Raw genomic sequence first — 69,010 nt, 5'->3', positions numbered from 1 at the left:
CGGGGTGCCGCGGTGCATTTACATCCTGCGTGCGGGTCAGCTCCTCCGTGTCTGTCTAAAATTGCGGGTACTGTAACTAACACTCTACAGGTGAAGCAAGCGGGCGGAGAGGATCATTTAAAGGCCCTTTAAATAATGCATGGGTATTTAATGTCATCATTTCATGCAAATAGTAAGCACTACTTATGTTACTGCCTCATTAGCACGGTCTTGTTCCCTTGATCAATATGGATGCTGGCCGAGGCACATTTTCCAGTGTGGTGTCTCTTGTTTTAAGATCGTTGGTATTGCTCTCTGAGCTCTGTTGAATACAAAAACCTTTTATTTCCTTTCTTTCTCTTTTTTTATAAACCACCCCCTCCCCCCACCCTTTACAGCCTAGATGGACTTTGAAACTCATTGCTTACTTTGCAGATATGACTGTGTCATACTACTTTCACCTCCAAGCTTTCCTGACGATTTAAGAGAACTTAAATATGCCTTGGTAGCTGTGGAACAGGATAGAGATATTGTAGAGAAGACTTAGGTAGTGGTGAGTCAAGGTAATCCTGAAGAAAAGCAACTATTTTTCATAAAGAGGGTGGTGGTGGTACAAAGTGATGGCCTCCTGTCCCACCTTGGCAAAGTGGACAGTTGGCTGACCTAGACACCAGTGTAGTGACTGAAATGCTAGCCTCCCAGAATTTGTAGAGTACTCAGAGCATCCTCAGGAAACAGTTTGTTCAGAATCTATTAAGAAGTTTTTTCAGAATCAGAGGCAACTGACTTACCTTTTGCCCTATCAAATGAAGTTCAAGAGGGAGGTACCTTGAAGGTATCTGTGAAAATATTGGTGACGTGTGAAGAAGCAAGTAATGGCTACAAATGTGTGTTTTCTTAAAATGATGATCTTTCATCCGGTGTTATTGGTTGAACAGTGATGGAAGTGTGGAGTAGACAGGAGTCCAGCTGCCCAAAATGCTGAAACCCAATCTTGGAATGTGATACCTGAATGCTTTCGGTCCTTGTCAGAATTGAGGTTAAAGGCTGTGGCGTAATTCAAACTTGTTGCTGTTTTCCTCCAGTGCCTTACTGTCCCATACCGTGGTTCCTGACTAGCTCGCTTTGTTTCAGAGGCTGACCAAGCAGGAATTCTGGCAGCTGGTGCACCAGAGCTATGGCTCTGAGCTGGGCCTGAACAGCGAGGAGATGGAGAGCTTCCACTCATCGTCTGAGGACAACGGGCAGTCTCGGTAAGGAGAGGCTGTACAGCCTATTGAAACACCTGGGGGGAAGCAGTGTCCTCTTTCTTAGAAGCTCCGTTTCTAAAGAGCTGCCGTAGCCTTACCAGAGAGGTTGAGACTGTAGTAAAAGGATGCAAAGGTCTGAACTTAGACTGCACAGACTGTGTGTAAAAACTGTGGATTTTCTAAAATAGTAGCAGTGCAGCTGAGGGCCCTTAGGAGAGAGGAAGACCCTGTTGTCCCTGATCTGCCTGGGGACCAGCATAGGGTAGCTTAAATAGCAGCCTTTTCACATGATGGTGCCTAGTCAGCACATGTATGCTCTTCAAGAGTTTGAAAGGTTTGAATAGAATGGAGCTATATTATGGTTAAGATACTTTTTTCTTCACCTCCTCTGTGGAGACTGAAATAGTTGTTTTGTCTTGTTCTCCTAATATCTGAGGTCTTATCTTGTTTTTGTATTGCCCTCAGCTTGAATTAAGAAACAGAAATAATAATATAATAATCTGGAATAATTGTAATAATGATGCCGTTTTTTGAAAGACCTGCCTTGATTTTTTTTTTGAACAAATGTGAACTGATTTATGACCTGCCGGTGTCAGTCTAATAACAGTGCTTTACATATCTCTGTGTAAATAAGCATGACACTACAACAGTGAACAATGTAATTTGTCTCTTCAATCCTGTGTTATCTGAGTATGTTTGTGAGAAAAGGGTCTTGAGTTCATTACAGGCTTCAAAAGATGTTCTATTAAATATTTTTTCTGATTTTTTGTTTTCTTTGTTTGATTAGTTTGGATTTTTTTTTTTATTTACTTGGGGTTTTTTTTTGTTTTCTTGTTTGTTTTGAGTTTTTCCTGTTTAGTCACAACTTTGCAACTTCCTAACAAGTGATTCCGGAAAAAAATTATTTTCTGACACTTTCTTAAAACATTTTCTTTCAAAATTAGTTATAAGCTGTATCTATTTCCACATTTCCCACAGCACTCACTTTCTTGGTTTTATTAACCTTATGCTCAGAAGCTGAATCTTCTGAGAGGTGGCTGGAATGAAGAAAATGGCTTGGTATTAATGAGCTGTATATGGGAAGGATGACTTGGTAGTTCATAATGTTATCTGAACAGCCATGTTTGCAATGCAAAAATCACACGAGACGCTTATCTCCAAAGATATCTTCCTTTTTGGTTTGGACAGATCCAGCGTTTGTGATGATTCTGGAGAAAGGGATGAAAAACTACCCAAAATGATTGGTTTAGTTCGTGAACCCACGCTTCAAACAGAAGTAGAGTCACTCAACAGACACATGTTGCCAGGAGTAAGTGCTGACATAGTCTTTCTTGCTGTTTGTAGCTAAGCATATATGCTCAACTTGTATATCTGGAAATATAGGATGAATGGAGATGTAACTTCCAAAGAAGTCTTTGAGAAGTCAAGAATGTTTCTTAAATTTGAGAATGAACAGAATTCTGTGTAAGAGAATATTGTTGGTGTGAGTTTCAGCAGTGCTCTGTCACTAATTCTCTGCACAGCGTGGCTACAATGCTGGGGCTTATGCCCTGGTCTGTTTTTTGTTTTTCCTTTAAAAACAAAATTTACTGGTTTTTCTTACCCAGTTCCAAAAGGGACCATATTTGTTTTATCTAAGTGCTTTTTGCAAGTAATGCCTTTTTCACTTCCAGTGCTTTCTTGCTTGTGCTATTTGTCATTTAAAAAGATAGCTCCTCTTATATTACTGTCTTTCCTATATATAAGGCTTATTAAAGGGTAGTTACACTTTGTCATTCTTGCCTTCAAAGGTCAGCTCGTTTGCTGTTGTGACTATATGAAACCTTTTTTTAATGCTTCAGAAGGAAGGGGAAATCCCCCACACTTGCTATAATAAGGATGAATTTTGCCTCGATGCCTTGGGTTTGTACAACTGAACAAGCATGCATGCCTCACTCATGACCATCCATGTTGTATGAGTTTGTGAATGTGTTTGGCTGGTGTGAACAGCAAGTGCATTAGTAGCGATATCTGAGATGGGCACAGCATCTAGCACAGTTACTGCGGCTCCTGTGTGCAGCTGTACTCCTAAAAAATTGCACGCATTTTCTCTTGGTTATTAGATATCCCGAAGATCTTGGAAAAGAAAATAAACCACTAATGCACTTTTTATATGCTTCACTAGGGCTGGGTACTTAATTGCCAGTTTTGCTTTGGAGAATTTGGGGAAGAAAGAAAGGAGATTATTTTAATAGTTTTTATTACCCTGTAAAATCTTCTGGCTTTTGTCACTTGCTAAAGCTGAACTGGAGGTTAAGAAGGATTTAAATAGTTCTGCCAAAATCCAAGTTAATGGCTAGAGACTCATATCCAGCAAACAACACTGGTGTTTCTCAGATGTTAAAAGCTTAGCTGCTTGAATGATGGGTATTCCTCATGGAAACCCTAGCAGTATAAAACAAGATTTTTGGAGAGTTGTAAGGGAGGCCTGAGAGGACTAGGAATGCTACTGGAATTTGGGCTGTTTGGGATAACTAAGAATCTACACAGGTAACCTTAGTTTGTGAGTCTTATTTGTGCAAGAACAAGCCATTTAAAAATAATTTCTGTGCCTGAAAAAGCCACACCCCGAGACGTCTCTTGCAGGTGCTAAATCTAATTGTGCATCTTGGTAAGGAGGAATGCCTGGGGATTTGGTCTGTAAAAATGCCAGGATTCTGCCTTGAATAAACTGCCACTGAAAAGTCTTTTAATTATAGTGTAAAAGTGTGTTCTTGATAAATGTGTTACTGTTGCAGGGTAGCTAAAATGCACAACGATTTTGTGTAGCTGTATGTGTCACTTGGCATTACTCAAGACTATCCATGCTCTCTCCACAGCCCCAGGATTGCAGCGTATTTTGTAGAACCACAAGGGCAGTAGGAGAAGGCAGTAGTGCTTAGAATGCATTTATCAAATGCCATCACAGTGATGACACAAAGCACATGTTAACCACTTTCCAAAGACTGGAGGGAGACAGGCTTAAACTCCCCTTTACTGCTCTGATAGACAAAGTCCCAAACCTCTCATAAGAGGAAGATCTGAATAGTGGAGATGTTTGGTCTAGTATTTGGCCCATCTTGAAAAAAAATACTGTTAATGGCTGGCTGTGGTAAATTGAGGAAAATGTGTGGAGCACCAGTCACGGCTCATCTGCCTCTCAGTACATGTGAATGTGGGAGCCACCTTGCTGCCTGTTTTTGCGACCATCATCTTCCTTCCACCCCTTGTAGGGAGGCCTTCCAGTCCCAGATCTTGCTGTTAACAGGCTGAAAAGAAAAAAGCCTTGGCACAGAGCTTAGCAGTACTGGACTAGCTCAGGAGATAAATGTACAATAGGGAATAAATTATACATCTTTAATTCCAGCTGACAGATCTTAAAATCTTTACTCTTTAGTGTGAAAAAAACCCAAACAAATGCAAACCAACCCAAAACCCCATGAAATCTGTGTCAAACTCTATCAGTTATTACAAAAGCCCCAGCTTTAATCTCTTCTTTCATGACATCGTGAAAAGCTTTTTTTTCTAGTAGCTGTTGCTTTTGTCTTCTGATATGGGCCTGGCTTTCCTGCTCTGGTCATGGCATAGTGGGCTGCTCTTACACTGCTGGTGGGAACGCCACTTCATTAGATCCCTGGTTGTTGTCAAAATGCTATGAGAGTCCATTGGGTTTGTGCTGGATCAGTGTGTCAATTTTTATGCTGTTCTGTCACAGCTAGTCCTTTTGGACTCCATCTGTACTGGTATATCAACATTGAATGTTGGTTCTGTCCTAGATCCTGTTATGTGACTGAGTATAACTTACATGACAGCTTCTCTGCCATGTAACTGATCTGTTTTTCTGATTCAATCTTCCTTTTTAATTTTTTGACCCTGAAGGAGTACTTTTGTCTGCTTATACCGCAGTCAGATTTATGCCTGTCTCTATTTTCCAGCCACCCACCTCCTAATACCCTTGGTTGCACAAAAAAAATATCAGGTTTTATTTTGAAAAAAACCAAGAAGTACAGGAAATACATGATGACTGTTTAAGCAGTGGATGCTTTTGCTTTCTTGAGTCAATGCTGAATAACCTTTAGGAGGATGATGGTATTGCAGATGAATCAGAACAGCTCAGTTGAGGAGGCCTGATCATATTGACTATGGTCCATGCACTGTTCTTCCAGGGGCTGTGCTGCTCTTGATCACAGACGCTCCATTGGTGGCAGTGAGGCCTTGATGAGAGTTTTAGAATGAAAACTGATTCAAAGCTGGTAGCCAAGCTTTTTGGATGGTGTTTTGAGATACATAAACTTGTCCATTTATTTTCCCTGGAGATTTACTTACTGAGGTATGCAATGGCATATATGCTTAGCTGACAGTTCTTGTTTAAGATTAAGAGCTGCATCATTGATTCAGTGACTGATGTTCAGAGGGATTTCCTTCCTGCTTATATATTGGAGATGGCAAATGATACTCCATTGCTTTGTTTGTGAGAAGTAGCATTTTATAGGTAGGATGGCTCTAGACCATATTTTAAAACTTCTTTTATCAAAGGGTGATGGCGTCCTACAAAATAATAACTTTTCAAGTATGTAGTTGGGCTAATCTAATCTTGCTGATAGAGAAGGGCACTGTGCCTGTTTCATTGTGCATCTCCTCTGGGTTGTTGGACCCTTGCTAAACTGTTAGGAAAATGCTAACCAGATGAATACAAAGTTAAATCTGTTTTAGGTTAATGAATTTATAAATGCTAATGTCAAAGCAGGGAAGGGGCCCAAGCTGTGCAGATGGGTGCAAGGGGACTGTCCCATTTAAGGGAGTTTTTGGTACCAACATTACATACAAATAAGTCTGTTCCTTATTACCAGGGTTTAGTAAAATATTTAAATAAAGGGAAGAGAGGTAGGCTGGGGCAGAGGAACGGGGGAAATTAGCACTTGACTGCGTGGTAATTGAGCAGATAGAACTTGTGGCTTACTTTGTATGTCTGTCTATTTTTAAAGTTGCCTTTTTTTTTTTTTTAATGGTCTCTGATTACTGATATTTTTTTCTTCTCTTGGTTGTTTCAGGTGGAGGAGTCCCCCAGTGAGAAGCAAATAAAGAGTCCTCCTCCATCTTCGGAAAGAACACCTGCTAAGCTAGTTAGGAGCAGGTCTTTAGAAAAGTCCTTGGACCTTAATGAGAATGAAAATCTTCCAGAGAAGAGCAGTGCTTCAGATAGTGAAGAAGGTAAATCTCTTAACAGTTTGGATATGTAAGACAACATGACTTTGGTGTTCCATCTCACTTATGGAGAAAGTTAGAGAACTTTCTGATCTTATGAAACTTGTTTGCTTATTTGTTTCATGGAATTGCAGCAAAACCATTTTTTTACCTTGGTTTCTGGGGGAAAAAAAAAAAGTTGCTGGGTGTTTAGAATGAAAACAAAGAAATTGTGGTTTTCTTTCTCTCTTTTGGTGGCCAGTAGTTTAAACTAAAAGTTTCTTGACAATGGAGTGGTGTCAATTTAAAAGATGTTTCTTTACTTTGTTTTCATTTCTTTGAAACAGAGGGGAAACATTTCAGGCTGTTCTAAAGTTTCTGAAAGATTCCCCCAACTCCCCCTTCTTTACACTTAAACTTTCTTAAGGCTTATGGACTTCATTGTTACTGGTGGAGTAAGCTGAGGAATTTCCTGAAAGCCCAGAGAAGACAACTTCCCAGCTTTTAGGAGAGTATTATGCATATTCTGAATCTGAAGATGAAAAACCTTAATGGATATCTTGTAGAGGATTACACTTTCTGTGCAAACAGTATCTTAATGGATCCTAATACAACAGCCTTATAACTAAGATCTCATTACCCAGTACAAGATAGAAGAAACTCGGGTACCTGGGTCTGCTGAGGTCTGTGGGTGGTCCTACAGTATCCCCTGACAAGTTCTCACTTTCTGTGGTGAGATTTTCACTTACCCTGGGGAAGTTTTCTGTGCCAATGAGCTGTAGTTGTTTAGACAGCTTACTGAACTTTGGTGGATATTCTGTGATACCTGAATCTTGGGTTCTGTAAATGCCTTTAAAGCGAAGTGTGCACAACCTCTATTGGTTTCAAGCTTATATGGTGGTGAGAATACCCCAATAGTAGTACTGTGCTCAGTAGCAGCTGTCGATTTCTTTCATGTGCAAAGAGAACTTGCTTCATCACTTGTTGGCAGGAATAGAACAGTTTAGTTAATTGAGGCCAGTTCCTAATCTCCCTGAGAAATTTTGTCATTTCAGAGTTGACAACTCTGTTGTCAAGTTGTTTGAAGGTGTCATTATGGGGAGATTGTTGAGGTGTCCAGGAAAACTTTCAGAGTTATGGATTGAGTTGGCTGCCTTCAAGTTGTGATTTTTTGCCTGGAGATATGCTTATATTCAATTAACTTTGCTATTGCTCCCCCATACTGCTTCTGTGTTGGCTTGAGTTCAGACGCAACTCAATGCATGTCAGGCATGATCATTTTTGTGACTATACCTACTTGAACAGGCTGTTTCTGCCATACTCCTACACACTTAACAAGCTTCACAAATTAATTTACTGTTTCCTAGGTGTATCTTTTAGAGCAGCAGAAAGTTTTGGCCTTTTGATGTTTCAGCTATTTTGCAGCTTTCCTATCTTCCTACTACTGTATCTCTCTTCTGTCTCTGGATTTTATTTTTTAAGGCAAAGGTCTCCAGTGAAACTGATTAAAAACAAGTCCTGTTGTCTTTCCTGCAGCTAATTGCCTAAACTATAGCAGTAAATACTCCCTGTCATGCCTGCTTTAATGATGTTGAATAAATAAAGCATATTAAACTGGAGATGTCTCTTTAATAAAAAGACAACTGACTTCATGCTGCTTTTCTTATTTCTCTTCCCTTCTCCAAGACTAGTCTTTTTTTTATTCAGAGCAGGATTTTCTAGACTCACAACATTAATCTTTTCTCTCAGAATCTTCACGCTTAGAATTTTTTTCTTCTGTTTCTCTGTCTGTTTTCTGTTGCAGTTGCCCCACACTCTTACAAGGTGAATTCCTTCACGCAAACGAAACTAGCTTTCCTACATGGCAAAGGTTTACCCATGCGATTAATTTCTCTTGTGTCCTCTGGCTCATTCTCAGGCTGCCCATGGAGGTGTCCTGGCAAATAAGGTGAGGGGCAAGCTCGAGACTGTTGTTCTCAACAACATTAATTCCCTTGTCCTAAGCAATTCTCACCTCGGGGGGAGGGGGGGGGTGGGGGGGTCTGCATCCCACTGTGCACCACTGGCCTATTGACCTGCATCTTGGTGTTTTTGTCCAGTTTCATAAATCAGAGTATAAATCCTGAGCCATGACAAACTTTTGGCTAAGCTAAACATTAATATCTGTGGCCTTAATTCTGAATTTCAGAAAACAGATTTTAGTTCAAGCATAAAATACATGTTTCCAACACAGGGCCAAGAGATCTTTATAATTTCCTCAAGACTCTGTAGTATATAGGGTAGTTCGGTTGGTTGTTTTCAATGACCGTGTTCAGCAACATGAAATACTTCAAAGAAAGAAGGGGGAGGCAGGATATTGGAAAAACAGTATTTTTGGCTAGAAGGCTCTACTGTATACAGGGACATCACATATTTCTGTTCTCCTTGTGTAACATGACAGACTTACTGTGTTGCTTCTGTGTGTGCTAATAACTGCCTTAAATGTGTGATCTGCAGGAGAGCATAACTGACTGCACCATGGTGCTGTAAGATGCTGTAAGAAGCAGAGGCTTGACTGCTTGCAGATAGTGGTATATAAGGTATACAGTGTTTGAAATATAGGATAGTTGAAATTAGGTTCAGCCCTGTGTTAGTTGTCCCCCACCCACCCCCTCCCCCCAAAATTTTGGATATGCAGTGTATGTAAGGAAGAGTAGCCCAGTTATCTTACTGGCATTTTAACCAAAATACTGAAAGGATATATTTTGTTGAAAAAAAATATTTGGTGTTTGGAGGATATATGTTTGATTCACCTGAAGGCAAAAGGTTGTGAGGATTTTTTATCTTGTGAACTGGAAAAAGCTAGCATTGTGACAATACTTACTTAGTCGCTCCCCAAGATAATTCTGTACTTAAAGTATAAGAGAATTCTCTAAAAATGGTTGGTACTGCTGATACAGTCTTTAAATAGATGATGTCTGGAACATGTTCACTTCTAGGAATTGGTTCTATTCACTTGATTTCAGGTGTATTTGGTTAAAAGCTTCTACCTACATATCTTTCATGCAGCGTGTAATTTTTTTCCCCATCCCCAGCGGTATAGAAATGTTCAACAGTGCCAAGATTTGCATATATACTTTTTAAAAATGCTGATCCTCCCCCAACTCTGTGGAGCTGAAAAATCAACCTTCCTACTAATGTGTTTGATAGCCTCTGCTCTTATCGGTTCAGCTTTCTTAATTTGCTTGTGGTATGTGTTTAGCTTCTTGCTGTTGGGTGTTGACAGGAATTTTAATAACAATGTTTCTCTTACTGCCCCTTCCTCCCCGATTTTCTGTCTTTTTTTTTTTTTTTCACTGCAGATGTCTTTAAACTTCTGCCATCCCTGCTGCATAATGTTATTATATTCAAACATTATTTCACAGCTTGCCTTGCAGTGATGAAAATGACCTTATGAAGTGCGAGGCAGTAGTGGGGGAGGGAATAGACTTGCTGTTGTTAGGCTGAACCAGGGTAATATGTTCACTTCAGTATTTTTGGGTTCCTAAGGATCCTTACCTAAAGTCAGAATAATCTCATGTTCTTTTAGCAGACAGCTCCAGTTTCGCTATAAATGTATTCAGGTTAAGAGACTTAGTGTTGATAATTGTATGCTGCTGAGGGGTTAGAGCAACACTGAAAGTGAAGGAGTTAGACTGATACCTGTATTTGCACAAAACATTTTGTTAATAAAGAGGATTCCAAGCCAGTCTAAGGTAAAATGCTTCATATTGCCCTACTGTTGTGAAAAACAAAGGCAGATACAAGTTTACCTGTGTGAGTTAAAACAAATGAAATAGTAGACAAACATGGGTCTTCGCTTGTACCAGAGACAAGTGGTTAAAGCTGCCTGTTCTGTTCAAATTGCAAGTGTATCAAGTGGACATTTATTCATTGCTGTACTACTGTTTGTGCTCACTGCTTCATCTAGGATTTCTACAGATAAATTTTGAGAAGCCCAGATGGAAGTGATTTGAAGCTCTTGGTCTGTCCTGCTACTTGGTTCCACAGATATGGAACTCAGAGCATTTATACATACATGCACCTTCCAGACCCATTGTCCAAAAGGTTTACAGTTTTTTCTGGAGAACAGCTGTTTGAATCCTAGCATCTAAAGTAGCTGATGGGCCTGATACATAAACCCAGGTTTAACTTGGATTTTCTGAAAATTACTGCTGCATGTGCTAACAACATTTTTTAAAAAACCAACCCTTTGTTTCTTCCAAGAGCTGACAAGGATTGTAAGTAAAAAACATATTTCTCAATAGGTGCTCATGCACTTGACACTTCATTGACTATTCCTTATTAGAGACATGATCATATAGAGATAATGTAGGTAAATTAACTTATGGGAAGTTTTGTGTAGACCCGTGGGTGCTCTTTCTTCAGACTCATTAGAACGAGGACAGGCTCAGACTAATAGAGCTTGTTAGCAAGATCTGCACCTTAAGGTGATAAAGCATGGGCTTTGCACCTATGACAAGTTGCCTTGGCTTACCAAATTACCTTGCATCAGCAGAAAAATAGTAGCTGTCCTCAGGCATTTCAGGTGAACATGAAGTTGAGTTGTTTAGTTCATGCTCACTGGGGCAGAGGTAACTTGTGTTATCTCGTGTTTGCTGAGACATATACAAATAGCTGACAAAGCTGATCTGATGCTTATCTGGTGGCTTGATCATGTGTCTGGGTCTTTATTTATTTTTTTTTAAGTGGTAGCAGATTCCTTGAGCATGTCGATGTTCAGCTGAGTAACACTCAACCGCAGTAACTAGGTTTGAATTGCCTGGTATCTGATGCCATGCTAACTGATGCTCAGTAGGCAGAGGGGATGTCAGCATCAGTATCTGAAACTTCCTGTCCCTTAGCAAAGGACGGGATGTGGGGAGTGCACTCTGAGAGGAGAGATCTGTAATGTTGAGGTCTTGTTAAAGGAGGTCAAACTTAGAGTTCACTTGTCCTGCCTTTTGTTAGATTCAGCTGGGAGAGGAAGTACAGTGAGCAGAAGCTGAAAACTCAGGCTGAATTTCTGGCTTCCTGCAGAATATTTCAGCGCAGCAAAATTTATATTCTATATGTAATGACTGCATATTGACTGGTTAAATAGGCCTCTTGAAATCTGTGTTTGCTTTCTGTCCCATCTCATAATTGTGTGGAATTACAATTGCATAAGCAGAACACGGCATTGAGAGGAAGTCAATCTCTTGTGCAAGCACAAAAACACGGCACTCACGCTTCGCTTTTGGGCTCCTGCTTTGAAACCTGATGAGATCAAGGAGAGGTTTTTGGAGGCAGATGTTCTAACGGGCTTCTAGCAGGCTAGGAGCAGCACCAGAGAGGAAGTCTGCTCAGTCAGAACTAGGTTTTGTTGGGGACTGCTGTGGTTTTTCAGTTGGTGCGTTTGCCTTATTGATATTGACTGCTACCAAGCCAGTAATGTTTTAAGTGCTGTAACCTTAGCCTGCAGGCAGCTTGTGAACTGCAGCATGATATTCGGGCTACCTTTGCATTCGTGGCTGGCACTGACCTTTCCTAGCCCTGAGCATTCATTTTTATCAGTTGAAAGGTTGGCCATCCTGGCTTGTGTCTGTCTGCTGCAAGATTTGCTTTTGGGCTTCTTGTTTCATTTTAGTGATGTGTGGCAGTAGGGGGGCTTGTTTGTCTTGCTGGTAATTACAGTTTAGGATAGACTTGTTTCTAAAGCATAAGCAGATTGAGTCAGGATTGGCACAGGGAACTGCTTGCCCTCCAGGATTATAATTCTCTCCTTATCTCTTGCAAGCGTGGCTGAGACAACCACAAAGCTGAGTCATGCCAGCAACCACCAAGAAGCAGAAATAGCAAAGATCAGTGCTGCAGCCACAGAATGCCACTGAGGTGCTTGGTGGCTTTGAAATAGGTGATGGCATTTGAAGTTCTTCGTACATTTTTGGGGATTGCAAAATGGAGCAGGGTATCCCTTGTGTTCCTGTTCAGTAGGTATGGAGGGAAGAACTGTGCAGGAGTCTGCCCAGTCCTTTACTCTGTGGATGTTACCAGTATTACAAATGTTATAAGCAGAATTCTGGAACCAGCCACAAGATGAAAACTGCTATGGTTTTACTGTCCTTCTTGCTTGTTTTTTGTACAATAGACACACATAATGATGAAAATTATTCTAACTTTGCCTTTTCCCAATTATCCCAAATTTATTCAGTAGAATACTGAAGGCAGAATTAAAGGGATGGTACCTTTTTCTGTTAATATATCAATTTGCACAGAGAAGTAGTGGTGTTTATTTGAAAATTAGCTCTGGACTTTGTTCCTGAAGACAACCTACCTACCAAATCATTTGCTGCTATCCTTACTGGATTTCTGAGAGCGAGAAACAAATGCTGATGCAAGCTTGGGAAGGATTTAAACTATAATAATGCTTAGAATGCTATAAAGGTTCTTCATAATACTGTTCTTAACCTGATCTCTCTGTCTTTCTTAGCAGTGAAGGAGACTGTCTCTGACAATGATCTCTATGGGAGACTTTTTATAAACAGAGTTTTCCACATCACTGCAGACAAGATGTTTGAAATCCTTTTCACCAATTCTCACTTCATGCAGAGGTTTCTTAATTCCAGGAGTATAGTAGGTAATAAACTCTTCTCCCTTCTGTCTGTTACAAGCTAGCCTGAAAATTTTTACTTCTGAGAATTGCTAAATAGGGCTAAGTTTAATTTTAAATTTATTATTGCTTCAAAATAATTTTTAAGCTTTAAAGTTTGTTTTCTTTTAAGTTTCATTATGAGAGAGGATATTTAAAGCTCAGGCTATTGTTTCTCTAGGGATGCACATTTTGGAGTAAAAACCTCATTTCAGTGCACCACAAAGCAGCACCTTAATGCCTGAATTTTGAGCAGGTTATTAAGTTGATGCATTCTGTGGGGTATTTCTGATTACATTGTGTCCCAGAAATAGTGAAATTTGTATGGCTGGTACACAGGCAAAAATCATTGCATCCTCCTAAATGATACTCACAGGCTTTAATTTTCTGGATGAGTAAATTTTATTCACCGAGACTGTAAGAACAGAAAATTAAGTCAAAAAGGGTAATATTTATTCAGTGTCAGCTTGGAAGGCAAAGTGGCAAAAGCTTTTGATAATGCTAAGTGAATCTTTTCAACTTTAAGCAAATGGGAAATGACATATTTTCATTTAATTGCTTACTCTTTTCTCCACCCTCAAGTCTCTTTCAGTAGATTCAGGCTCAGCTATTCAGAGCCTCACTTTGGTTTATTAGCAGACTATATGGGTATGGTTTTTCTTGGAAAAACCCCACAATTATTTGGAATTAGATTTCTGTCTTTACCCCTACTCCTGTTCTCAAACTGTTAAGACATGCTAAGGAGGAGATAATGCCCTTCAAGTAATTTTTATGTGAGATTTTGCATGACTTCTCATCTAGATGCTGTATCAACCCCTTGGAATAGAGACGCCAATGGCAATCAGTTGAGGACTTTGACGTACACTGTAACAATTAACAATCCACTCTGTGGGAAGTTCACAACTGCAACTGAAAAGCAGGTATTGTGTGCATGTGTGTGTCTGCCTGGTGCCCTTTAAAGCAAGGGACAGGTCAGCTCTGTGGTCTGTCAGAGTTCTGACTGTGGATTAAAGTTCAGTGAACTGAATGTGCGTCTGCAGTTCAAACAGATCATCTCTGAGGGTGGCTTGCTGTCTCTCTCACCATTATGGATGCAATGCTTATTGAATGAGAGAGGCTTTCTAACCTTACAGATGTCTGTAAACACCCACAAAACTTGTGGGGAAAGGTATGAACATCTCTTAGAAACTGAGGGGTGAAAATGTGCAATTAAAGGCTTTCAGTGTCAACTTCTGGGCTCCCCAGTATGAGAGGTTAATGAAGAGCCTAACAAAGGGCCACTAAGATGATGAAGGGACTGGAGCATCCAGTGTGAGAAATGGCTGACAGCTGGAAATGTTCAGCCCAAAGAAGACTCAGGGGCATCTTAAAATTTATAGAAAGTATCTGGAGGGAGGGAGGGTGCAAAAAATTCTGAGTCAGGCCCTCAACATCAAAGGCCACAGATTTCACTGGTGCCCAGTGACAGGATCAGAGGTGATGGACACAAACTAAAACACAGATGATTCCTTCTGAACATGAGGAAACGCTTCTTCACTGTGAGGGTGACTGAGCAGTGGAACAGGTTGTCCATAGAGATTGTGGAACCTCCTTCTTTGGAGGTATTGGAAAGCCACCTGGACATGGTCCTGGGCAACAAGCTCTAGATAGTCCTGCCTGAGTTCTTGGACAAGACAAGCACCAGAGGTGCCTTCTAATCTCAATCCTTTTGTAGTTTTGCTTTGGGAAAGGTCTCAAAGAGCAGCTGTGGTCATCAGGTAGTGGCCAGCCTTGCATCTTGTACTTGAGGTGGCAGTGGGGAAGTCCTGCTGCTGCCAGTGTTGGCTCTAGCAGGAAGCATCTTCTCTTTTCCCACCCCACCTATACTTGTTATTTGTAACTGGTTATTATAGTGGTTCTTCAGGCCTTCTCTCTCCTTGAGTTCACTTGCAGTTGGTTGATCTATCCAAAGGAACGCAGGCTGAAAGGGGGCGGAGGAAATTTGTGTACCATTGCATACCTTCTTAACTGTATTTTCTTTTATGGTAGATCCTGCATAAGCAGAGCCAGAAAGGTCAGTCTTATCAGGTGGATGCTGAGGTTCTGACCCATGATGTCCCCTACCATGATTATTTCTACACTGTGAACAGATACTACATCAGCCGCACATCCAGTCACAAGTGCCGGTTACGGTGAGTCTTGGGTGGTGCACGGGGAAGGGCAGTAGCCGAGGCAGGGATGTTGCAAGTTGATGATTAGTTAAAGATCCACCAGCAGCACAGAGAATGCTGGGTTCTCTTCAGAAAAATAAGCTTGGTTTCTTTCTTGTCACATGTATGCTGTGCTTGGATCTCATTAATGTGGTGAGAAATTAACTGAGATGTTGACTCTGAGGTACAGAGGTACTCATCTCCAAGACTGAGCTGGGGTCCTGACCTGTCTTATGTTTTTGAGTGCAGTGGTGTGAATGGGAAAAATTGGAAAAAATTGAGATGTTTTATTAGGAGGTTTCCCAGACATCCTTGCTAAGGGCCTCCAGAGGAGAATGGCTTCACAGGAATGTGCAGGGAAGATGGAATGTACTTAATTTTGCAAGGAAGGGCACTCAAGTGAACTCTGTCTAGATATGGAATTTCCTCTCCCATTTGTTGAAAACATTGGAAGTGATGCTGTCTTTAGTAAGAGCTTTTGTCTCAAACTTAATCAGTTAAGTTAACCTCAGGAAAGGTTAGCGAGCCTGGATTCTACTCTTGCTAAGCTCAGGCTATAAAACTACTGAAAACTCCCTCTCTACTGGGAGAAGAAGGGAAGGAAGGTCTTTGAAAGACTGCTTTGGATTTTTTTTGAGTGAATTACTGTTCTTCTTTGAGACCTAGACTTGTTTTTTTCTGAGACATACAACAGTCCCAGGATACAAACAAAAACCTAGGTTTACATGGTGCACAAAGCATACATGTATAGCACAGAAGTCACACGGTGATGTTACAGCTGGCCTTAAACTTTACTTTAAATGTTAATTTAAGTTTTTTAATTAAAAATTTTAATTTAGTTACTTAATTTTTAAGTAAATTAAGTTAATTTACTTTAAACTGTACTTAAAATGGCTCAGAATCTCTATTGAAAGGAGTTATTTTGTTATACCATATCCAGTGGGCTTACATTGATTTGGAAGATTACTTAAAAAGTTGAAAAAAGTGTATTTTAGGATGGTCAGTGTTCTTGACTGAAATAAAGGACTTTGTCCTTTATGAATAGCTTTGGGACTCACTCAGTTTTTAGAAGTATCCCTCTGAAGGATTCTAGTCCAATTAATTTTTATTCTGGAAGCAGTATTGATTAGCTTGACCTGAGGAATGCACGGTAGGAATGTAATTTTCTCCTCTGTTATGTTCACAGAAAGACAGATTTTAATTTCTGTCTACTCAGGGTAGGATGTGAGCACTTGATGTACGAGTTGTGATAAAGAATTTCTCATTCTGCTATTGTAGTGCCTGTGTAATATATCATGTGTAAACATACAAAGTAAAAATCATGACTTTGTTATCTGGAAGCCTGAATCCTATTTTAAGTGTATGTTAAAATGAGAATGCTTTAGAGGATAGAAGTCATCTGGTAGTCTGAGTCTGAAGGAAAACATTCCAAAATGTTTCCCATAATTTGGACATTTAGATTTTGACACTTCAGCTAGAGATGTGTTTGCTACTGTTTGCCTCTTGCATTTTTTCAGTGAGAGTACTGACCAGCTGGAGAGTGATGGCAGTTCCAGTTGGTATTTTGGATTTTAGACATAAGCTGGAGGCCTGCTTCTGATAAGAGATTTCTGCTATCACAGTGCCGCCTAGAAGAGTACTCTTCCATTATTGCATTCTGTTTGCTAGGGTTTCTGCAGAAGTGAAGTACAAAAAACAGCCTTGGGGGCCTGTCAAGTCTGTAATCGAGAAGAATACCTGGGGAGGAATACAGGAAAACTTCAAACAACTTGGTGAGACATTTTCTTCTTTGTACTGGAGTAAGGAGGCTACATTTGCTATGTATGTTTTTGTGTCTGTCAAACCTGGCTCCTTGAAGAATGGCTTGAAAAAAAGGTAACATCTAAGCATTCTTGAAGACAGAACTTCCTGTCATCAATGTATCTGCCAGTTCCAGGGTATGAAAGAAGCCTTGTGGATAACAAGAGGCTCTTGTATACCTGGCCATAATTGCTTTCAGAAGGAAATACGGGGAGCAGCAGAAAAGCTGTTAGTCTCAACTGCAGGTGCTTATCTTGAAGAATTTCCTTGATTGTGCATAAGAGAAGCAGTGGTACTCAGCAGGCTCCATGAATGTCTGTTCACAGCCTGGCCAGCCACTGCTGAAGGTTCACAGTCTAACACAATTCCTAGTCTCAGTCTAACAGTGTCTTGTAGTGCTCATCCAACTGCTGTCTGGCATACCATTGAACAGTCCTGCCTGGGCTGAGTGTGCACCACCTCTGCAGAGTGTTCTAAGTGCCCTCTAGCAAATAAAACGGGGTGGAGGTCAGGATGTAGTTTGCCAATTACCTGCTTTACGTTCATGTACTGGAAGGTGTGCATGTTCCTCTCACTGCTACCTTGTATATCTCACAATTTGTCTTCAGCTTTCCAGCTTTCTTTTTGACAGTGCAGTAACCTTATATTTTTTCCACGGCAGAATCAGATCTCTTAATGGAGGAATATGCAATGAATCAATCCATAGAAGACTCTGGGAAATTACTTGCTCTGAGACGAAGGCGACGCACTTTACACCGGGGTTTGGCGGAATCACTTCCCAAACGCTCTTCCCAACATTCCTCTGGTGACATAGTAGAGTCCCAGGGCGGCTTAATCGGTAGGAATTTTTTATATCAAGTGTTTTACAAAAGGTATGTTCAAGAAAGCATAACTCTTAAAACAGTGCAAGAGTAGCACTTGAGTATATATTACTCTTGTCTATGATAGCAAATGCTTTAACAAGTTCAAGCTTCTTCAAGCTTGCATTAAGTAGATTTGCAGCATGCATGATCACTTTTATCATGAGTATCTCATTAAATTAAGCTTAATAGCACCTTCAGTTTTAAGACAAACAAAAATCAACCAAAATCTTAAATAGTGTTCTGTATCTGCAAAGGACTGAAAATGAGATTGGATCAGGAAAAAAACCCAACAAACCTGATTTTTGTAAAATTTCTGAAAAATTGCTTTTTTTCTTCAAATAGCTGCGCACATAGGTGGTGAGTTGATTAAACTTTGCCAGTTGCCTCTTGGCCCTGTCATCTCAGTTTTGGTTATTTATTTTTAATGTTAAGAAGTCTGTTTCCCATATGCTTCTGTAATTTCTGGGTCACTGAAGCATTTCTTGCAGTTCTACTGCCCTTAGGCACGACAGACTTGGCCACCAGCATATACAGTATTAGCTTCACCTAGAGAGATGAGTAACATCTGTGCACTAGTTTGCACCAGGGAATGATGGAATCCATGACAGAAGCTGAATTGTAAACAGTGAGGTAGGAGTGAGTACACATCCCCGAAGAGAGAGACAACACTGAGTATAGATAGCACTGAGAGAATATTTGGATCAGCAGCATGTGTAAAGGACTCTTTACCTATGTGAAATTGCTTCCTAATTACTTAATTTTGCCACTGTTGCTCTACCTTTTCAGATGAGCCTGTCTCTCAGTGTACATTACAGCTTCTATGTGTGTCTTTTGTTCAGGGCAGGGTGTGCAACATTAATTCCACTTAAAGATCAGTGTGCCCACAGTGATAGGTGCTGTTTGGAGAGAACACGCGCATTCTGTGCCTCAGTGTCTGATCCCTGTTGCCTGATGAATAGCACATGGCCTCTCAAAAGGCTGTTTTCAGGACAGTAGATAAGCCAGTAAGGATGGGACAAGTTACAGGAAAACGTGACTGACACTGATTGTCAGAAAGATGAATGTGAGCAGGAGAAGAAGCAGAAGAGAGCCACTTTGCAGCCTGTCTCTGCTGTGTGTGACTAGCAGCACACATGCATCTTAGTAATGAATGCACTGCAACATTCTCAGGCTATTTAGGTTTAATGTGACCATGCCCCAGCACTGTGTTCTCCCCAGAACAGTGGGTAGGGGGAATTCTGGTGGAAGAGCCTGACTGTTCAGCCAGCTTCTCAGAGATGACTGCAAAAATGCCTTGATGAATGCTGGAGGTGATCCTGTGCACCCACATGACCTGATTTTATTTCCCCACCAGAAGTTGTTGAGCTATTCTTTGTGAAGTGCTGGGCACTGACATGTGCAGACATCATTTAGAAATGTTCTTTAGTACTTTTTAACCTCCTTCTCTTCCATGCCCTATAGGAAGGAAAAGAGATGCAGTAAGTAGGACCACCACCATCATTGTAGTAATGAGTGTCTTGTAAGTACTCACTTGCATTAAAATGTTGCTTGACTCAAGCTCGTCTTGGTTTTTATCTGTATCTGTTTCTCATTTGCATGTTAAGATTGCATGTAGCATGATAAACTAATTTGAGCGGACCATGTGGATAACAAAAGGAGAACAGATTGACTTGGAAATGACATGCAGGATGAAAATGCTGACTTGTCAAACTGGTCTACCTTACAGGTTTTCTTAGGTCTGATCATATTAAAAAAAAAGTCTAGGATCTGCTAATTCCTAATTTTAAAAGTTCCAAGAAGAGATACTCTTGTTATTTCTGTTTACTATTACCCAGCTTAATGGCAACTGCTAAGAATTGTTCAGATACTAATTTTCAGTATAGTGCTGCCCTATACCTTTTTTCTCACAGGATTCTGGAAGGATTCTGTTTCCTTAGCTGTCTTTAGCCATGATCTTGTGTTTGTAGCATTGCAACTGAAATTGTTAAAAAACTTGATTTTTGTCTCTCTACAGTTTGCTGCTCTTGGTCTTGCTGAATATAACACTGTTCCTCAAACTGTCAAAGATAGAGCATGCAGCTCAGTCCCTTTATCATGTCCAGCTTCAGGAGGAAAGCTCTTTGAAGTAAGTTGCATTCACAATCTTTGCTTGCTTTCTTCTTCAGCTTATGTAAGAATCTGATCTAAAGAAATAAATTATAAGCAATGAAATTCAGTGGCAAGTTTTCAGAAGTGTCTGGGGCTTGCTGTACTTCTGTGGTCTATGCTGAAATCCAGTGACATGTCTGACTGCATCTTGCAGTAATAAATTTCTCCTTTGACAAGCTGTTTTTGGAGAAATGCTAACCTTAGTTTGCATTTATCAGCCTGCTGTGACTCATCTTCTGTGAATATCATAGTGCTGATCACAGAACCGAAGTGTTCATCCTGTGTGAACCAGCATGTTCTGAAATGGAATGTTAAAGATTCATTTAGCTTTTTAGCTTCTCTCTGTGAGTCTCCTACTAAATCTCCTCTCCTTCGCAAACTTCCATGTTAGGTGCCTTTTATACTCCAACACAGAAAGATGTCGCTTCCTCTTGAGTTCAGTGTCAACAAAAAAGTTAACAACCATGTCCTGATGTTGAGTCTGGAAGGGGTGTGGGGACCTCCCAGAATGACCATCTCAGAGCTGGCTAGAGCAACTTTCTTCATAAGAAAGATCTTGGTCCCTGAAGTGTGGACCTTACACTGTAAAATATAATGTGAGCAGTATTTTCTTGATGGCTGTTGCCTGCAAAGGTCTGAGGTACTAGCTTCAAGAAAATGGATTGGAATTCAACTGCAGGCAGCTTTTTTATGTGGCTTTTGTAAGGGGGTGTTTTAGCAATGGCAGAGTAATGGTGGCAAAGAACAGTTGCTTTTAAAAAGGCATTGAGGTGCTTGTTTCATGTTTCTGATGTAATCTCCATCTTTTTCAGCATATCCCCAGAAATTGTATCAAAAGAGGAGATACCGCAATATGATAAGGAACAGGTTAAACATGTGAAAGGAGTTTTAAGAGACTCAATCGAAATGCTTGAGCAGGTAGGTCTGAAAATCTTTGCTGGTTATGTTCTTCTCAACAACTCAAGTTGTTTTCCCTTGTGTTATCATAGCTTTTGTTTAATGTGGTCTGGTCTAGATGAAGTTTTCTTAATCTGTTTTGCACTAGGCTTTAGTTTAGTTAATAGGCAGCACTTAAGTTTCTGATATTTTGGGTTGCTTTGGTTTTGAATTTGTTTCTTGAAGGGTTGGAGTTTTTTTTGGTTGGTTGGTTTGGGTTTTTTTATTGGACTAAGATGCAAGTACCTAAGTCAACTTTCTTAAACTTGTCAAGTGCTTAAGAGATGTGTTAATGCAGTTCTGAATCATGACAAAGCAAAGACTGGAGTATTTCAAAACAGATTCCCTTTTCTAAGAACACTCATATTAAGATTTGTGAAGTGTTTTCCCATTTTATTATGGGGTTTCTTCATTCAGGTTTATCCTGGCACCTAATATCCAGTGAAAATAAATAATTTCTGCAGACCATATGTTTCTGAGAGGCTCCATAGAAGATAATCCTCCTTCACAGTAACTTAAGATTTCAGGCTCTTGTATACTATAGACACAAAAAAAAAAAAGAAAGAAAGATAAAAGATGTTGAATACTGTTGTCTCTCTGATCCTGAAGTCCATGACTGTTAAATCCTTACAATCCCTACACTGAAATTTTGACTTAGGAAGGGCAGTAAATTTATTTTACTTATTACCCAAGAATGTTCAGATTTTAACTTCATTTATTAAATCTTAAAATGTGATGGAATAAATTATTAGTTTAGGAAAGCTGAAGGGGGAGTCCACATGTACCTTTCTCCATCATTTGCTCTTTGTTCTTCCATGCACCTCTAAAGGAGGTTAGAAAAAGAAGCCATTTTTTATACTCCTTGTTTAGAGGTGTCTCTGCATGCACAACTGCTATTGATCTATTAATTAACCACTTTGATCACAACTTGAAAAAGCCTGAGTGCTGGAAGTTTCACTTCAGAGGCAAAGTTTTCTGATTTCCATGCCCTTTTTATTTTCTCTGCTTACTGTCCAAACAATTCCTAATTCTGAAGCGTTAAGTGCTTTTTGAACACACTGTAAAAAAAAGAAAAGTGAGAATTTAGCCACCTTTTTCAACCAGAATAACACTTTTTGTCTGGAAGTCCTGACACGTCTTAGTGTTTGCTGCCTTGTGTTTTCTGAGGGTTGTCAATAATCTAAACATGTTTTGTGCACCAAAATGCACTAGGAGGGCCAGGTATTAAAAGAAAATTCATGTTGTGCTGCCATGTTCCTTGGAGTATTTGCACTGAACATTATCTGTGACTAAAAATGAGTGGGGTGGTTTATCTTCTGTGCTGTTGTCTGGTGAGGTGTTAAGACTTTATCATCCTGGACTGTTAGTATTTATAAACTCTGTAGAGTGTAGCTGTTAGGAGAGCCAACTGTTTATGGAAACAGGGAGGAGGAAATCACATGAAATCCTTAAAAGAAAAGGAGGAGGGAGACTTTATTTTCCTGATATCACTCAGCCATGCAGTAGACTGACTTAAGTAATTGGGGGGGGGGGGTGATTGTATCTTCACAGCTGAAGATTTCCCTTTCCATGCTCCAAAGAAGCTTTGACCACTTGAACAGGACACAGAGCAGCAAGACTGAGAGTTAATAGCCACATCAGCTTTTCATTCAAGACATTGGAAGAACTGATGTGTGTGTGAGGACTTGTGGGGTAGGGATTGTAACTGTCTCCTCTGGACTCTACTGTTAAGCTCAAAAGCTGCACAGAATAAAGGTTTGTGGAAGAAGTAAGTTGGGTTCTGCATTGCCGTAGCTTTGGCAGTGTTGTCTCCTGCCAGCCTTCTACCTTGGGGAGTCTCAATTCCAAACAGTGCAGAGCTCTTGGATCCATCCCATGGTGAGTGAGCGAGGGCAGTTGTACCGCTGGTGAACAGATGTGAACATTTCAGATGGGGAAAAACACCCTCAGCAGAGAACTGGACTTGTCTCTTATGAAATTGCAGCTTTTTACGTCAACATAGAAAATGACCATCGGTGTCATTCCATTCCACTGACCATCAGTGTTTTGGAGAAAAAGGAACCTTAGTGGATTCACAGCCACAGGATCCACATAGGCTTTTTTTAGCCATGGGGACCTTGTGAAACAAGTCACCATCTTAAGGATGAATATGCCTAAGATTAATTAACAAGAAAGGGTTTGATAGCTCTTGCATACTGCCAGCTTTGGCAGGCTGCCTTCTGCCATATGTTTCCAGCTCTCCCAGAGAAATTTCAGCCCTCGGTGTTTTCCCTCCATCAAGGGCTGTGCTTCAGTGCCTCAGCGTGGTGTGCCCACTGACGATAAAACACCTTTACATGTGCTTCAAGCGTTTTCTGAGCAGGTTGAGGGAAAGAAGATGAATACAGAAAGAAAACGCAAGGGCCCCCTCGCTCGATGCTGGGCCGTGTTCGGAGGGCAGCGCTGGCTCGGGCGGTGGTTCACACGCAGGGTGTGGGGCAGGGAGGGGGTGCAGGGTCGCTTTTAGGGGCCCGCGGCCGCCACCTGTTGCGCTGCCCCTTTAAGGCAGGTGCCCCCGCGTGACGGCGGCGCCGCCCCCCGCGCGCCCATTGGCGCGCGCCGCCGTCAGGTGGACGGTCCGGGCGGGGGCGCCGCCCCCCGCACACCTCGGGGCGCGCGCGGCCAATGGCGGGCGGGCGCCGCGGCGGGGGCGGGGCCACGGGGCGGGGGCGGTGGCGCGCGCGGGGCACCTGAGGCGGTGCCGCCGGCGGGAGCCGCTGCCGGCCCCGCGGGAGGGACGGGGCGGGCGGCGGCGATGGAGGAGCCGCTCTGCTGCTGCGAGTACGTGGACCGGCGCGGCCGGCGCAACCACCTGGCGGCGTGCTGCTGCGACTGCGAGGAGCTGGACGACGGCTGCGACAGGTACCGGCTCCGCGACCGCCCGATTGCGGGACACCCTCCCGGCGGCGGCGAGCCCGCGGGGCTGCCGCCCTGAGGGCGGGGGAGCCACGCCTCGCTTCCCGGGAAACTTGTCGGGAGAGAGGGAAAAGGGAGGCGGCGGGAGCGGGATGGGGCAGGGGCAGGGAGCGCGGTTGCCCCGGTGCCAGCCGGCGCTGTGCTCGCAGGTGGCTGACGTGCAAATCCCTGCCCCCGGGAGCGCTGGAGAGGATCGCCGACACCATCGCGGACCGGCTGCGGGTCCCCTGGTTCTCGGGGGCCGTGAAGATCAATGTCAGCCTCGTGCCGCCGCTCGTCCTGCTGCCCGTCCTGCTCCACGTTGCCGCCCTGCACTTCCTGCTGGGGCTTATCATCCTGACGTCCCTGCCCGTCGTGGTGCTGTGGTATTACTACCTCACCCACCGGAGGAAGGAACGGACTCTCTTCTTCTTGAGCCTGGGGCTCTTCTCCTTGGGATATATGTACTATGTGTTTCTCCGGGAGGTGGTTCCCCGGGGCCACGTGGAGTATTCCCAAGTGGTCGCTCTCACGTGCGGGTTAATTCTTATGCTTGCAGCCCTGTCTCGAGCCAAGAAGGACCCTGGCTACCTTCCCATCCCAGCAGGCAACGAGAAGCCATCGCACCAGGGTTTGCCCAACAAGAGTGTTAGAGGGAGCTCCAGCGGGCTCCATGGCATCTCAGGTGCTGCAAGCAGTCGCGCTGTGAATGGGGAGGCTAAAGGTTATTGCAGGATGTCAGCTGAGCAGCCAGAAGGTGTGAAAAAGGACTGGTGCACTAAATGCCAGCTGGTCAGGCCAGCCCGAGCAGGGCACTGCCGGCTTTGTGGCAGGTGTGTGAGGAGGCTGGACCATCACTGTGTCTGGTAGGTTTTGCACTGCTGAGGCTCCCTGTATTCTCTCTCTGACTTCGGTCCTTTTTAAAGTAAGCTTCTTTTTTTACAGTCCCTGGCAAACAGAGTTACTTTTGCTATGTGCAAGACCTTATGAAACTCGTTAAATACAAAAAGCTTTGTATTTATCCTTTAAAAGAACAGTTAGAATAACTGTTTATTCTAAGTGGGTTGACTTGATAGCTGAAAGCTTCTACAGCGCACTTCAGAATTGCCTTTACTTCTCTACTGTTTTTCATCAGTTTGGGGTTGTTTTTGGTGGGTTTTCTTGGATTTCTTTTTTTTATCTTTGGATTTGGTCTGTGGAGCATTAAGAGTCCTGCAGTTAAGTTGCATTACTGCTCTCCTGGGGTATGGGAACCCAAAGCTGCCTTTTGGGTGTGCATGTAGTGCTGGAACCAAGGGGCAGTAGGGTATAATGTGTTTCAGCAAAGGATACTACCCTTGCTAAAAATTTGAGGCAAATAGCCTGCTACTGTTACCCTACTTGTACCCTAGTGTTACCCTGTCTTGTGTTTGCAACTTCTCTATATAATGTTACAAAGCTTCTTTCAACATTTTTCATAGTTCTTAGTCTGTATTGACTGGAAGCACCTTGGAAATCAGGTTCTCTGACAGCTAGGGGAGGGAGAAGAAATAGAAGATGGCTTCTTTTCTTTTTTTAAGCAAAGTAATCTCTTCTTTCCTTTTGGAGGATTAACAGCTGTGTAGGGGAGCAGAACCATCAAGCTTTCATCCTTGCACTCTCCTTCTTCATGCTCACCGCTGTGTATGGGATTACCTTGACCCTGCACACCATCTGTAGAGGCCGAACTCCGTTTGTGGCATTGCTCTACTGCCCCGGGGCCTATTCTGACTACAGGTGAGACATCTGTCTGGGAGAGAGCTGGGGTGGGAGCAGGCTTGCTCAGGCACCTTAGCTCCTGTTTGTTGTTCTGCCTGTCAGACCCAAACGCAAAGTGCTCCCTAAAAGACTCTGGAAAGCAAAGATGTGTCTCTGCTTTTGCCAAGGTGGGCAGCCTGAGACTTGGAGAGCACTCGCAATCTATTTGGAAAAGGTTGAAGGAGCTAGTATTTGAAGTATTTATTGTGTTAGGCGTAGATGTACTTTTAAATATATATGCCCCCAATGCAGGTGATGGTCTGACAGCCTGGAATCCACATGCTCGCTCTCTCTCTCATTCCTCACTATTTATCTAGTGATTGTCCTTCAAGTTATCTGCCTAGAATGTGTGCTGTGTGACAGGGAAGGTGGTGGGAGCTGATGGACTCAATGTTCAGAGACAAGCAGTACCACAGATGGGCGGAGTACTGCCAGTACACAAGTGACCCTTCCTCTAGTCCATCTCATGATCTGTAGAGTGAGAGCATCCTAGGGTCCTTAATTAAGTCCCAAGCACCATTACAACTGGAAGAGTAAAGAGCTAGGTTGTGTGACACCAATGTGCAAGAGTAGCTCTGGTAGCAGTAAAAGCTCTCATTAAGTAAGCCCTGAAGCTTTAATTTTGAGAAAGCCTGTAAGGATTATCTGATGAAAGCAGCAAAGTGAGATCACTGTGGCAGATGTAGACAGGGATTTGAAAGGATAGTGATTACCAGGGAAAGTCACTTTAAAGCAGCTGCTCCAGTACTAAATGGCTTCCTTCCCATCTTTTTCCCTGCTGCCAGCTCTGCTCTGTCGTTCACCTGTGTATGGTACTGTGCCATTGTAACAGCTGGCATGGGATACATCCTCCTCATCCAGCTGTTGAACATCAGCTACAACGTGACTGAAAGGGAAGCTCGGCTGGCTCTGCGGGACAACACCGGGCGCAGGCTGCTGGGCGGGTTAGTGATAGACACTGGCCAGTATAACAGGGGACTCCTGTGCAACTGGGGCCACTTCCTGAGCCTGGGGTCTTCTCCTCCACAGCGCTCTGCTGAGGACATCGTGTGACACCCCTCTTTCTGCAGGTGGTGTTGTGTCATGGCTCGCAGACTTTGGTTAGCAGGGGAGTGGCCCCTCCCACCAGGACTTCTTCCTCAGACAATCTTTCCTCGTGGTCAATGTGTGGGCTATCCCCTCACTGACAACACCAGATGTTTTCCCCGGTGGAATGGTTCTTCACGTGCTGTCAGCCAGCAATAGGATGCAGAAAGCAGTAAGCCATATGTGCAGATGGGGAGAGGAGGAGCCGGCTGCCTTTTTCCATCGTGGGAAACAGCAAGAGGAGCACAAGGTTTTGAGAACTTCAGTTTCCCTTAGATGTGAATACTGGCATCGGGAGGAACCTGCTGCTGGGCTTCAGAGAGTGCACTGATTCCTGCAAAGGTTAAGGAATCCCTGGGTTTGTGTGGCATTTTGGAGATGTCAGAAGAGTGAACTTTGGATGCAGGTAACAGACGGACCTCTGCAGAAACCAGGCTCTTTGGCTAAAAGAGACTGTCTAGGCAGTCACTGGGCAGCGCTCTCCTCTTTGGTGCATTTATTTATTTATTTTTACTATCTCTGATTCCATCCAGCTGTGTACATGCTTCTATTAAGTGCCTTTGTGAGCTACATTCCTGTAGGACTTTGTAAGATCCCTTCCCCTCTTGATCCCTAAAATCGTTATTCCATCCCTGTCTGTCTAAATGAGTGGAAAGAAATCCCATTGTTCTTTCCTCAGAAAAGAACAATTCATTTGTATTGTCTGTATTGGTTTGAAGGCTTTGCTCATCTCCCTCAAGTTATTTCTGCTCTGATTATGGGTTGTGACATGTGACAGCAGGTAAATACACCAAGTAAGGAGTTTTGAAGCAACACGTAACAGTGAACTCTGAGGGCAAAACAAGAGTGCTATCTGTCTGATATTACCGTAGCTTTATGGAAGGAGCATTCATCCTCTGTTTGTGGGAGAAGGGAGAGTAGGCAATTCTGCCAGCAGCATCTTGGTTGTGTTACTGTTAAAACAGTGATCTTGTCTTCTCTCAGCCTGGTTACTGTGGAGCTGCCTGACTGTGGATCTGTTTTCTCAAGTCAAGAAGCCAAGGAACAGATCAACCCTAAGTTACATAAGGAGAGGTAGAAGATGTATTGGAGGTGTTTGTTTTTGGGATAGATGACTTGTACTGGAAGGTGAATGAACCTGTTAAAATGTGCTCTTCAAGGGTGCCATTTTTTCCATTTCTATTTACAGCCTGCAACTGTATAATGGCCTGGACTTGAGTTTCAGTCAAAATAACAAGGTTTTGGTCACAGTGGTTTCTGGATTTTGTGGGTGGGATTCTTTGTTGCTTTTTGTTTTAAACCCTTTATGTTTGCTGTTGGCCCTGCAGTAATAGGAAAGGTGTGTCTGGAAGAGCTGGGGACCATGACACAAGAATTACAGGTTGGGTCTACGGTGTAAAAACAGAGATAAGAGCTTTGTCCTAGCTATGGTGTTTTCAGATGCATGCAGGGTGCATGGGTCATGCCTGCACCTGAGTGTACGGGCATGGCAGACAGCTCTGGGGTACTGGGGAAGTGATGCACATTCACTGTGCTGCTGTGCAGTAGCTTTGAAGAATGGATGGATGGTGCATGATGCCAAAAGAAAGCAGGGTCGGGACTGTCTCTCGGGATCCTTGCTATATTTTTGTGAGTGCTCCTCATGACATGTCCCAATTTAAGGTAGAGACTGTGTCCCTCTTTGCACTGTTTGGTTTCCTCAAGTGGCACTTTTTATAACCAGCAGATAATTGAGGAGCAGCTACATTTGGAATGTGGCTGTACAGTTACTGAATTTCCCTTATTTCCTATTGCCCTTTTAATCCCATGAGCAGTTCTTTATAAGAAGGTAAAGGGGCACCTCTTTTGCTTCCTACCTCTAACCAAGCACAGTAGGAGTTTCTGACCACTTTCTTGACCCTAATATGACTAAAAAGGTACCCAGCTGGACTGTGCAAAGTGTTCCTTTATGACCTTCTGTTTGGAGCTTGAAGCCTGATTCTGGGAGTTCAAATTGAGACCACGTTGCTTCCACTGGAGTTGTCTGTGAACGTTTCCATGGCACATATGTATTTTGTGATGCCTGCTTGAGATGATGTTGAGCTTGGCAGCCCTGGAGATAAGGATGCTGTGGTCTGGCAGGATCTTAGATCTTATCCTGCTGGCACTGAGGAAGATTAAGGCAGAAGTACCTCCTAGGCTAAATGAACCCCTGCAGTGGAGACAGCCAATTTCTCTGTCCCTGTGTGCTGCATGCACAGGAATCAATCAATCAACCCCCACGGGCTGAACAAGCTCTGGGAGCTTTTGCAGGTTTGAGATAAGTGATTTCTCAGAGTCCCACTACTCCTAGCTGGGAGAAAGCAGAGCAGATCACAGGACACTTCCCTGGCAGTGCTGACCCTGTGGTGTTTGCTTGCTCCCACAGGCAGAGATTGGTTGCACCTTTGCAGCCTGTCACTGTAGCTGTGTCCCTTGTCTCTCAGTGAGCTCTTAGTGACTGGGAGGTTTAACCTGAACTGCTTACACTGAGATTCCCTCTGGGCTGTTCTCCCAGGCAGTGTGGGATTTGGAGTGCAGATTAGGAACAGAGGACATGAGACTAACATAACCATTCCATACCTTGGTCAAACATGCTCCAGTAGAGTGGGGGCAGTGCTAAAGTAAATCTCATTTTTTGCACTGGCTCCAGGGAGAACTGAAATCATTCAGGGCACTAAAGGCTTGCAAGGATGGGGTTTTTCTCTAGCAGGAAAATGCAGTGTTGGTTCCTCAGTGAACAGGAAATTCAGGTGGCTGTAATCTGCATAGTAATGGTGACTGTTCCTTTAATAGCATGGCATTGGTTTACCTCTTCTTCCTGATAGGATTTGCTTTGTGAATGTGCTGGGAGATGAGAAGCATAAAGTAATAGGATATTTAAAAGGCATCTAAATGGGCGGAAGAATTTAAATCCTTTCAGATGCATACTTGGGATCTCTCCTTTTAACATCCTTGAGAAATATCAGGAAACCCTTGGAGGGTAATGCTCCCTGTGCAGTTATTGCAAGGGCAAACTGTTGTGATTTGGTGTGCTCAGGAACAGTTTATTTTCTGAGTAATTTCCTGCTGTGCTTGGTACTGACCGTGCTGGTAGAAAAATGTTAAAATCTCGGCATACAGAGTCAGTCCTTGGGCTCCCTGTGTTAGTAGCTGTCTAGATCCACGCTGCCAGGGGGTTGGAGCAGTGGGAGCAGCCTGCATGTGACAGGGGACTTGTGGGTTGTGTGTGGACTCCAGGCAAGGACCAGTGTCTCGCCTGTAAAGCTGCCTGCCTGGCAGTGCAGGAAACAGTACCCTGCTGGCTCTTCAGAGTTTCCCTGTGTGTGAAGAGAGGACTTAAAGTTGATCAAGAGCAGGGTAGGATTTTGGTAATAGCCAGCCTTGATATTTTTCCACCCAGACTTTGGAAGTCAGTTCATCTTGCTTTACCCATGACCTTTTAAGAGACATTTGTTGTTTCACAAATAGTGTGGACTTCTGCAGACCAGGCAGCTCTTAGGGGGCCAGGGTTCTGGTGTTGTAGTGTTACACCATTTGTGTCCAAATGCCATCATCCCACTGTTTGGTGTCTGTGGTAGGAACAGTGCACCATTAGTTACACCCTGTAAGCAGTGGCTTGGCACTCTTTAACTGTGTCTTCCTGCATTGTGCTTTTTTGTAGGCGAGTCACAGGTCCCCACATTGACTGTTTCTCCATTTAACTCGTCCTCAAATGACAAAAGTCACTGGTGAGCCTGAGCTGGTGCTGCTTGTGACTCCTAATCACATTTCAGCCTTCATGCTATGATGGTGCTTTTTTTCCCTTCCAAGTAGGTTGCTTTCAAGTGTCTTAATGAAACCATTTGCTGTAAAATTTCTTCTGAAGATAAAATGGATACTGCCTCACTGCCTAATGTCTTAATAATGTGCTTGGTTTTTTCCTCCTATATGAATGTATATTGCCTCATTAGGGCAGGAAGCGTGTGTGATTATGGATGTGTTTTCCTGTATTCCTTTCAGTGAAAAAATCTACAGTTACCTAGGATTTTTTTTTTTTTTTTGCCACTGCTGGGATGTTTGTGCAGTAAAAAATCTGTCTACAGACAGGTGAGGTTCTTTCTGAAATGTGGGAATTCAGCCTCCCAAGATCTTGTTTTTATGGAATTTCAGAATTTCTCTAATGATAACGTGAAGAGTGATGGGCTCTGGAAGAAAGTGGAAAGTTCGTTGTTTTTTGTTTTTTTTAAACCTGAGCTTTAGGAAGAAACTTTGTGAAACATTTGTTGAAACATTTGTGAGCTTTTTTTAAGAGACTGATGTGTGTATGTTTGTGTCCGTTTTGCATCATATTCAGTGTTTCTAAATGGGTATCAAATGAATCAAAATAAATTAATGGAAATAATCTGTGGAGTGGCCTGTTGATTTATGCCAACACGTGCAGGCAAGGCGGATGACCAAAAGCTGCCAGTATCTCATGGCTATTCAGCTGTGAGCTGGACTTGGGAATAAAGGAGCAACAGGGTAAGAAAAAGTAGGGAAACAAATGCTCTTCCAGTTCTGCAAAAGTTGACCTTTGAGTTTGTTGGTACTGAGATGAAAGAGAGATCTCCTGACAGTTCTCAGCATCCTAGAAACTACAGATATTCCCTTATGGTAGGAATTTGAATGGGGATCTTTCATCCTATGAGCAATGCATCAGTATCTGAGCAGGCTCCTGGCATTTTTATCCTGTGTCTTGGTTTCCCACTGAGATCTGCCCACATAGTACACCCAGAACCCCAAAAAGGAACAGTCTTTTGCTTTAAACCCTTTTCTAAGGCATATTTGGAAATTACATGGACATTCTCCTTGTAGATAGTGGGAAGAGATGTAGTCTTTAATTCTGTAGGTATCTTGGGACAGCTGCTGAAAGGCAAGGTAACTTTTAATGAGTAGAATCACAGGTGCCTTTGATTGTTCCAGAGCTCTGCTTTGATTTGCCTGAGAAGTAATTCTGTCTGCTGTTCAGCTGTTTCTGTCTGAAGATAACTTTGCACTGCTGACAACAAGGACCTTACAGGAGGGTTTTAGCTGGATGAGACTGGTGTTTGCAGAATGGTGTCAGACTTGGACATCCAAACATGAGCAGCTCTGTTAATTCCAGTGCTGTTAATAGGGGCACAAGAAATTCTGTCTCTCCCTAGCTTTTTTTTTTTTCCCCTGCTGTGGCTTATGCTGGCCCTGCAGAGGCAACTCCTGTGCTGGGAAGGCCAGGGTACACTGCTGGGGTAGGTGCCCATAATGGACAACAGGTCTGCAAAGATGTGCATTACACTGCAGTGGTCCATGGGCTCCCCTCCCAGGCTAAACTATTGTCCCTTCCTGCCTAGGGGGAACAGAGGAAATTGTTTAATATTTCAGACACTCTTTCAGATCCAGTTTGTGCAGGGCCTGGGAGGCTTGGAAGCAACTGGTGTACAAATTTAATGAGAAGATGATATTCTTGTGGTTGAGGTTTTTGAGAAACTGTAAGAATTCTGTAGGGTAGGGGTATCGGTAGAGGATGGGGAGTTTGCAATCACTTCAAGGTTCTGTATTTGCTGTTGTACTGCAGTAAAAGTCCTCCCCCCACCCCTGTGCAGGAGAACGAAAGCCTGGCTGTGCAGCCACCTCCCTCTCTTGCTAAGAAAAGCAAGGAGCTGACAGGCAGGAGTGTGCCTGAGCTGTGAGTGTGGGCTGATGACCAGCATTAAGGCACTGACATCTGCATCTAGCCAAGTGTTGGAGCAGGAGGAATGCTGTGGCACAGCTGCAGGCTGAAGCTGTTTCCTTGGTCTGACAAGCTCTCTCACGTCACCTTCCTGTGGGAGCCTCAATTTGCAAAACACCAACACTGTGCCAGGGATTTTAGGGGTATCCTGTGCATCCTTTGGCATGGCCTTGTTTCTGCCAAGAAGGTATGAGTTGTTTCAGCCAAGTGTGGATCAACAGGGAAGTCAAGGGGCTTCTCATCTCCCTTTTGATTTAGATCATGTTCAGTGTGAATTTGCCTGGTCCCTGAACATCTTCCCTCTATCCCTCAGCTGGATCTAGCTGAGGCTTCAGCTCCATGCTTGTACTGGCAGTAGGCCAGGGCTATCAAAGCACAGCTCCTGGATCTTCTTTTGGCTTCTTGCTGCTGCAACTGTCCAGCCAAAGAGAGTCTTGTCAGGAGACTCTTTAAAAGCTATGAGGAATAGAAGGAAACCCTGGAAGGTGAGAGTATTGGAGGCAAAGGACAGTTTCCAAAGTGTTGACTGTACTTCAAATTCTTTGGAGGCAACTAAGCTCCACATAAGCAGCATTATTTTCATAATGGTGAAATATTTTCATGGATGGTGAGTAGGCACTGAGTGGGAGCTGTGGGCTTTGAGGACAAAATGTACATTACTGGGGAAAGAATCTGCAGTTTAGTAAACTGGATGCAGCCCTGAGTAGCCAGTGGTTTGTGGTATCTTCTTAGCTGTGCAAGATCTAAGTTCAATATGTAGCCAGCCTGTTAGTAGGGTCAGTTCCAGGCTGCATGTGGGCACATCCACCCTACTGCTACAAACTCCTGTTCCTCCCCTTACAGCTGCATGTCCTGTCTCTGGCTGGCTGCAGTGCTGCCTTCTCTCCAGCTGGAGATGCCTTCACTCTCACCTTTTGTCCTCCAGGTCACTATTGTCCTTACACTGTAAATCCAGGTGGAGGGCAGGCCAGAGACTTTCCTTGCTGTATTGATTGTCAAACCCCAGTAGGGTGGAAAATTGCAGCAGAAAAATGGGAGTATTCAGGAGTTCCAGGAGCTCGTTGAGCACTACATGGCAGAGACTTCCAGGGGGGAAGGGTGTTCTAAGACCAAGTGGATTGCTGTTAGCACCAAGTGGGTTGCTGGCTGCACTGGGGCATTACTTCAGGAGCTCAGCCCCAGCTCTGCTCCTCCCTGCCTGTTTGGCTCAGTCCTCTGCAAGAAACACTCCCTGCTCTTCCCTGCAACACGAGTTATCCAGCCTCTCCCAGCTTGTGCTTCCTCTCACAATCTGCCTCTCAATGCAGCCAGATGGTCTGAGCTCGCCCACACTCCATGCAGGCACCTCCAGCTCCCTGTGCTTGGAGAACGCGCTCGTCTGACCTGCTGCTGGTCAGGTCTGCCCCATGCCTTTGGGAGATGGGGAATGTTCAGGTGCTGCAGAGTTGTGGGATGTACCTGGGAGTGACAGCTCTCTTCAGAGCTGCACCGACACCCTGCTTGACAGCCTGGCTTTGTGGGCAGGGTCCTTTTTCTGGCCACATCCCTGTGTCCACATGGAAAAATTCCCAATGCTAAAGCTCTGGAGTGTGCTGCTGTGCTTGGGCACCCACCCTGTCCTATGCCACTTTGTCTGCAATACTTAGTGCTCATCTAGGTCCCTGGCTCTGGCCTTCTGTCCAGTGCCATTCAGTTGGCTTGACAAAATCTGCACCAAAAGCACAGTTGTATTCATTTCAGATTTGGGTTTATTGAAAACTTTCAGCATATATATGAGTTTTTCTCATCATCTGTTAGAAGATAACAATAAACTGTTGTCTTTCTGGTATTACTCAAGTACTTCCTGTACTGCCAAATGCTTTTGGAGCGCTTTGCCTATCTGGCTGTGAGGGGGAAGTGATTCCAGCTTCCTGCCTTATGTTGTTGCTAAGACATAGCGTACCTGAATGACATTACCCTGTCTGCATTATGCTGCAGGTTAAGGTTAAACAGTAGTGTGTGAAACTTTCATTTTAATCATGTCAGCTTTAGCTTCTGTAAAAGCTAAAATCTGCCTTTTTCATGGAGTTTTGTCTTTTTGTTTCTTTGAAGTACTGGATCAAACAGCCCAGACAGACTTGCACAATACACCCTGAAGTATTAAACAGCTTGGGCAGTGTTTAAATGACAATTGAGGCTCATAAACTTGGGATCACTGCTTGATACCACACTCAAAGCATGTGCTGCAAACAAGGCAGCCTCTTGCAAAAGAACACAGGTTTTAGACTTTCCATATGCAATGATGTGATCTGTATCATTAGCAAATATGGTTTGCATAAACAGCTCTTCCCTTTCCTCCTCTCATCCAAACTTTCCTGGCACAATTAGCTAGAAACTGTGCTCTGGGTGGCCAAGTTCACAGCAGTGGTTAGGGGTCAGCTGACAGTCAGGTCTGTCTGCCCTCTGGACAAGCTGTCACCCTATAGAGTATTGCCAACAAAAAAGCACCAGGTTACTTCTTAGGCAAAAAGAGGTGCAGTTCAACTCTGTGCTTCCTTGGATGGAGGAGGATTCATGTCATTGCTGCAGCTCTGCATGTGGAAATGGCCTTGGCCTCAAACTTACCCTGTGCTAAGCTTTGGTTATTTGGGCTTCATGGCCACCAGCCAAGACACCGCTACAGAGGCTTGAGGGGAATGACTTCTTGAAATGCAACATTAAACTGTCAGGTAAGCTTCCATCTAGGCTTTGTTTACAACAACAGTGACCACAGGGGGCTCCCTTTGTCTCTAAGACCCTCTAGACTTGGTAAGCCCTCCCCCTGGATGTGTTTCAGTCAGCAGGGAGATGTCACTGAACAGAACTGGTCTTGTTGTCTCCTTCCCATCCCATCTGACTCTCTTTTGTCATGTTTGGAAGTTGGGGAGAATTTCAGCTACTCTCCTGCGTAGCTGGTTTCTTCTTTCTTCTCTTTCCCTTTCCTTTTTCATCAGTAATGGATACTGCCTCCATGCCTTGAATGCATTCAGTGTAAGTCTCCTGAAAGAAATTAGGGACACAAGGAAGAAAGTGACAACATGCAGATGTGTACACGACATAAGGGGCAATCAAAAGAGAACTTCTGTTTGAAGGGAGAATTCAGATCTTGAGGATTTGTCCTTTCTGCTGTTAGTCAGGGCTGTCACATGTTAAGCATGCACGTGCAGACCATTTCATTGATATGTCAATCATGGTGGGGTAAAAATAACATATTGCCCTTTTCTATTGCTCTCCACCAAAAATTTTGCTCTTCTCTCTGACAAGATTTATTAGCTGGTGTTTCCTTAGCACTCTAAAGATGAAAGAGTTTTTCTGAAGAATAAACAGGGCCTCTGAAAGAAGTTTCTTTAAGAAAAATGCAGGCTCCTTTGGTCCTAACCAAGCCCTTGGGAGTGCAGGCAGCTGGGCTCCAATTCTCACCTGCTTTTAATCACTCCATCAAAGGTGCCCTTACCCTGGGTTCCCATATGGGCAATAGGGAACCACAGTCCTGTCTAAGGAAGAATTTGTTATGGCAAGGTCTGAACTGCCTTTTGCAAGTGGGGAAAGAGATAAAGAATGTCAGGTGATTATGTCCTAGTAGGAGGTCATATGTAGAATGAATCCAGTCTCTTCCTAGGTCTGACTTTTCCCTGGTTCCTCCAGTTTGCTGGCTTGTTAAACTGTGCACTGTTCAGACCTTACTGACACAGCAAGCTAGAACAGGTTTGCTCTACCACATCAGAGGTGAATTTTATTTTATTCTTCCCCCAAGGTGCTGCAGATCCTGTTGGGGCTGTGCACAGGCACAGCCTATTCATGACTGCATGCAGCTACCATGCTTCCATGATGAGGCAGGTGAGCAGACTTCTGTTTTCTGCTGAACTTTGACAATAGATTTTTCTTTCTGGTAGAATGCATTTTATGGGGCAAGCAATGGATTGGGTGTGTCCAGCTCCAGACATGACTGGTAGAACTGAGTGCTCTAGTTTTTGCTGCCAAGTCAGACTGGTGATGGCACACATGTAAAGACTCCTTAAATAGGATTTCTAGTTGATCAACTTTGGATTTGTGAACTAAATCATCTGCTGTGGACAAAAAGTACTATGTAATTCCTACACAATCATTTGGCTTGCTATAATTGTACTTAAAGATTTTCCTAAGGCAGCTTTTAGCAGAAGCTGCATGGCCAGATCTGCTAATCAGCTTAGAAAGTTTCAGCTTCTTATCCTTACTTAGGCTTTCACTGTATTATTTTTTTTCAGATTTAGAAGTCCTGTGAAGGGTACCATTACACTTTCTTTTCCAGGCTGCATAGAAACTTAGCATAAACCTCCGCTGATCCTGTCTGTGTGTATCACAGAAGCAAAACACCAGCAGTATAGAACCTGTTTTGTGTGTTCCTGGGGAGCAGTTAGCCTGTCAAAAGTAGTCCCTAAAACAATCTACAGGGTGTATTATACATAAGTAAAAATAATTGCTGATAAGAGCATACACTTACTTGTTACTGTGTTCAGCAGCAATCTTCAGCTTCTCCCATAAGGCCCTTTTTTCTTCCAAGGTATGATCAAACCATGCCCAGAAGCACTTCCTCATGAGGCAGACTGTGTGGAAGGTACTTGCTCTCTCGTCCTGAGTAGAGAGATAATCCTTGTACTGGGGAGGAGGAAAAAAAACAGGTGAGAATGGCTTTTTTTCTCCTTTTCTCTCCCAGCCTCAGGCCCAATAAATAAAGCAGTTCTGAGACTGTGGCAGTGAAGGGTAGTGGGCACAGGAGTGTAAGAAAATCAGCAGGGAGCAGGATGAGAGAGTGGATGGTGGAGGAGCAGTGCATAAGAGAAAATTGTGTGTGAAAGAGAGTGAAAAACTGAGGGAAGGTCTCTGAAAAAGGGGATAATGTTGCTGGAATGGGGATAGCATAACTCTGCAAAGGCTGTACTACAGGTGTGTGAATTGGCACTGTGGTGAGAGGGAAGTGTGGCAGCAGCCAGCTCTCTTGGTATCATTTTTTCACTGTGGTGCAGGCCAACCTTTAGCCAGTTCCTGAAGCCCCATCTCAGTAACATATGGGAATAGAAGTCCTCAGCCTGAGACATCTTCTCCCTGAGACTCTGCTGGGCGACCTGCAGCCAAGTCATCAGGCATTTCCTCTGCAGGCCCAAGCTGTGGTGCCTTTGTGCCACCTAAGTGAAGACAGCAGAGACAGTAGCTGGTTACCTGAACTGGTGACTACCTAAGTATAAAGCCACAGAAAATTGAGTGCACTAGAAAATCATCTCAGCCTTTTGGAGCTACCCAAATCCAGATTTCTGACAGCTGGAAAAGCTTAAAGGATCCCACAAAGAGGGGTCAGCATAAGGAGCAAGACCAGTCTCTCTACCAGGCCACTGCTGCATCACTTCTAGAGAATACCCTTTTGAACAAGATGCTCAGTTTAACTGACTGTGAATGGGGCAGAGGCATGTCCTGTAACAGCTTAGTCCAAGCCTGTCCATAATGCTGACCAGTGGGGTGGACATATGGAACAGCTTGTATCCACCTCCTTCTTCCCAGCTGGAGGCCTGTGTGCATTTGGTGAAGTACTGTGAGTAGCTCCACCGCCAGTGACTTAAATGGAAGCTTTCCAACTTAGCCCTGGGCTCTGATTGGATCTTCGGGATACAGCTGAGTGTTATCAGTCTCTCCCTGATAAGGGATGCCGACTCAGTCACGTGAGGAAATGTTTCATTAGCAATATTCCTGCATCGAGGTCTCAGAAGCTGCCACTTGCTGTTCTGCACTGAGGATAGGGCCAGGATAGAACAGATTGTTGGATTGTCACCTGTAGTGTCCTGCCACTAGCAGTGGCCAACTCTGTACCAGCAACTTCAGAGAGAGTGAAAGCCCTGATGACAGGCTGGGGTTAACTCCTGCAGCTAGAGTTGCTTGGTGGTATCTCACTGATAAGCTTTGCTGTGGAGTAAGAGAACTGGCAGGCGCGTGCCATGTAACTTTCTTTTTTTTCTGTTTAATCCTGTTTAATCAGCTATAAATGAGGATGCCATCCCTGCAGGTTTTTAATGGCTTTTCATGATTATTGTCAGATGGGCTGATTTAAAGAACTAATATAGGGCAAGTATGCAGAGAGAATTTTTGTTTTTTCCATCTCTACCTGGCCTAAAAGCCTATTAAGGCTTCTGCTAAGTGCTGCATCTACTTTTCCCCTTTCTTCTATGGCACCAGTCATTTTCTTTACCCTCAGCACTTACCACTAGGTTTTCCTTGGCTTGCTCCCTCAGCCTTTTCCATGGTACTATGCCCAGCTTTCTGAGAAGGACCTTCTCATAGTGATCTCTAGCCTTTTTCTGGAGGTGCTGCTCTTCCTCCAGCCTCCTCTGCTTCTCCAGTTCTTTCTGCAATACAAAAAGCCAGTACTTTTAATTCCCTCAGGATGAAGAGGCTATTAAGCAATGATAGTAGATTATCATATTGGAGCTGGGGCTTCTGACCTGACAGAAAATAGGGATCTGCATCATCTTTAACACCGCAGACCAGACATGACCCCATGCAGTAGAACCCATGTCCTAAAGCAAACTGTCTTCTCCTGGGAGATGATGGTATTCCTGGACACTCCCTTGGACTGTGAATCAGCACTGCAGTTTGGAGTTACTGTAACAGACATGTCACCTGTGGCTACCACAAGTGCTGATGCAGCAGGAACCTTCTTTGAAGTCCAAAGTATGTCTAAAAATAATTCTGAGTTTATGCATGGACCCTACCACTTAATCTAGCCTAAACAGCAGGGGAGGTATGTGGGTATTTTGTAAATGCATAACAGTACTTTTGACTGATACTCAGGGATGAAGGTCAAACATTCTAAAACATTCAATCTAAGTAGCACAGTAGTTGTAGGTTGAATTCCTGTAGGATGTCAAATGCGCTATTTGGGTTATTAGGACAACACCAATTAACAACTAATGAAGTGCAGCTCCAAGAGGAAAAGGTATCCTTGATATAACTGTCAGGCACGTTTACTTCTGAATCATGTGTTTGTGACTGGTATCACTGTGTACATTTGGGGTGACTAGAGTGGAAGGAATCTGAGAGTAGACTGAAGATGCTGCCACTGTGAGTGGCTTAGGTGGCTGTATCTCAGCAGAGAATGTCCAGCAGCTGGGACCCCCTAGTCCTGCTGAGGAAACAGCATATACTTCATAGCACGTTTGGGACACGGCCCTTCCCCTAACACTGCCAGAAAAGGGGGCAGATTGTGAGTCTGTATTGTGGATGCTGTGCTGTGGAACTCTGCTCTACCAGTGAAGACCTTCTGTTCACATTACTCTGGCTGCTGTCTCAGTACCAGCAGATAATGGATCTTCTTCCCTATCTCTGCTAAAGGGGAAGAAACGAGTGAGGCATTTGGTCACCAGCTTCTGCTGCCTTCTTTCCTCCCGGCGTTTCTCCCGCTGTGCTTCCTTTTCCTCAGCTTCCTTCCTCTGTAGTGCTTCCTCTTCAGCCTTCAGCTGGGCCTTGAAATGGAGAAAGGTGAAATTCAATTTGTTTCATGTGTTAAACTTCCCTAGTATTCCTCTAATATTGACCAGCACATGAAACTTCAACAGGTGAAATTTCACACACTAGACTTGATCTGTGCTCAAGAGTGAACTGTGGAAAGTACAGGGAGGAGGGACTGTCCTTTTTGCTACCTATAAACATATCTCTATCTATTTTTCTATGTATGTACATGTATATCTTTCTTTGCCCTAAGTTATATTATTTGTCCACTCTTCCATTAAAAAAATGTACACCATATTCCAAGTCATTTATTGAAAACTTGATTACTGAAGTCAGTTCTGAATCCGTAGGCTCTGCTCTCAAATTTCATTTCCACATGCAAAGCAGCATTACAGGTACCGGAACATCGAAGATCCCACTTTCTAATCCTAATGCAATTTACTAGCAATGTTTTCAATAACAGTTTAATACCCTGACTTGAAAAAGGCTTCTCTGTTGGATGTGTATCACAGAATTTGTGTATTAACTATATATACATTGTCAGTATCTTCCTTCTTCAGCAGAGATTTGCTCAAAAGATGCAGATTTTTACTAGGTGAGACTTCATATCCTCAAGCTGCATGTGACCAGAGAGGAAAGCCAGGGAGGGGAACCCCACCACTGCCAAGTCCCACCAAGTGGATCTCTGTGTGCACTTCCACCCTTACCATTCTCAGCAAAGACAAGCTACAGTCATGAGGTAGGTGTGAAAAAAGTGTTATGGGGTGGTAAGGGAGGCTGCTTCTAGAACTGAAACTTCAAAATGAAGTGTCTGCCTATGATACAGTGCTGCAAAAGCAGTGGTAACTACTTCTTTTGATATGTGATGGACATTTGCTTTCTCACAAGTCATAAAACTCCTGCTTTGGATAAAGGGCCTTTTCTCAGTCCCTGACTCTGGGGTTAAATCAGCATTTCTTGTAACTGCAATGACATGAAAGACAGTTTATTTCATTTTCCACTTCCCTTACCAGTTTTTCCTCTGCTTTTCGTTGTTTGGCTTCTTCTATTTTCTTCCTCTGTTCTGCCCGCTGAATCGCTCTCTCCTCCATCCCTACAGAAACAAAGGACATAAAGCTTAGTGGAAATGAGCTATGGTGTAATGGTGCAGAAGTTTGGGTGAACAAGGACTCATCACTCTATGCCAGGCCCCCACTGCCTTGGCAGTGCTAGCACAAAGGGACTTGCTTCCTGCTTCCCCCTGCAGCCAGCAGTGTCATGAACAAGGAACCTATAAACATTTGTGAGATGACTCGAGACCATGGCAATTATTTTCTCTTCACCCTCCGTGGTTGACAGTCACAACCATGAGGCTCAGTTATGAAAGAAGCTGTGTTCAGAGGGTTTGTCCCTCCCTGCCTTTCCTGATTGAGGGCTGAGGCTCAGGGCACATGATTTAGCAGCAATTGCTCTCAGGTCTCCGGGAAGCTCTAACTGCTTATTTACAAGCAATTTCATGACAGCATCATTATCACAGTGATGTAAAGGTACTTGGTCCCACTAGTAAGAAACTAGTGCTTAATGCTTATTTTGGAAGATAAATTGCAATGGAACGATCTTGCTGGCCATCAGCAAAGGTGTTACACACAGAATATGCAGAGGAGTTGGGAACCTGTGATTGTGTCCTCTGTAGTTGCAAACAAAGCACAGACTGGAGCAAAAAATAACTGGGAGGTCTTGAAGTATTTTTACCACAGTATGTTTCTTCAGATTCTTTTCTCCTCTCAGCTGTCCCAAGATCCTCTGCCAAGGGAAAATCATTCAGTGATAACTTCTTCACTGAATTTTCCTGGGATCTTTAAACACAAGCGCTTGGATGCTCTGAAAAATATGTTTGCTGTCTCTAAGGTGTACAGAGTTGAGGGCAATCAGGATGCATGACAGCTTGGACTAGATAGCATTGGAGCTGAACACAGGTAGTGAAAGACAACTATTAATGCCCATCTGTCATGGCCAAAAAGGTCTGCTGATCCCAAAAGTATTGAAACATCACAATGATTATATTCCAGACAAACCTTTCATGCAGACTGTCACTACCCTGCATTGATACAGAAGAACTTCACCTAGGGATGTAACAGAACCCTGATCCTAGTTTACTGATGAAAAGGCTATGTTGCATGTTTATTGTGTTCCAGTGTGGCCAGAGAAAGGAAGATATCTTACAAAGGGCAGGGATCTGGAGTTCCTTCCCCAGCCTGGCTATTGTTGTCTCACAAAACCTTGGCTAGGCACTTAATTCCCTCTGAAATCTCAACACCTCTGTCAAAGCTGGAGGAAAATGACTGGCTAGTTTAAGTGTTACTTGGATGCATAACAAAGGGAATGAGATTGATGGCAAAAAACCCTGAACAGCTTCTCTGAGTCTTGTCACAGCTGAGACAACCACAAGGTTTAAGAGTAACTGCCACAACAGCGTACTAAGTGTGGACATGAGGGGTTTGCAGTGTCCCAGGTATTACAGATGCCTGACTCAGGAAAACAGCTCTTCCTCTCTCACAGCACTTGTCAGACTGGGAAAGCAAGTGCAGAATTTTACTTGCACAGTATTATCAACCAGCAAAGCTGAGGCGAAGTGACATTTCCATACAAGCTGTTGAGAAAAGTGCTCTGGAATGGTGTTTGCTATCTAGAACAATACCTTTCAGTATGGGATGAGGTGAGGTCAGACGGCTGGAGGGCCTCCTGCCTTGCATTGCTGCCTTTGTGTTTCCTGGCCCATGACAATCAGGTGGGCTATGAAAGAAAAGAGTAAGGAAATTCTTCAGTGAATGTGGTCAAATTACATCTCACACCTACCACCTCTGGCCTTGTAGTTTCTGTTCTCCATTGTGTTGCATTGTCCCTGATGCACCTTTCTTATGCATCCTTGCAAAGGAACTGAGTTCCAGGGCTCCTGCATGGTCTGAAATATGGAGGATGATGCTTTTTTCGTAACTAAATAGATCCCTACTGCTACTTTGGGGGACACTAGTGTTAGAACTATTTCTAAGTGGATCCTGCATGGATCACCTGATGTTGAGCCAGTGCAGGGAGGGAGAAGGAGAGGACTGTGTCCAGTCTGATACTTGCTTTGAGGCTAAGTCACAGCTGAGAAGAAGAGCAGATAGCACTAGCATAACTGAAATGTTGTGCCTGGCAAATTCTGGCTCAACTTGAGTGGGAATGAGACATGATGACTAGCTGACCCTGCTTTATTGAGGGCACATACCTCAAAGGGGTTGTATTTTTGCATCTGGATTGTTTTTCCTCCCTGGTTTGAGAAACAGAATTGTTAAACATCTGTGTTACAGCAATAGCTTGTGCTGCCTCTTCTTTATCTCTGCTCAGCTTCTGATTTTCCTGCAGTTTAAGGATCAGCTCTTGCTGTTTCTGAAGCTGCTGCCTCTGCTCCTCAATCACACGTTGCTGGAAGGCGTGACGGTGCTCAAAACGACTACCATAAGCAGGAGATGTCTTTGGACTGGTTGCCTGAAACTGCTGGAGGACTGTGGTTATTTGATTCATGTACATAGCCTGGTCCTGGGCACTCAGGGCTGCATGTTTAATTGTAATCTCCCAGGCAAATTTGGGGTTTCTGCAGAAATGCGATGTGTGAACAACATCCCAACAAGACTCCTCTCTGGTCTGATCAGGCGCTTTCTGTATGAGGCAAGTTTCAGTTGGCTAGGGGAAGAACAGAAAGAAATGAGGAAAATTTGGCATTGATTAAAACCAAGCACTCTTCTGCCCTTCCTGCTTAGTTTTTTTAAAAATGCAAATCTAGTGAGATGCCTGAGAAGTAGGGTAATCTCAGCAATGCAATCTTTATCCAGGCAGGCCAGAGGGGCCCCATTATGCACAAAATGGAGGCTGTGGAAAAGAACTCTTAAGGAGCTGAGTGCCATTTCACCAGGAGGAAGAAATCCTGATTAGGCAAGAACTTTGGCAGGAATACATCCTATTTTGTTAGGGAGCACATCTTAGGACAGCTCAGTTCCTGGGGATTAGCACACTCCCTTTTGGACTGTGTTGTTCCTGCTCAGATGGAGAATAAAATAAAAAACAGTTGTTTAAGTGATACACAGCTGATCTACTGAACAGTCCCCTTTTAGATGGAAGAGAAGCCTGAAAGGTGCTTCCTTATGCCTCTTTTCCAGCTTTGATAAATGTTACCAAAAAACAGGTGCACAGTGGGGAATGAGGCTGTACCTTTCTGACACATGGTTATTCTCTGAAGAGGCATTAGCTATAAGGTCTGCTTTCAAGGTCAAACCCTAAATTCAGTCCCATTCCTTGAGCACAAATTTTATCAGTGCAGCAGAAGAAAAATACGGGCCTACTAGGATAGTATAAGCACTGAAAGAAATAAACTTTTGCTTACACTTAAGCAAACAGAAAGCTTGACTTGTAATATGTGTGTGTGAGCTCTAATAACGACATTAGGGCACTGATGTGGTACAGGTTTTGTAGACAGAAGGGAAAGTGGGGATCCAATCTGACAAATGACAATTTAAGGAAGCAACCTCTGATTCTCCTCTCTTACCTCCCTGTGATGTGCATAATCCTGAAACAGTCAGTGACAACCTTTTTTTTTCCCCCATAGTTAAAAGTAGGAAAGCTGCACTGGCATGAAAAATATCTCTTGTCATGCAGTCAAGTTATTCTTTTTAAGCCTAAGCTGGCATCAAAGATGTAACTAATCTCTCAGTAAAAGTGATCTGGGGGTGGGATGCTCATTGCGACTCAGAGTACATGAAGGGTTGTTCTTTGGCAGCACTAGAGATTATTTTTAATACTCATCCATTGTCCTTCACATTTGTCTCTGATTTTTAGACTTCTGAACAGCTGCAGGCAGGTATTTGGGGGTCACCCTGGGAAAGAAGCTTTTCTCTAGAACAATGTACTCTTTATTTCAGACTGCATAAAGTAAGTACTTTCTAAGAGTACTGCTATGCCAACAGGCAAAACTACATGAGGAGGATTTACCTTGTCTGGCTGTAAATCTTGATGTTGGTTTACTTCTGCTGTCCCAGGCTTGTTAGCCTCCAGTGGCCTGTCCCCACCTTTCCCCAGTGACACAGCCTCCAGCAGCTGTTCCATCTTTCTCTTTGTCTGCTCCCTCTTCATCTGCAGCTCTCGCTTTTCTGTCTCTGCTCGGCTCCAGTGCTGCCAGGCCAGAAAACAGCAGCGCAGGAGGTGTCGCTGGTTGTGCTCCACAGCCAGTTGGGTTTTCCTAAATGAGAAAACATTTGTGTTATGGCAGGAGTGAGGCTTCTGCCCAGGCACAAAGCCACATCATTTCCTGAGTCTGTTTGCTGCTTAACTCTGAAGGCCATCTGAAGTTGGACAGAGCTCCTCCAAGGAGGAGTGGGAGGGCAGAAAGGATGCCTGCTATTCTGAATTAAGTTTCGCTGGTTCACACATTGTAATTTCCTGTGGCATCTCTGGGATGCAGGATAGCTGCAAAAGAGGTATCTTGTTCCCTGGCCAGCTGCATATGGGAAGTGATAGTGTCTCACCACTGCAGCCTGCCAGACACCTGTGAAGGGAAGCATCCTCTCTGGATGATAGGGAATTCATCCAACAGCCTCCCTAATGAAAGGCACTGGCCAAAATGATCTCTGCTATACTTCTACTGAAACAGCAAATACATTAATCAGGAATAAATTTGGCAACTCATATTCTCTGGAGTCCAGAGCGAGCCAGGTTGAGTTTTCTAGGAAAGATACCTATAGTGACTGAGACACAGGCTTGTCAGAAAGCGCTAAAGCTCATGTTTATATCTGTCCTCCTTTTCATCTGTGCCACAATGCCTCTGGCATACTGCAGGCAGTGTAGCAATTTTCTCAAAAAGCTGCTGTTTCCCTCCTGCTGGATAACTGACAAGCTCCTTTTACAGGCCCTGATCACTGCTCTGCCCAAATAAGGCTGCAGTAGGAGGAATTCCACAGTAAAGGGGCACTACCTGTTTTGATCTTGGAGATGCTGTGTTTCCTGCTCTACTTTCTGGGCCCAAGTGTAGTTTCTCCAAGCTCGCAGGGCCTTCAGTTGGCATCTCCAGTCAGCAAGGGCTCTGGCTTTTCCCATTTTAATTCTGTGCTCCAGAATGACTTTCAGCCAAGCAGAAAAGTGTCGTTTCAAGCACTGCATGGGAGAGTTTCAGAAAAGCAATGAGCAAGATACAGCCTGTCACACAAATACTGATCCTCTCTGCCCTTTGCCTATTCTGGCTTTCCTTTTTGAGATTCTTTTTAGAATCCTCATTTTCAACAATTATCTTGAAGATTAAAAAGAAGTATTGCAGAACATGTGCGGGTCTTCTACAAAAAGCAGAAAGGGTCTAGAAAGACATATCAAGGGGGTCTATGCTTTGGAGTGAAATGCATGTAGTTCACCAAGTATAAAGGAATGAAAGGGGTGAGGAAAATACAATTTCTAGAGACAGGGAAAATATTTTCAAAACTAGAAAATGTCTAAGATGCTACAGGTAAGAGCACATCTGTGAATAACTACTGCTTTTTAAAAAAATAAATTTAAGACAAAAATCTAGACACTTCCTAGAGTGAATTTATGACATGGCCTCAGCTCATCCTTGTTCCAGCAGGAAGCCAAACCTTTCCCCTATTGTGTAATTAGACTCGCTGCCTTTGGGAGTAATTTACATTGTACAGAGCAGCAATTTGCTATCTCATCTACCCCATAATTCTAGCCCTGTCACTGCAGACACTGTTCATTTTGATCCTCCAAATGGGTCAACTTACAGGACTCTGCTGTTCCCCTTTTGTCATAGTGCCTTGTGTTAATTGCATTCCTCTCTCACTGAAATCTTCAAATGGAGACTTACAAAAAGTCAATGCATTAGCTGTTTCTTTCTGCTTTAGAAAAGTAATCAAAATGTCACTATTGCTTATCTCAGCCAAGCTGTGTCTCCTCACATTATGCCAGTCCTGAATTGTTCTTTGGTTTCTTTCAGACTTATCCTCACAGCTTAGACTGTGACAGTGTCTGGAGAGAGGTTGTGTACTGCTAAACAGCAGCCAAGCCCAAATCCAGATAGGCAGATGGATTGAGCTGTGAGGAGAATCACCATAAAATCTACAGGATTCTTCTGTCACCCTGAAAACTAAAGCCTTCTGATAACGTTTTCATAGTTTTAATTACTTTCCTATGAAAGTTCTATAAACATAAGTTGTTTATCACATTCCTTCTAAGAAACGTCTTTTGATGGACATTTCTCATGACCAGTGTGCTTGGGCAGGTGGTAACTTAATTATCCAATCCCTGGTCATTGTCGAGAATCTATAAATACTGGAGTCAGAGAATAAAGATTGGTTCTTTCCTGTTCTTACACTGAGAAGCATTTGTGTGAATAATTTTGTGTCCTTTAGCAACATTCTTCTGTGAAAAAAGCCTTAGATGTAGATATATAGATATCAATGATGATGACTGCTCTATTAATTAAAAACATGTGATGGATGGCATTCATACCTGCACTCAGGAACTTTATCTCTTGCTGACACTGCCCATATAAAATTATTCAGTACTAAAAGATCACTCTTTAGTTGTATTTGATATACATTTAACCCAGACCTGACCATAGTACCTGAATAATGAAGGTGAAACAAAGAGATTCCTACTAGGAATTATTAGTTTGTTTGCCTTGAAAGAGCTGTTGCAGTAATACAAAATATCCTACTGCACCCAGTGAAAGGGGATCCTTGAGGAACCTGTTACTGTGGATGTGCTGGCATGCATCAACTCTCAGAGCCACAGTTCAATATTCATCCCAGGCTGCAGTATTTCTCTTTCCTCTCCCTGTTCCTGAACTAGAGTGTTCAAGGCAATCTTTAAAATTACTTCCCACACACACAGTAAGGGCTTCTCAGGCCATTTTTCTGCCACTTTCCCCTTTTATTTCCTTCCTTGAGGGAAAACAATCTCACTCTACTTCCTCCTCTGTACATCTCCTTATTTCTTACGGTCTCATGTGTCTTGAGAGCCATATCTTTCCACAATTCTGTGTGAAATGTCCCACTGAATACACTTGAGGCTCAGGCCTAGTGGGGTTAGTACCTCAGGATTTCTTGCTCCTAGTCTTACAAGACACTTTTGGCCCTGCTTTCCTACTTTGCTGGTATCAGGATGTCTTTGAAAAAGTAAAAAAATCTGCATAACCAGGACTTTTTACTTCAGGTTTGCAAATGGTAGCCAAGGGCAGGTAGCTCAGAGTCTCAGATAAAGGTGATGCTCACTCTCTGCTTACTGGTGTGAATCCAGCGCACCAACTCCTGCGTCTTTCTCTGTTTCTCCTCTTCTTGCTCTTCTCTCTTCAGGACCAGGGGTGGTGACACAGCAGACACCTCCTGCCTTGACAGCTTCTGAGTTTTTTCTTGCCTCTTCCCCTCCCTGCAAAGTGAACAAACACATAGATCTAATATCATGATGTACAATCTAACACCTTCTCTTTTTGGCCAATTGTAAGAGAACCACCTCTACATCTTAGAAATTTGCTGATTATTTTAAGTTGGTCTTCTTAAAAACCACCTCTGTAATGGTTTGGGGTCCCAGAGATTATTAAAAAGTCTGGTGCATTTCCTAAACAAAGAAGGCAGAAAAAAATAGTAAATTATTTTAGTAAATATTTCATTAAAGCACTTGTATAAGATTTAGCATCCCAGGGCTGCCTAAGTAAATAAATGCTAAATAATAAATTAAAAGTAAAAAATAATAAATTAAAAGTAAATAATCCCTAAAAGTGGGATCTCTGTGACAATCCAAGCTCAACAGAAAAAAAAATGATGTCTCTGCAGAGTTCTCAGCCAAGAATGCTCTTTATTCTTTCATAGTAGAGAAAGTATTACAAGTACTAGACTTTCAACACAGACTTTTTTTCTTTTATTTGTTTCTGTGTATTGGCTTTCATGTGGCATTAGATGCTAACAAAGCTGGATGTAGCCACAGACTTGATGGAGAGAATGCACAGTGGTGCAAACACACTGCTACTTTGTGATTCAATGCACATATTGTAAATGGCTGAGGGAAGGATAACACTATTAGCCCACCTTACCACTCATGAAAAACTCTGCCACTGGTGCTGGTAACAGAGGACCAAAAGGTTTTGGGAGAGTTCAGTCAATAACAGCTGTTTTGTTTGGGATCACCACTGCTCTTATATTTGACAAAATGACCTTATAAGTAGTTTTTATCTCTCCACACCCCCCACACCCTTCCTCACATTCGCCAATCTTTTGCCATGGTGTGCTTCTTCTCAGCCATTTCCTTTCTCAGCTTTACTATTTCCCTCTGGATCTCCTCCTCCTCCTTTTTAGCCTGCAGGGCCTTCTTTCTGTCCTCTTCTTGTGCTTGGAGCCTGGCCTCAGCCAGAATTGCTTTCTTCAGGGACTCTTCTTGTCTCTGAAGCTCTAAAGCCCTCTGATGCCTCATTCGGTTTTCTTTCACCTGGGCAGGAGAAAACTGGCAGAAGTCAAAGCAAACACCAAGGACTGAAGAATTTGAAGTTCACCGTGCATAGCCAGAGTGGGTCATAATCCACCTTTCACATTAAGCAAGAAACCCTATCCATAGCAGGCACTGACTGGAGAGACTGTGCTCTTGACCAGAAAAACACTCCATGTGAGAGAGTGAAATTTAATCAGTATTCCTTAATGGGAGCAAACTTAGAACTGACTGCTGTGGCAGCTCTTCCTGTCAGTCTTCAGAAAAAGGCGGAAAACCTGAACACTTGGTGAAAGCTGACTGTGCAAGCTACTGCTGAATGGTTGATGCGCACATGGAAATGCAGTAAAGTTTCAGCTGAACTGTGGAAGAGTATCTTTGGGTAGTTGCTTCCAAGCCAGAGATCATTGCAGGCTCTGAGAGAATACTGGGGAGCTATCACTGAGCATTTACTCTAATCCTATAATCCTCCACCTTATTCCTTTTAACTGAGCTGCCTTGCCTGCTCACCTGCTTGTGTCTGAGCTCCATGATTATTCGTGGATCTGCAAGTCTTTTTTTTTCCTTGATCTCTTCAAGTCTAAGGTGTTTTGCTATCCCACAGTTCACAGCTTCACTCTGCAAAAGATGCTGGAGGTATTTCTGGACAGAGGAACTTTCCATTTCACATTCCAGATAGCTGCACAAGTCTGAAATGAGAAATTCAGATTATCTCAGGCTAGTCTGAAATGAATAAACCCTTCTGTCTCAGATCACAAAGCCTAATGTAATTAAAGGGATCACTTCCCCACACTCTGAATGCATTTCTGATGAATGCTGACACACTGACTGCACTCCATTTATCCCCACAGCCTTAATCAGTCTTCCATTGAACACCCTAGAGCAGTAACAATGTTTCATCCATTTTTTACTGTCTTGCCTCTGAGCATCTCAAATGGCAGTATAAACTTGACAGGCCTCAAAAATACCTGTTCACAAAAGAAAAAAAAAAATCTCTTTTACAAAGGGAGACATTGAATGTTTACCAGGTGCATTTATGCAGCCATACAGCAAGATGCTGTAAGATTGGGGGGACAAAATCATCACATTTAATCTTGTTTCTACTGAGTCCACTGCCCGGCCTTAAAACAACTGTTACCTTTCAGTCTGACAAACCATGAGGCCTGGCCTCCTTCCCCAGCATAGTCTCAGAGAGGAAACCAGGACCTGCTTTGCAGTGCTCTCACCATCAAAGTGCTCATACTTCGGAGGAGCTGCAGAAGGCTCTTCCTGAAGGACAGAGTCAACTTCCTCTTCTCCATCACTCAGCTCCAGTTGCAGTTGGAACTTCATCCAGTTACTGAGCAGCTCCCGGGCTACCATGAAGAAAGAGGCTGATGACTTCACTTGCTTAAAAAAAATATGGCTAAGTGTAAACTAGCAGTATTGTATATAAGCATATGGGTATATGGGATAATTATATCACATGCCAGGAATGACTGAAACCTGATCTGCAACAGAAAATGGAATAAAGCTAATAGCAAACTTTTTCCCTGTCATGTATATCAGAAATTAATTGTTCTCCAACTCATTTTCACTATGATTTTGCAGGAATTTAGATCACTTGTAATTATCTTCTAGCATTTATCAAGGAGATGGAATTCACACAAGGTAATTCATAATTTAGACAACTTTTATATGTTTTAATACTGTGCTTGCAGACACTTAGATGGTTTCCACATGTGCGACCAAGGCTGTCATATGCTAAATTCAAAAGAGCCACTGTTTGGACAAACTTTTGCTTTATGTGTAGAGGTTAACTCTTTCAAGTACCACAGAAACAACTGGTGAGTCTAATTACAAATCTGTCAGGTGGCAAACTTCACCTGGGTTAAGACTGCAGCTACAGGAATGCACCCATGATGGATGTAGTACTCCTCAGTGAGCTCAAATGCCTAGTGAACAACTGGGTATGAAGTCCTTCAATGGACTGTTTGCATCTCCATTCTTCTGTGGAAAAATGAAAAAATTCCTTTTTCTGTTTTTTCTCAAAAGCAAGGTCAGCTCATGTGTCTGCTGCCTCAACAAACCAGCTGGCCTTGCTGCATGGGTGGCCAAGCTGCTCCTGAAGCAGGACACAGGGCTGTAAACTGCAAGGCATCGGGAGCAGCCCCACGAGAAGCGGAGCCATCCTCAGCCATCCGTACGGTGAGGACAAACAAAGAACAGGGATCTCAGCAGCCACGCCAGTGGGAGTCATTACACAGTGTAGGACATACAGTCAATGGACAGGAACAAGCAGCTGCTCTTAATATCTACTCCTAACACAAAGTAAAGATGCTCCCTGGTATTTCTAAGGCAATAAAGCCTTTTTCAAACTTTTGTTCAAAATTGTTTTCTGAAGAAAAAATAAATCTAATGTTTGTTGTCCTTCAAATCACTTTTATACTGTTTCATAATCTCTCCAGCCAGATCAGGAACAGGGAAATATATCTGATAACAGAAAGAAGAGTGGAAAACAACTTACCACTTGAGAAGGGTTACTTTTTTGACTGGGATTTGTGATATTCTCATAACTGGAGTAAAAATCTTCTGGCACTTCTCTTATCAGTACGTTTCTTTACAAAATGGGCTTTGTGTAGTTACTATCGTTAAGTATTGTAATAATGGATTCCAGGTGAAAGAATTTCAGTTGAGCTAGGAACATTTCTGAGGGATTGGTAGCTATAAAAAGGAAAATCCTAGCAGAGAAGGGCAAACAAAAATAATAAAGAAACACGAGGAAAGCAAGCAACCTTTCCACCAAAGGAAAAGACAAGCCACAGCAAAGACAGCTCCTTTGGAGCCATTAGCTGTATAATGCATTCAGACAGTGCACTGTAAGCAGGTAAGTGTATTCCATGCTATTAGTTGAACCCTTGATGATTACAAGTGAAAAAGCTGACTTCCTGGTTTGAAGAGGATGTTCTTAAGATGTGTCATCATCTTGTTCATCATTTAATTGATTCTTAAAAGAATGGTTAACTCAGTTTTTAAAATCCCATCTCCTATCAGCTTTTTACACTGCAGATGTATTTCTAGCACTGAGAGGCGATAATTTCCCTCCTTTTTGTTTTTTAAATCTACCACAGGTTTACTTTCAAACCTCAGCAAGCACCTTTGGCTGCAGGCTTTACAAAAGAAATGCTTCGCTAGGTAATTAGCAAGGAAAATTTTGCATAGGAATCAAAACAAAACCACATTGTTATTCACAGATGTGAAATTTACACGGAACAACTCAATTTCCACAGCTGATCTCCTATCAGAAATATGTCAGGTAATTTCACCTGGTTTCCTGTAGCGCACTGACTTGGTTTTGACCACACAGTGTATCTTCAAGGACAGTTCTTATCCTTGTCTTGACCAGATATATCTCCAGAAGACAGAGATTTTATCCTTCTCTCAGGTATGCCAGTTAAGATCTGCCTTGAACTCCAGCAATTGATCCTTCTTATGCCTTTCTCCACTAGTTGAAAGACATCTTACTATAAGCTGTTTCTTGTGAACTCAAGCTTTACAAGAGCCTGTTCAGCTCAGAGACACAAAGCTGAATCAAGAACAGTTCATTTTAGGCATCTTGTGGCAAGCAGATTTTTACCTCACCTTCCTCACGGGCCTCACGATGAACTTGCAGCCGTTCTGCAGCTTCCAAACTTGTCACAGGACCCCAAGGCCTCTGTGGACACCTTGACATTTGAAGGGAATAATCTTCACAGACAGCATACTCAGAGGTTTGGTACACTCCCTTAAAGAAAGGAAAACATTTCTAAGGATATTCATTTCTACACTTCCTATATCCACATTTCTCCTCCAGACAGCAAACATCAGTGGGAATGTAACACAAAACAGCATGGCTGTTATAAGAAATACATTTCTTTTGAAATGCATTTCTACAACTGCTTGATTGCATAAACTGGACTTAGAATTCATTAGGCAATAAACACTTATTTAGCAATTAGTGCCAAACACAGAGACTAGAGAACACAGAGAATGGAAACACCCAGCCCCTGGGGGCTGGATGGAGACTTGCTGAGCTAGTGCCCAGTGACCAGCAACTATGAAATTTGATGTCAGCTTTTTGTCATAGCCAGGCTTAGAGACTTCCTGTCCCATATTCATCTCTCTGAAATGTTAATGGTCCTGACATGTCACTGTGTTTTTCCAAGTAACACCTGTGCCCCAGACAGTCCAGATTTCTGAATTCTTTCCCTCTATGCTGCTGCCAGAGGCCCAGGATGCAGCCTGAGGAAGCAGATACCCATTCCTACCTGCCACAAGAAGCAGGCTGAAGGTGTGTGTATGGGTGTGCCCAAGGAAACAAAACAAAGGGAACCTCACCCTAGAATTCATTTCCTTTGATGTTAGGTGGTAGTAGGTGCAGAACATGGTGCTTTGGGGTAAATACCTTGTATTACTTGCTCAAAAAACCTGCAACACTCCTGAACAGCAAGTTTTGTGTGTTGAGTTTTATGCCTAGCAAAAAAACACCTTATTCTTTATAGAGTTTGGATTGGAAGGGACCTTTACATATCATCTAGTCCAGCCTCCCTGCCATGAGTAGGGGCATCTTTGGTAACACCAGGCTGGGCGGGAGTGTTGGTCTATTTGAGGGCAGGAAGGCTATGTGGAGGGGTCTGGACAAGCTGGATTGATGGGCTGAGGCCAACTGCATGAAGTTCAACAAGGCCAAGTGCCAGGTCCTGCATTTGCAGCACTACAACCCCAGGCAGCACTACAGGCTGGGAAAAGCACTACAGGCTGGAAAGCTGCCGGGCAGGAAAGGACCTCGGGGTTCTGGTTGACAGCAGCTGAACATGAGCCAGCAGTGTGCTCAGGTGGCCACGAAGGCAAATGACATCCTGGCCTGTATCAGCAATAGCGTGGCCAGCGGGAGCAGGGCAGGGATTGTCCCCCTGTACCTGTACTGGTGAGGCTGCCTTGAGTCCTGCGACCAGTTCTGGGTCCTTGAATTCAGGAAAGACATTAAGGTGTGTATTCAGAGAAGGTCAAAGCTCCTGAAGGGTCTAGAGGAGCAGCTGAGGGGACTGGGATTGTTAAGTGTGGAGAAATGGTGACTCAGGGGTGAACTTCTCACTCTACAACCACCTGAAAGAAGGATGTAGCTGGGTGGAGGAGAGACCAGGTAACAAGCGACAGGACAAGGGGGAATAGTTTCAAGTTTTGTTATGGGATATTTAGATTTTATATTAGAAAAAAATCTCTTCACTGAAATGGAGACCAGGCATTGACACAGGCTGCCCAAGAAAGAAGTTGAGTCATCATTTCTGGAAGTGTTCAGACAACCTGTGGATGTGGCATCTGGGGATGTGGTTTAGTGATAAACATGTTGGTCCTGGATAAATGGTTGGACTCGGTGATCTTAGCGGTCTTTTTGAATAATGAATCTGTGATCTTCAACCATCTCGGGCTACCCAGAGCCCCGTCTAACCTGACCCTGAATGCCACTGCGCAAGTTATCCCGCATTGTTCCAAGCTACCCGGTCCAAACCTCGGCAGGGACTAAGGAAAGCCACAGCCAGCGTTCCAACCTGCCGTGCCTCTTCCAGAACCCGAGTTTCACGATGCCAACTTTGGCGCCGTCCGCTCGAGTCCAGCGCGGACTCCCCACCCGCCGGCAAACCGCACAGGCCTGGGAAACGTCATCCCTGATCCTGATCCTGATCCTGCCGTGCCGAGTGCCCGCGATCGCAAGGCAGCGGGATCCCAGGGAAGCCCCCGGCGCCCCCCGAACCGCTGAGGGCGGGCGGGCCGCGCTCCCCCCGCCGTGCCCCGTTACCTGCGGGAGGCGCTGCCCGCGCTGCAGCCCCGGCCGCTGCCCCGTGAGGGCCGCGGCCGCGCCGGGCACCGCCGCCCGCCGCCCGCCTCTCTCGGCCATGGCAACGGAAGGGCGGTGCCCGCCCGCCGGCGCCCGCTGATGACGCCCGGCGCGGGGCCGGGGCGGGAAGGGGCGGCCCCGTTCTCCGCCTTCTCCGCGTCCCCGTTCCCCGCGTCCCTCGGCGGCGCCGCGGGCCGAGGATGAAGCTGACGCTGCTCGGTGCGGGCGGCAGTCGGCTGGGCTCGCTGGCGGGGCTGGGCCGCGGCGGGGCGGGCGCGCTGGCGCTGCCCGGCTGCCTGCTGTACACGCGGGGCGGCGCGGCGCCGCACCTCACCCACGACACGCTGCGGGAGGTGCGCGGCGTGCCCGGCGTGGCGCACATCGCCCTGCCCGCCCTGTGAGTACCTGCTTCCCCCTCCCAGGGAGGTGCAGGGGCGGGGTAGGACAGGTCCGAGGGGAAGGGAGCTGGAGGGCTGCGTGACTTTTAGCGTGTTTAGGCCAAACCCATCGTGATGACTTCACAGTCATTTTCCTGAGGTGGGCGGCAGGGCCACGGGGGTGATTCTGCCCCTCTGCTCTACTGGCACCCCACCGAGAGTGCTGCATCCAGCTCTGGAGCCCGCAACATAAGAAAGATGTGGGGTTGTTGGGTCAGGTCCTCTAGAGCGCCACAAAGATGCTCGGAGGGCTGGAGGATCATTCATGTAACAACAGGCAGAGAGATACAGGGGTGTTCAGCCTAGAAAATACAAGGCTCCAGGAAGACCTTTTACCAGCCTTCTGGTACCTACAGGGGCATAATGGGACAGATGGGGACAGATTTTTATCAGAGCCTGTTGTGGTAGGATAAGAGGTAATGGGTTTAAACTATAAGAGCCTATCTCTTGTAATGAGGGTGGTGAAACACTGGACCAGGTTGCCCAGAGCGGTGTTAGGTATCCCATACCTGAAAACATTTAAGGTAAAATTGGAGCAGCAACTAACTCTCAAAACTAGTTAAGTTGCAACTGAAAGGAAAGATTAACATGGTAAAGCTTGTGCAGTTGTTGAATCATGTGAACACATTAGTAATGCTCCCCAAAAAGTCACAGTCTAGCTTCGTGCTCTCCATCAACTCAGTGGGCCCTGGTCAGTGCAGGTAAAAGCTTTACTGTATTGCCACAGAATTATGAGTGCCCCAGGTTGTGAGCTGTGATTCTTGACATCTGTGACTCTGGCATTCCACATCTATCCCTGCTTCACTGCCTGACAGCTGGATGGCAAATACCTGTTCAGTGTAAAGAAATGCATAAGTGTGGAAAAAAAAGCCTTAGTTATGAAACCACCAAACTCTTTAGACTGTTGTCTGCTTAGTTAATGTGTTCCTATATCTGGATTGCAGGGCAGAAATGCATGACGTCCTGGAAGAGTATAAAGAAGGAGCTGCAAAATTTATGGGTAAAGTACAAGTATTTGCTTGTGTATCTGAGACATTATGCAGGTCGATCCCACTAGAGCATGTTCAGGCAGTACAGTAGGCAGAAAGATGTAAGCTTTGCACATTTAGGGATTTTCTCACTCAGAGTGGTACTAGGGAAGACTTGAAATAGTATGTTGTCACTAGTATAGCCAAAAATCTTTCAGTCAGGCTACAAAGTGATGATGTGTCTGTAATTTCTGTAATTTACAGACAGTTCTTTGTGTATGGAATCTAGCACATTTTGCAAGAAAAACCAAAAAAACCACGAGTTGCCAAAACTTGTTTTGTTTGTTCTAGGTTTTTAAAAAGCACATAGAAATTTGGGACATGCGTTTCATTATATATAAAATAATTGTGGTTTGGCTTTCCAAAGGAAGTTTGCATCCAACTTTCAATAAACTTTACCTGTTTAGAGCAATTTACTCCTTTAAGAAAATTGTAAAATGTATTTGTCTAGAACTTCCTGGAGGCTTTATCTGTTTCAGTGGCTGTCTCTGAAGAGAAGGCTGTATGTCACTGAGACATACTGTTTAGCTTTCTGACATTTGAAACCTCCAGTCCAGCAGGGATGATAAATTTCTCATTTGTGTAGTTGATATGTTCTTTCTCCTGTTCTGTGAGGGTGGTGAGCCACTTGAGCAAGTGGTCCAAAGAACTGGAAATGTTCAAGGGCAGGTTGGATTGGGCTTTGAGCAACTTGGTCTTAGTGGAAGGTGTCCCTATCCATGGGGCATGATCTCTAAGGTCCCTTCCAACCCAAACCATTCCATGATTCTACTCTGTCCTTCCTTAAAAGTCCTAGGCTTGGGATTGTTGCTAGTCTGGATTGTGTCAAGTGTCAGGTGTCTCCAGTGTATCAGTCATCAGTTGAGTGGTCAAGTGAGTCAACTGTTGGGTCTGGAGAATTTTAATAGGTGGAGTATTAATCAAGAAGAAACGTAAATAAATCCCAGAGCATCTATGCAGGCTGCAGAACCAAAGGGTATTGTTTCATGGTTTCTCCTGCTGCTGCACTCTTCTCCAGGTAGTTAGCAAAGCTGGAGAAGTCTGCCTTCTTTGGTGCTGAGAGATAGATGAACAATATTTTCTTCATCAGAATGGATGTACTTGTGTGGGGGACAGTACCCTTTTCCCTTTTGCAGATCTGCAGGCCACATCTTTGCATTAACTTTGCTTTGGTTCATGAAACTCTGCTCTGGATCTGTCTCTCTGTTTTCAGGTATGCCAGATGCTGTGCTCTACTGCTCCCTTCATGACCCAGCCACTCCGTGCCCCTCTGGCTACAATAGTAACAAGGTACAGTAACTCTAAAGACTTGAAAGGATCCTCTTAAAGTTCCCAAAAGAAATCTTCCAGTGCTCCCTTCATCTCTGTGGGTGTGCTCAGACAGCCACAAGATTAGCAAAATAAATCCTTGCACAAAGAGGATTGTCATTTATTTACATGCTCATAACTCCAACTAAATGAAGCTGTACATGTTCTTACTTGGTAGCATGTTCCCTGAATGGTTCCTGAGCAGTTAAGTAGCAATTCAGGTAGGAGGGAGAGCTCTGGACTACCATGCTGTTGTGGTTTAAATGGCAGTAAAAGAAAATACCTGTGTTTTGGCATATTTGCTATACAAGCTTATGCTCATGCCACTGATAAACAGTAAATCTGAACCCCTGTGTGTGTGTTTACACACAGCCTGGTACAGGCCCACAAATGGAAAGGACATCAGAATTTTTGCAGGAGGGTGTCTCAGCAATCCAGGAGTTTGCTGGTTCCACCCCACAGGCACACACACTGCCTGTGCAATCCACACACTGGCTGCTGCCTGACACAGCTCTGTGCTGGAGCTCCTGGCACCTGCTCAGATACAGTCAGTCCAAGGCCTGTTTGGGTAAGGCCACATGTGGTGGAAGGTCACTGAGTGACAGAGGATAGCTCCTGCCATACAGCTGTCAGTGTATATTCCTTGCTGCTGGGATCCAGGCTGAGTCTGTCTCTCTGCAGGGAAGGGATTACTTTGTCCCACTGTTGTGCAGCTTTGAGGTGAAAGCAGCAATCTAAGCATGAGTGTTGGGAATTTGATTCAGACTTTTTTGGGTTTCTTAAATAAGCTGCTGAAGATATTTGTCACCTTGTTATAAGGCTTTCTGCGGCTAGATCTGTGCTGACAAATACTTTTGAAAGCAATGGGACAGAAAGCTCTGTTCCAGAAAGCCTAGCACTGGCTGGATTTAAATAATCACAGGATAATGCTCAGCTCTCTAAGCTGCATGGCTGTTTTGTTTATTAAAGCAGCTTTTTTCCTCTCAAGAACAGAATGAAGGTAACTGGATGTGATAACACTCTGCCCTTTGGCTCAGACAACTGTGACTTTCCTCTGCTTGCTTTCACCAGCTGTTCTTGATGCCCTCACAATAAGAGGCAGCAGGTACTGTCTGAACAACATGCTGCTGCAGAACAACACACAGCTGCTGTGTTTCAGTTACTCTGTAGATGCAAATTTTGCAACTCCTTTTGGAGTTGCTCTTTTTACCAGCTGGAAATTTGCAAAAAAATTTATTGCTTTGTAGACTTCTGGTTTTATTCAAATTTAGCGAAATTGGCTGATAAGGCCAGAAGTAATCAGAATGGATAGATGGACAACAGGCATGTGGCATACTTGTGCAATCCTTTTGGGTCTTTGTGGAGACCAGACCAAAAAAAAAAAAATACTTCTGCTTGTATTTTTTGCATCTGCTGATGAAATTCAATTTGCAAATTAGTATGCATGAGAACTGCACTGCTTAATCTGTCTGTCTGGCATAGGCTAGGAGAATGTGTTTAAACCCTCAGGCCCCAAAAAGTGCCCATAACACTCCCAGCTATATACTGTTTCTGATGGCTGAAAACCCTTTCTCATTTAAAAAAGCATGAACAGAATTGTAGATGAAAAGAGCTGACTTCCAAAGGGCTTGAGCCCTTTACTTAACATACTTGAATACCCCTTTAAAGTTTTGGAGCAGCAGTTTCACAAGCCTGATAATAATACAACCAAAGTGATGGCCAAGCTGCACTCACAGGTTAATTACAGATTCTGCAAAATAGGCTAAAATGTGAACATTTTGTGAATCTGAATGTTTAGTGAATTGAATGGTGACATCTGCTAGCCTGGAGGTATTCAGGTAAGATAACCTCTCTGTCCATGTGCTTTTGTCTTGCTTTAAGTTCTTTTGAGGGTATCACAGAGTAAAAATGGAAGATTGGGTCCCATGTGTGCTGGCAGGATGGGAAAAGATAGGGAAGATTGTGTGTGAAATCTTAATGAGCATGTTGTCTCGGTTTGGATATTTCAGTGCTTTCTAGAGTTGCTGGATTTGGGACTTAAAATAATATGGGGTTCTAGGATTGAGTGCTTAACAAGTTTTGTCTTCTTCCCAGTCTGTATGGTTTATATAAACACGTACATTCACATGTATTGTATGAGCTAAATACTCAGAAGAGGAAGTAGTTTCTTGGGTTTGCATTTTGTACAGAAAATTAGCAACTTGTATTTGCCATTGCAACCTTTGCTGCTTTTTATAAGCTTCTGCTTACTAGACAACAAATCAGGTGGGAAGTCAAAGGGTTTTTTTGGGTTTTTTTCCCAATTCTGCCACTAATTTGTGTGATGAGAGGCCAGCAGCTCTATGTCAGATTTTTAAACGTGGAGAAGTCAGTGTTGAGTGGAATGGTTTCACCAAAGAGTTATCTTAGAAATTCCAGTTCAGTCATTGTTCTCCTTTCATTCATTGTGCCAAGTGCAGCTGATTATTTGAGCCATGCTCTAAGGGAACTTATCTAATGAGCTATCATTCCAGTATCTGGTGTTTCACCAGAGCAGTTCCTTCTCTCCTTTCACCCTTAAAATCTGCTGTCCTTTGCAACTGCTGTTCATCCCTGTTCTTCCTGTACAGGCTGTCTCCCTGTGGGGAAGCTCAGGGCGCATGGAACTGACACCTTCCAAGTTCATGGACATCCAGCGGGCCATCCAGCCAGACTGGTTCCAGTGCATCTCTGATGGAGACACCATTTCTGGAGAAGCTGGTAGAAAAAGAGCCAAGAAGTCTGTGGATAGGTCTCTTTCCTTCTTGGATATATGCCTTCAACTGCAAGAAAAATCACCGGTAAGGTCCCCAAGATACTGAGGGAGTATCTCTGCATGTGCTTCTTGGTCTGGTCTGCATCCTGGAGCAGCTCCAGGATGGGATTTAGTAGGGAATTGTGTCACATCTGTGTATCAGAGAATGCCCAGCTTACTGTCCAGAGTGAGGTATAACCAGTAGCACATAGAGTTTTCCTTCCTTCTTTTAGTAGATTGTCTCCTGCACCAGGATCACCCCTCATCTCTACTGGTTGAGAAGAGCTACATTTTAGGATTTTTCTCTCTGCTTTTGTGTTGTGATGCATTTCTTTCACTTACCTTATTATTAGATGTATGGGCAAAGTGGGATCTTCTTACTCAAATTGAGAAAACCCATCTTTTTGCTCTGAAGTCCTCTTGGTTCCAAGTGAGGGAGGATTTGATAGAATTAGTCAGTGCTATTCTTTATTTCTTCCAACAGCTTTGAAACTTCCCTCCCTTTTAATGAAAGGAGACATACTATCTGAGTCTGCTCTACAAGGGAAAACGGGTGACAGGAGTTGGTGTTTGTATCTCCTGAAAGGGAATTCCCTGTGACATCTGGTGTCTGACAGCCAGGATAATGGTACCTGCTTTGTATTTTGCACCAACACACCTATTGTTGAGACCCCATCCATAAAAAGCCATATACAGCGATGGTGTGTGGTTGCTGCCTTCTGCAGGGAGGTGGGAAGAGTGGCATCAGAATCCTCAGTGAGTTAGTGTCAAGGCAAGGAGCAGAATCTTGTCTCTGCTAGTGCCATTTCTTACACATGGACTTCACAGTGTTGTGTGGGGAATAGTCTTACATGAGATGAAACCCCATGGTTCTGCCAAGTTTCTGGGAATGTGGGGCTTAAGTAGCAGACATCTGAAGCCTCAGCTGTAAGATGTCTTTCATGTCTTTGGCAGAGCATGCTCTAACACTTGCAGCTTTCTCCTGGGGCAGGAACTACAAGGAAGTGTAATGTTTGGGGCAATTGAAGGTGGAGATGTCTTGGAAGAGAGGCTCAGATCAGCCAGGGAGACTGCCAAGCGGCCTGTTGGTGGCTTTCTGCTAGATGGCTTCCAGGGAAGTGCCATGGCCAAGGAAACCAAGTTGAAACTGATAGCTTCTGTCACAGCAGAGCTGCCAGAGGATAAACCAAGGTAAGTTGTGTGGGCAACACCCCAAGAAATCCATCTGTCCTATTATGAGGAGCATCTACAGGCTGTTGTGCAGTTTCCCTGTAGGAAATAATCGCTGTATTGCACAGGTCTGTGTGTGCCAGGCTGCAGAAATTTTACCATTGTCAGACTGCAGTCTTCAACACTTGTTTCAGTTTTTGGCTGCAACAGGCACCGGGCTTCGCTCATGCTGTGGGTTTGAGGAAGAGTGTTTAGGAAGAGTTACAGGTAGGATATTCAGGGTTACTTGCATTTGGTCTTGGAGGCCATGGCTTACTTGAAGTTGAGCTCAAACAAAAACATTATTATCAAGATATTTAGCAGGGATTTCTCCCCAGTAAAACTGTCATGTTTCCAGTTCTCTCTGGCCTGAACTGGCCAATGGCAGAGAGGGGTGCTGGCAGAACCAACCAGTGCTTCCTACACAACCTTAGTAGCCAGCTCTATCCTAGTACCTGAGGTACTGAGCCTGTGCACTACCTGGGGTAGTATAGGCTAGCCCAGAACATTGGTATTCTCTTCTTGGATAGTGTGGGGCTTATTGCATATCTGAGTTGTTAGTTGTGCCCATCAGACCCATGCCAAGGACTGGAGTGGCAGCTTTCTTGATCCTTATAACTGACTAACAGTAACTAAAGACTTCTTGAAAATGTGTGCTAATATTTGCTAATGGTTCAGAAGTATAGAGGTTTTTTATTGGCTTGAGCTTGCTGGATTGCTCTTACCAGAGCAACTGCTACAGAAATAATATGGTTGCTTTTTTCATCATTTCCTGAAGAGAATGACTGAGGCCCCATTGTGTTCCTGCTTCCCTTTGCTAACAGACCATTGCTCTGACTTAATGGTGTTTAAAAGGAAATTAAATGCAAGAGCACCGTGTCTGGTATTGCAGCTTTTTCTTGCTTAGTGGTGCCTGGGGTTTGAATTTTCCTGACAATTAGGAGGCTTGCTGTGTTGTTGCTATCCTGTCTGGTTGAGCTACTTAAAAGATCCCCTGGGAGCATTAGAGTCCAATCTGTTCAGCTAACCTCAGTGGCTACCAGTGCATCTGCCTCATCTATCAAATAGTTTGCTTGTCTTGTTAAGACAAGTGTTTCTGAACTCTTGATAGGAAGAGAGCTGGTTAGCCCCCAGGGGTCTTGGAAGTACCTCAAGTGAATTTCAGACAGTCCTTGCTCCTGAATCACCCTTGCCATTCTGGCTGGAGAAGCTGTTTACCAGCTCTGTTCTAACCCAGCATGAAATTCTCTAGAAGACAAACACTTTCTGTGCTTTGCTCAAGAAGTGGCTGCTTTTTGTGTGATGGTAAAATGCTCTTATGAATGTGCTCTTTATGAAGAGTCCTTTCATGTACCTAAATGGGCTGAAGTCTCTTGATAAAATTCGTTTTCCTTGCCAATAGTATAGGAACCCTTGCAAGAACAAATGTTTGTCCTTACCTTGCAGAGATGAGTTTCAGCAAAGCTTTGATCATATATGCAGAGCTACTGTTTTGACTTTTGCATATAATTTTCTCCCTGTCATGGGAACCTGAAACATAAAACACTCATGCTGTAAAGTTCTCCTATCCTTATTCTGTGCTCATCAATTTAATTGGAGTACTTAGAAAAGTGACTAAAAATGGCACCTTGTGACTTCATTTATCAGCCCCTGTGTATTTTCCTAATTATCCGTTTAGCTCATTGCCCTACATTAACTTCTACTGCTTTCAGCCCAGCCATGCACCTGCAGGAGAGCAGGCACTGTTGTACTCTCTTACTCTTCACCCACCCTTGGTGAAGCTGCCAACTAAATTTGGCTGCCAGCAGGATCTCTATTACCATTGATGGCAATCCAGCCAGGCTCTTCCTGGCTCTTAATGCCATGTCTCAGGAGATGTTACAGCCCACGTTTTTGGGTAAATCATTTGAGCAGGTAGAGTGTAAAGAGAAAGGAAAACTGAAGCAAGGAGGTTTTCTCTTTCTAGTGACAGTTTTCATTAGTGCATTCTCCCCCAGGCAGTTTTCCAGGTGCAATAGGATGTGTCTGTCACCTGAAGGACTTGTATCTCTGACCAGCTATCTCCTGCTCTCTAGACCATCTTCTAAACAGCTAACAAACAAAAGGGTCCATGTGTCTGGTAGTTCACTGGGGCACAAACATGGTTAAGGAAAATACCTGTTCTGTGGCACAGATGTTATGAATCTTGTTGTATTTACATGTATGTGAAAGAAACCATGTACAAATCACTTCAAACACAATGAGCAGAATGGGGTTTTTAAATGGGGGATTATTGCTGTCTTCCAAGGGGCACATAATGAGAAGCCTGTTATGTACTGGATAGGTTGGAGGTGGGGAAGTGGAAGCACATGGAGTTCTGAGTGATGACTGTTAGCAGTTGCAGAGATAAGCTACATGTGCTGCACATGACCTGGAGGTCCTTTCCTTCAGGCACCTGCTTGCTTCTACTCAGAATATTGTAGATTCGTCTTCCTGTGTGTCTCCTACAGAATCATTCATGGTGTAGGCAAACCAGATGAGGTGCTTGAGTGCATTGAAAGAGGAGTGGACATTTTTGAGAGCTTCTTTCCCTTCCAAGTGACGGAGCGAGGCTGTGCCTTGGTTTTCAGTTACGACTGCCACCCAGATCCTGAAGCAACAGGTAGGCTTCTTGCTGGTTGTTACAGTCTTTACATTTTCTATTGTGGTAAGCATAATTCATAGTTGGGAGGAATCTGTGTCTGAGGGCTTTGTTACTGAAATAAGTTAAGTGCAGTGACCACTGGAAAAACTGGGATTCCACTACCACGTGTTGTTGAAGGTGGGGTGCTTTGGTGTGAAAACTGTTGAGTAAAACTTGAGGCCTCTGAATGTCTCATTAACCAAAATATGATAATTAAATATTTCTTAAACACCTCCTGAATAGAGGGGTTTTAGTTTAAAACAATAGACAAATTTTCTGTTACCATTAGCAGTAAAGGCTGGACCTATTAAGCTAGCTCTAGAATTAAATTAATATGTGTCTCTTGTAGTAATATGTTTTTGAAGTTCTTTTTCTGGCTGTCAGAAATTTCCCATTTATTTGGGCAGTTTTCCTCTCTATCCTTGCATTCATAGGTTTATATCAAAACCAAAATGCTCTGTTCATAACTGATTACACTGTGAGATGGGAATGTGTATCGCCCATTAAAGCACCTATCAAATGTGTTTCAAGCAGCTGTTTTGTTTCGGCCTATTAAATGTTTTTAATACAGGGGAACATCTTACATTTTTTTCTCTTGGGTAGAACCGAGTGGCTTTTCATGCCTAGATAATTCAGAGCCAGCTGAATGGAACAGAACATCTTGTTTCTTTGTGCTTGCTGCTATTTTTTTAACCCTTTTCTCTGTTTGTTGTTCTTTATCTTGTCTTATTCTTAAATTATAAGGCTTTAATAAGGGTAATGGCAGTGGTTTTGCCCTGTGTCTGTTTTAAACATGGTAGGCATGGATTATGCAAACAGTAATATTGGTATTTCCAGATACATCTCCTTCTCCTTAAGAACAAACTTAAAAATGCAAACCTATAAAATCATGGGTGGTTCTTTATTTTTCAGATAGATGCTGAAAAGGCAGGTGTGGAACCTACCTCTTATGAATTAGTGCTACCAGCCTCTTTTGATTCCAGGGTTTGTTTTTTTTAAAAAAAACCAAGAGGCATCTAAATCCCTGAGTGATCACAGCATGGAAAGTAGAATGACTGAATGCAGATGAGTTGTCTGTCTACTCTTAACAAAATCTCAATAAAATCCATTTGTTCAGGTGATTGCATTCTATTCAGCATGCGGTTCAGACAAAATACTTTTGACATTTTATAAAGAATTCAGCTCAGTAGAGCAGCAAAAAGTTATACTGTTGTTTCAGCTCTAACTTTTGATTAGTTTTAGTTGATTAGTTTCACTTGTCTCTTGCTGTTTTGATCATCTAAAAGTGTATTTGTGTTAACTAACCTACAGCAATTAAAGTAAAATATCTGCTTTCTAGAAGAAAGAGTTGGAAACTTGCTGCAGGAGTTTTCAGTTGGCAAGAAAGTAGCATAAATATCTACTCTAATATTGCTACCCTTGCTCCGCCCTTGCTCTCTGTTCTAAGGCTGTTGTCTTTTTAATTTAATCAGTTTTAACACAAAATGGGACCCAGGACCTGGAGAAGAATGGTGCTCAAGAAGACCAGGAGGGTGTCTCCAAAGCTGACCCAGAAATGACACCATTTGAGATATCTCTGAAAGATAAAAAGTATGTGAGTTTGTGAGGAGGGTACCTGCAGCTTTATGACTAAATATAATGCTTTGTGCTCTGTATTTATTTGCAACTGGTCAGCAGCTGGATGAGAGACTTCATAAAACATGAAGCTGTTGAAGAGAGTACTTCTGGACACTGAGTGTAGAGTGTTGGACAAGCATTCAAGCTTGTTACCAGGCAACAGCCTGTCTCTGAAAGCGCTGTCCTTTGCCTGACCTAGAACCAGGGGTTTTCTGATCATTTATCCAGCAAACGTTCTGTGGTCATAATTATGTCTCAGCTGAAAGACCATAGGTTCACAGAGGTGGTCTGGGAATCGCTTTGGTCTTCCACATCTAACTTGGGTCATCTTGAGATACTAGATTTTATTTGAACTGTGGAGACCCTCTACTCTCTTGACTCAGTTTGGGCAGCTGCAGAACAGTTCTGCCATTTCTGGACACTTCACAAAAACTTTGGCCATTGTTACCACTTGTCCTTCCTTCTTTTTCTTACAGGTTACCTTTTTCTTACAGGTTACTTTACTTCCAGGCTGTCTTGAATAGACAATTGTGTTGCTTTGCTCTCTCAGTGAAATGCTGCATCTCACAGTAGAGCAGAATTCTGTTTTGTGAATAGGGGGATTAGTAAATATGTGGTTTTGGTGACTTTTATAAACTGTGTGATAGCTGTCTTGCACTGCAGCTTTTCTGTCAGGGAAGACACAAAGGAGGCCTCTCTCTGCTGTTAGCTCTGATGTAGTCCGAGTTATTCTGACTTAAATGTATAGCCTCTTGGCTCTGAAGTGAGTTCTGGCATGAGGAGGCCTGGGGCTTTCAGCAGCCGTGGTCCCACACCATGGCAGGGTGTGGGAGCTACATGATCCCTTCCAACCCAAACCATCTCTGATACCTTGAAGTCCTTTGTGTCAGTGGTGCTGATCTGAGTTGTCAGCAAATCTGGATTAAGGACTTCAGGGCTTTAAGGCTCAGATCCCTGCAAAAGGCCAGGTGGTTACGGGGTACTTTTTATTACTTGGATGGGTCTTCTTAGCTCTGATGTTACCCAACATTGCTTCTTCCTTAGATACCATGATGATTTTGGCCCTTTGCTGGAAGGATGCAGCTGTTACTGCTGTCAGAGGCACACTCGTGCCTACGTCCATCACCTCCTGGTGACCAACGAGCTGCTGGCTGGTGTCCTGCTCATGATGCACAACTTTCAGCACTACTTTGGTTTCTTCAGTGCCATTCAGGATGCCTTAAGGGACAGCAAACTGGATCAACTCAAGGAGCTTGTCTTCAGGCAGGCGCTGCAAGGCCCAGCAAATGCGACGCTGGGTCAGTGAGCTCAGAGAGGACAGAGGAGGTTGCAGGGTGCATCCTCATCCAGTGGGACCGTATCACCTGGACCTGTCACTAGTAAAATGCCTTTTTTTCTTCCTGGAGGGACCTGAAGGAGACATTTGAAGAAGATCTCACTTCCTGGTGGGGAAGGACAATCTTGTTCAAACGTCTCTTTTGGTTAATTGGCATGGTGCATTCTTGGTGGATGGAAGAGCCTGGACAGTTCACCAGTAAGAACAGTATGGTTAAGTTTGTTTTCAGATACTCACTCTTGGTTTCCCATGTGCAAGGACAGGGTAATTGAACTTGTGATTGAAGATAAAGCAGGGCATATACTTAAAATTAATCCATCTGCCTGGAGACTCAGCAGCTGCTTGGGACTCTTGTTCCATACCTGACAGTAATTATTGTTTTAGCAAAACCTAGTGGTATCCTAAGTCTCTCATCATGTGTCTCCTTGGTGAGAAATCCCACCTCAGTCTTACACACTGTCCTTGTAGCCATTGCCAGCATCTGTGTCCTTGGAAAGAACTGTCTGGAAGTGCTGCTGTGTCCAGTGGCACAAGGGACTGTGTGTACATCTCTCTCAGGCCAGCTGCAGTGCAGAATGTTCTCTGGGCCTGGAAGAAGTCTGCCACCTCAGCCTGGCCTTGAACACCCCTACTTCATGAGTCCCATTCAGTGGTATTTAGAGCCAGAGAGGAAAGAAACTGTTTAATCCATGTCCTGCTGTAGAGCTTTGGGGTTTTTTTTAACTCTTTTTCCAGATTTAACTCCTGTGTTAGCACATGGGTGACAATGTCTGTACCATTCTTTCTGGCCACCCTAGCACTGGTCACAGAGCAGGCTACACAAATGTCACTGTAAGATGGAGCTGTGGAAGGGAAGTGTCATAGGAAGGGACTTTTAGAAAACATTCTGGTGGGTCCTTGTTTTAAAATATGACTTGCTTATGTCACATTCCTCTTACTCAGTTGGGTTTTTTTACTTCTCCTTACTGTGGAATCATGGATGTAATCATTTTATATTACAAAGCAGCAATAAAAGAAATTTATTATTTGTTACACTGGCTCCTCAATGTGTGACAGAGGTGTTGTACCAGAGAGTTTGAACTCAAGGTGTCTCCTGAAAGCTTGACCTTGCAGCCTGATGGAAGACATTATCTAGGAGTAGGATTCTGTCATGGAGCAGGTTTCCGAGTAATTTGCTTCAAAAGAATGTCGTAATAGGCTTGAAAGTGTTGAAGACAGCTGCCTGTCCTTCTCCTCATAACAACTATACTACCTTAATTA

General features: G+C 43.6%; 4 protein-coding genes across 13 annotated transcripts in view; 3 read left to right on the top strand and 1 right to left on the bottom strand.

Annotated features, from left to right (window-relative positions):
- GRAMD1C (GRAM domain containing 1C) overlaps positions 1–23,428 on the top strand; it is a 51,699-nt gene extending 28,271 nt beyond the window's left edge. The window contains exons 1-13 of one of the 5 annotated variants that reach the window (XM_058829931.1): positions 1–35; positions 1,114–1,232; positions 2,418–2,538; positions 6,299–6,458; positions 12,922–13,068; positions 13,882–14,000; positions 15,109–15,251; positions 16,938–17,041; positions 17,731–17,907; positions 19,394–19,451; positions 19,947–20,057; positions 20,893–20,998; positions 22,568–23,421. The exon at positions 1–35 is cut by the window's left edge and continues 291 nt beyond it. In XM_058829931.1, coding sequence (XP_058685914.1) covers positions 1–35; positions 1,114–1,232; positions 2,418–2,538; positions 6,299–6,458; positions 12,922–13,068; positions 13,882–14,000; positions 15,109–15,251; positions 16,938–17,041; positions 17,731–17,907; positions 19,394–19,451; positions 19,947–20,057; positions 20,893–20,998; positions 22,568–22,645 — 1,478 coding nt within the window. In that variant the 3' untranslated portion in view covers positions 22,646–23,421. Of the gene's footprint in view, positions 36–1,113; positions 1,233–2,417; positions 2,539–6,298; positions 6,459–12,921; positions 13,069–13,881; positions 14,001–15,108; positions 15,252–16,937; positions 17,042–17,730; positions 17,908–19,393; positions 19,452–19,946; positions 20,058–20,892; positions 20,999–22,567 lie in introns of all 5 variants that reach the window. The other 4 variants (XM_058829927.1, XM_058829926.1, XM_058829929.1 and 1 more) reach the window with 4 other exon arrangements.
- Positions 23,429–23,765: 337 nt separating this feature from the next.
- On the top strand, positions 23,766–31,206 carry ZDHHC23 (zinc finger DHHC-type palmitoyltransferase 23). Of its 2 annotated transcripts, XM_058862548.1 has the most exons (5): positions 23,766–23,917; positions 24,121–24,816; positions 25,538–25,705; positions 26,512–26,670; positions 26,797–31,206. In XM_058862548.1, the coding sequence occupies exons 1-5, from the start codon at positions 23,811–23,813 to the stop codon at positions 26,969–26,971; spliced, it is 1,305 nt and encodes a 434-aa protein (XP_058718531.1). In that variant the 5' UTR covers positions 23,766–23,810; the 3' UTR covers positions 26,972–31,206. The 2 variants fall into 2 exon arrangements, with proteins under 2 accessions (XP_058718531.1, XP_058718539.1); XM_058862556.1 differs by having other exon boundaries at positions 26,512–26,929.
- Positions 31,207–34,304: 3,098 nt separating this feature from the next.
- On the bottom strand, positions 34,305–55,456 carry CCDC191 (coiled-coil domain containing 191). 5 transcript variants are annotated; one of them, XM_058857982.1, is made up of 16 exons: positions 55,342–55,456; positions 53,148–53,289; positions 50,753–50,881; positions 50,037–50,215; positions 49,306–49,529; positions 48,323–48,476; positions 46,036–46,214; positions 45,057–45,303; positions 43,300–43,754; positions 42,730–42,824; positions 41,063–41,145; positions 39,965–40,066; positions 38,807–38,950; positions 37,589–37,741; positions 37,060–37,214; positions 34,305–35,579 (listed from the first exon to the last, which is right to left on the bottom strand). In XM_058857982.1, the coding sequence occupies exons 1-16, from the start codon at positions 55,438–55,440 to the stop codon at positions 35,447–35,449; spliced, it is 2,673 nt and encodes an 890-aa protein (XP_058713965.1). In that variant the 5' UTR covers positions 55,441–55,456; the 3' UTR covers positions 34,305–35,446. The 5 variants fall into 5 exon arrangements, with proteins under 5 accessions (XP_058713965.1, XP_058713973.1, XP_058713988.1 ...); XM_058857990.1 differs by lacking the exon at positions 55,342–55,456 and having other exon boundaries at positions 50,753–50,915; positions 53,148–53,282; XM_058858005.1 differs by lacking the exon at positions 55,342–55,456 and having other exon boundaries at positions 50,770–50,881; positions 53,148–53,276.
- Positions 55,457–55,479: 23 nt separating this feature from the next.
- QTRT2 (queuine tRNA-ribosyltransferase accessory subunit 2) lies at positions 55,480–68,782 on the top strand. Its single transcript, XM_058858024.1, has 8 exons — positions 55,480–55,777; positions 56,762–56,817; positions 58,059–58,135; positions 60,763–60,972; positions 61,918–62,117; positions 64,625–64,776; positions 66,270–66,387; positions 67,459–68,782. Exons 1-8 carry the CDS (start codon positions 55,581–55,583, stop codon positions 67,718–67,720), a joined length of 1,272 nt encoding a protein of 423 aa, XP_058714007.1. The 5' UTR covers positions 55,480–55,580; the 3' UTR covers positions 67,721–68,782.
- The last annotated feature ends 228 nt before the right edge of the window (positions 68,783–69,010 follow it).

Source organism: Poecile atricapillus, chromosome 1 (assembly GCF_030490865.1).
Source record: "Poecile atricapillus isolate bPoeAtr1 chromosome 1, bPoeAtr1.hap1, whole genome shotgun sequence".
In the NCBI taxonomy this organism is placed as follows: domain Eukaryota; kingdom Metazoa; phylum Chordata; class Aves; order Passeriformes; family Paridae; genus Poecile; species Poecile atricapillus.
Note: the sequence above shows the minus strand (reverse complement) of the source record. Positions and strands in the feature narration are given on the sequence as shown.

Coding starts and splice junctions, on each gene's coding strand:
- ZDHHC23 (XM_058862548.1), top strand. CDS start 23,811: ATGGAGGAGCCGCTCTGCTGCTGCGAGTACGTGGACCGGCGCGGCCGG. Junction 23,918..24,120: donor CTGGACGACGGCTGCGACAG/GTACCGGCTCCG, acceptor CTGTGCTCGCAG/GTGGCTGACGTGCAAATCCC. Junction 24,817..25,537: donor CTGGACCATCACTGTGTCTG/GTAGGTTTTGCA, acceptor TTCCTTTTGGAG/GATTAACAGCTGTGTAGGGG.
- CCDC191 (XM_058857982.1), bottom strand. CDS start 55,440: ATGGCCGAGAGAGGCGGGCGGCGGGCGGCGGTGCCCGGCGCGGCCGCG. Junction 41,146..42,729: donor ACCTCATCCCATACTGAAAG/GTATTGTTCTAG, acceptor TTGTTTCTGTAG/GGATGGAGGAGAGAGCGATT. Junction 35,580..37,059: donor GCTGCTGAACACAGTAACAA/GTAAGTGTATGC, acceptor AATTTCTTTCAG/GAGACTTACACTGAATGCAT.
- QTRT2 (XM_058858024.1), top strand. CDS start 55,581: ATGAAGCTGACGCTGCTCGGTGCGGGCGGCAGTCGGCTGGGCTCGCTG. Junction 62,118..64,624: donor CTGCCAGAGGATAAACCAAG/GTAAGTTGTGTG, acceptor TGTCTCCTACAG/AATCATTCATGGTGTAGGCA. Junction 64,777..66,269: donor CCCAGATCCTGAAGCAACAG/GTAGGCTTCTTG, acceptor TAATTTAATCAG/TTTTAACACAAAATGGGACC.